The sequence below is a fragment of the Bos mutus genome, chromosome 25, assembly GCF_027580195.1.
Source record: "Bos mutus isolate GX-2022 chromosome 25, NWIPB_WYAK_1.1, whole genome shotgun sequence".
Classification (NCBI taxonomy): Eukaryota; Metazoa; Chordata; class Mammalia; order Artiodactyla; family Bovidae; genus Bos; species Bos mutus.
The window spans coordinates 5563771-5630131 of NC_091641.1; the positions used below are offsets into that span (position 1 = coordinate 5563771).

Below are 66361 nucleotides of genomic sequence, written 5' to 3' on the forward strand. Positions count from 1 at the left end.
TTGTCCAGAAAGTTCAGACAGGCAGGCAGGCAGGCTCCATTCCACAAGGGCTGGGCGCTGTCCCTGGGGCACTGCCCGTGAGCACAGACGCCAGGTGTGCGAGCTGCCAGGGTGGAGGCACAAGCAGGGTGATGGCCACCGCCTGCCCCGGCGGGGGCAGCCCTGGAGGACTTCATGGAAGAAGGGACCATGCTGGGAGGCTGGATTTTGAAGGAAGAAGAGGCTGTCCAGTGAGACAGAGGCTGAAGTCCCAGGGAGAGGCCAGGGTGGTGACTGCCAGCCTGGACCGTGCCTGCCCCTCCTGCGACACAGAGGGAGGCTGGGGCCTGAGCAGGCCCCGCAGGAGGAGCCGGGACAGCCCCGTGGGGCAGGCGCGCTGCCCTTCATTCCTGGAAACCTTCGCTGGGCCATTCACATCAGTGAAAATGAAGCACCCAGAGAGGACGGCTTGTCCGGCTGTCCCCACCCAGCCCAGGCCTGCTTGTAACCATGGGGAGCACTGGGTGTGCCTCTCCCAGACTGTTTCCACCGTTAGATAGATGCGGTCACTTCCGACAGCCTGACACCCGGACGGCTTCTTTCCCTTCGCCACCGATCGGGCTGTTCCATCACAGGAGGTCCACTTGGTCCTTCCGCAGCAGCTTCTGACGAGTGCGTCTTCTGGGCGCCCTGTGCCTGGGTCCAGGCAGCCAGACCCCAGGCCTCCAAGAGGCTCAACTTGGTGCTGGAATTCCTGCACATTTGGGGTCAGATCCTAGGCGTGCTGGCTGGGTCAGAGGTCGGGCACAGCTTACAGAATCAGGCTGTCGCTAGACATCTCCCCAGGATGGTCATGCGCTCACGTGGTGTGGGGCCGGCTGGCGGCCCCAGGGGAAGGCCAGCATTGGCAGAGCCTCTGCCGGAACCTGGCCTTGGCGTGACGGCTCCCTGGGCTGTCTTCCTGGAGCCCCGCTGTCTGCAGCAGTCCCAGGTTTGAGAAGGGGGCCTCTCCGGCGCAGCCAGGGGCAGCCTTGACAGGGAGCGCTGGGTGGGCCCCCGGGAGTCTGATGCAGAGGGGTTTCCTTTTTTTGTTTCAATTTTTAAAATTTATTCTTAATAGAAGGATAATTATACTACTGTATCGGTATCTGCCGTACACTGACACGGGTCAGCAATAGGTGTACGCATGTCCCCTCCTCTTGAGCTCCCCCCCCAACATCCGACCCCATCAGAGGGGGAGTATTTTGACCTGTCCGCCCAAAGTCACCCCTGGCTGTCTACCTACCCCAGCGCCCCTCCAGCCCGCCCTCCCTGCCTGTCTTCCTTCTCGGGAGGTGGGCACCTCTCTCCTCACTGAGCGTCCCTCCCTTGCTCCACCCTTCATTCTTCACCATCCGTTACTCCTCCGGGCAGACGAGCTCCAAGGAGGCAAAACAGAGAGTCCAGCCCTCCCTGCAGCCTCTGCTGAGCCTTTGGCCCTCCAGCCCCCGCTCCCTGTACCTGCTGGCTCCCTGGCACCTTCCGGGGCTTGCCTGGCACCGTCCAGGGGGGCTCAAGGTCAGCCTCTCTGGTGTTGAGGGTCCCTGGAGAGCGGTCCTTCCTGCAGATGCCCCTGGGAGCCTTTGGACTCTTGGCTTAGAACCTCAACACCCCAAATGCAACTGATGTTGTCACAGCAGAGAGAAAAGTGATCACAGCCCACCTTACCCCAGGTGGGCAGCAGACCCGCCGGGGGAGCGGAGGTGGGGCTGGTGGGGTCAGGGAAGGCACCTCTCTGGCTGGGTCTGGGCTGTGAGAACCACACAGCATCTTTGCTCAGGGGGTTCCCTGGTGGTGCGGTGGATAAGAATCCGCGTGCCAATGCAGGAGACATGGGCTCGGTCCCTGGCCCAGGAAGACCCCACAGCCCGTGGAGCAACTAAGCATCTGCACCACAATTTCTGAAGCCCCTGCACTCAGGAGCCCATGCTCTGGGACAAAAGAAGCCACTAAAGTGAGCCGCTCACACCCCAAAACCGTAGGGAGCCCCCACTCACCGCAGCTGGAGGGAAGCCCACACTGCAAGGAAGATCCAGCACAGACACAAACAAACAAACAAACTTAATTTTAAAAAACAAACAAGAAACCACCTCTGCATAAACACTCTCACAGAGACGTGGCCGAGACCAGCAGGGCTTCTAGCTGACAAACGTCCCGGGACGCCGCCTCCGTGTGCGCTCAGTCCGGCAACGCGGGGGCTGCCGAGAGGACAGACTGTGCAGCCAGCGCCCGCCCCCCGGACCCCTTCCCCGGCAGGGGTCTCTCCAGGCCCGCAGCCCTTTCTCCGAACACCATCCTCAGGAGGAAGGCCGGTCCGGGGCTCTGACAGCCGCCGGCAGCTGGTCCGGTGCGTCTACACTGGCCACCGTCCGCAGGTTTTCACCTGAGCCCACCCTCTCTGCGCCTTTCAAAGCTCAGCGCTGCCCCCACTGCAGCATTACTGAATAAAATCCGTTTCTCAGCTCCGGGCCCTGTCCGGCTTCCTTCGGCAGCGATGCCGCCTTTCCGACGCGCTCGGTCGGTAAGTGGCGCCCGCGTCCTTCCCACGGTCGCCTCGTCCTTCGCGCGGGGACCCTCCGCTCTGCCTTCAAGGGGGCCGCCCGCTGCAAGTGGCCGGGTGGGGCCTGGCTGTCCACCCGATCCTCGTTCCTGGTTGGGAGGTGGGGACGGCGTGGAGACCCCCAGGAAGAGGAGGACGTGAGGGTCTGGCGTGGAGCCGCACTCGGCGCGTGGTTGGCGACCACGTCCTCAGCACCGAGCGGGCCCCGCTGCGCAGGCCGGCGCACCGAGGCCGCGGGAGTCCCGAGGCCGCACCCCGGGGCCCTGCCCGGTGCCGGCTTGGCTGCTGGGCTCCCTCCTAGACGCCCTCCCCCCCAGGGAACCCCGCAACCTGCCCTTCAGCCCACAGGTGGGAGAGCACTCTGAAGGCCCAGCACGTACGGGGAGCAGCCGAGGCCACCCTTCCGAGCTCGTGTTCTTGGGCTCGACACTCACTAAGGGCAGCCGCACCTGCGGGAGCGGGTGACAAAACCCGCCTCACCGAGGAGGCTGCACCGGCCTCCCGCCGCCAGAGGGCGCTGCAGGCACCGCGGACCAGCTCGCCTTCCCACCCTCACCCCACCCCCCCTCGCTGTTTTGCTTCCGGGTGTTCCGGAAGTCGGACTCAAAGGACGACTTCCGGTTCTGGGGCGGCCGCGACGGTACCCGGGCGCCGCTGCGATGGGCATCTATCGCTCTCACTAGAAGAAACTGGGTCGCCTCTGCCAGAGAGACGGAGCCTCCCGGGATCCAAGGCGGAAAGGCGGGGTCGCGCGGCCGCTTCAGGAGTTGCTGCCCGCGGTGGGGCGGAGTGTTCGCCCCGGGCCGCAGTCCCAGATTGGAATGAATGGGCGAGCGGCGGGCTGCTGACTAGCGCGGGTCTTCCCCCCAGTGCGGCGTCGGCAGCGCGGAGCGGCGAGGGCTCGGGGGCAGGATGAACCGGGCCAAGCCCACCACTGTCCGCAGGCCCAGCGCTGCGGCCAAGCCTTCGGGTGCGCGGCCTCTCCCCGCGGCACACGGCGCAGCGCCTTCGGGTCGCGGCTTTGTTTCCCCGAGCCGAACGCGGTTCCCAGGAATGGGGTCTCGGACAGCAGCCCTTGGTCCCGGGGGCCCTGGGAGTCCCGGGACGGGGGTCTGGGACCGCCGCCACCGCCTCCTCGACCCAGGCCGGCTCGTTGGTCTATGCATCCGAGGCCGCGGACCGCAGCCCAGGAGTGCCTGGCGGGAGGAGGGGGCGGCACAAGCAGGGGCTGACAGCAGGCTGGAGCCAAACTGGCCTCCAACCCGCGCTAGCTGAGTGGCCTTGGGCGCTTTACTTAACTTCTTTGTGCCTGGTAGTACTCAACCTGTGAAGTGAGGTTAATGATGCCTGTTTCAGAAACTTGTTGAGGGTGAAGGGACCGGAAGCTGATAGGCTGGAAACGGCCTGGTGTGTAGTCAGCGCCGTGTGACTGTCCGCTGTTGCTCACTGGCCAGTCCCAGCACTGCTGTGCACTTGCTGGGTGTCTTGTTTTTTCGCCTGCCCCGACCGTAGTCGAATCCCCATGGAAATGGTGGGAGGTTGGAGTTGTTCTCGGACTCCTTTTCCACCTAGCTGCTGTGTGAAGGTGCGTGTCCCTCTGCAGGTCACCCTCCGCCAGGAGACTTCATTGCTCTGGGCTCAAAGGGTCAGACTACTGAGTCGAAAACAGCCTCCACCCTGCTGAAGCCTGCCCCTTCCGGCCTGCCCTCGGAGCGGAAGCGCGATGCTGCGGCTGCGTTGGCGGGTGCCTCGGCGTTGCCGGGGCTCACCAAGCGCCCCAAACTCTCCTCCACGCCCCCGCTGAGTGCCCTGGGACGCCTGGCTGAGGCTGCGGTTGCAGAGAAGCGTGCCATCTCTCCCTCCATTAAAGAGCCATCCGTGGTCCCGATTGAAGGTAAAGACAGCTTCTATGAGAGCACAGCCCCTGCCTCGTCCGTGCACCAGGGTTCAGAAAGGCTACTTCCAAGCTTAGGAGTGTAGGTTCTTTGGAGAATGGAGGACAGGAGTCAGCTGTGAGTTTGTTTTTCAGAGCATCTCTCATAGGGCCGCCTTCACTGCACCTCTGCTTCAGACTGACAGTGATGGGAGGTGCTTGTCACTCAGGGCAAGGTGGCCCACATCGATCTGGGGCTGCTGCCGAGTGCGCGCCTCTGTGGCCCTCTCTGGGGAGCAGACAGCCGTGCAGGGGCCTCCTACATTGGAAAGCCTTGCACAGGTTCCTGCCGGCCCTGCTCCAGGGCTGGAGCGGGCGTGAGCCTGATGCCCTCCTGGAGGGCTGCCAGCTCCGGTCCTTGGGGAGCAGGCGCACTCTGTTGTTCCCTTGCTGGCCTGGCTATTTTCCGAGGCCGCCTCTGTGACAGTCTTCTCTGAGTGCAGGGAGTCCAGGGCAGTGCAGACAGACAGGTGCTGTCCTTGGGGGCTGTACGTGTCGTGAGGACCCTGTCCACCCAGGAGGCGGTAGCTTGTGCTGCCTCACTCTCTTCCCAGTTCCTAACGGTGCAGAGTTCACCTGCTTGCTTTTTATCTCTTAGCTGATGAGGTATCATGACAGCATTAGAGACAGGCATAAAGCTTACCCACAAGCCCGCTGTTTACACAGAAGCTGTTCTGCCCTGGACGTTCCCGTTTTTCTGGAGGTCGGGTCTGTTTAACATCACATCAGTCCTGGGTGTTAAAGTGTACAGGGGCTCACGTGGCAGCCAGGGAGGGGAAGGCCCATCGGGGAACCGGGGAGAGAGGAGGCCCGTCAGGGACTGTGGTGGGAAACAGAGCCTGACAGGCTGGCTGGGATTCGACTGGCAGCGGGACTACGAGAGAAGCCGTGGCGTGGTGGCCTTCGTGCTGGTGGAGGGGCCGGTGCTCGGGCCAGGGCCGGGGCTGCTCTGGGCAGCAGTGAGACCAGGGCAGAGGCCGGCCTGGGGCTCCACTGGGTGGCGACCTTCATGCTGGTGGAGGGGCCCGTGCTCAGGCCAGGGCCGGGGCTGTGCTGGGCAGCGGTGAGACCCGGGCGGAGACTGGCCCGGGGCTGCGCTGGGTGGCAGCCGCCTCGGATCTCTGGCTCGGGCTCCCTCCCTGGCGGCTGGGCCAGGTCAGCACTGAGCACTTGAGGGACTGAGTCCCGACTCAGGCCACAGCTCTCTCCTCACTGGCCATGCTTTGGTTTTATCATCACACGAGTCCCAGATAAGGTGGCTTTGAAGGTTACTTGGAGTATGGTTATGAAAGGCATGTTACAAATGAAACACATTTAGCAAAACAGAAGAGGCTGAGTTCAGCTACTTCATGGCGTGTGGCACTTGGAGTGTCTCCACGGCCAGGACTTTCTGAGCTCCACCCCTCTTCCTGCCTGTTTGTCTTTCTCCCTGGCACGTGGAGAGCACTTGGGGAGTGCCGGTCAACCTCTGTCCTCCATGCATTTGAGTCAGAAATCCATCGCGTTGCCATCACTTGGGTATCTAAAAACACAGTCCTAACAAAACCTCTTGGGTCAGAAAAGAAATCACAGTGGAAGTGACAGAACAGGTGGACCCAAACGATTGTAAGTGCGGCACAGATCAGACGTGGGTGGAGCCGCGCCTGGCCCGGGGGGCCCTCAGGTGGGGAATGGGGAGGGGGGCCTCTGGTCCCGTCAGAGGAGGAAGGTGGGGGCCGGGATGCCCAAGGAGGTAGCAGGAGGGAAAGAGCAGAGGGCAGCTGCGCGGGGGGAGAGTCGGAGCCCTGGCAGGCTCTCAGCGATGCAGGGAGCAGCCTCTGAGGGGCAGACGCGGGGAGGCCGCAGTGGAGGAGGAGGCCCGGGTCCACAGGTGGTGCCCGGCCAGCCCGCTCGGAAGCTCAGGGAGAGGACCAGCTTGTAGAAAAGGAGGTGTTCCTAGGCCATGCACCCGCAGCGAGAGGGCTCTAGGCTCGCTCGGAAGCTCAGGGAAGGACCAGTTTGTAGAAAAGGAGGTGTTCCTAGGCCATGCACCTGCAGCGAGAGGGCTCTAGGCTCGCTCGGAAGCTCAGGGAAGGACCAGTTTGTAGAAAAGGAGGTGTTCCTAGGCCATGCACCCGCAGCGAGAGGGCTCTAGGCTTGCTCGGAAGCTCAGGGAGAGGACCAGTTTGTAGAAAAGGAGGTGTTCCTAGGCCACGCACCCGCAGCGAGAGGCTCTAGGCTCGCTCGGAAGCTCAGGGAGAGGACCAGCTTGTAGAGAAGGAGGTGTTCCTAGGCCATGCACCCGCAGCGAGAGGGCTCTAGGCTCGCTCGGAAGCTCAGGGAAGGACCAGCTTGTAGAAAAGGAGGTGTTCCTAGGCCATGCACCCGCAGCGAGAGGGCTCTAGGCTCGCTCGGAAGCTCAGGGAGAGGACCAGTTTGTAGAAAAGGAGGTGTTCCTAGGCCACGCACCCGCAGCGAGAGGCTCTAGCAGTGCCTGGGGGGCTCCCGCACGGCCCCTCCTGGGCCTGGTCACTCCTGGAGGTCGGGCGACCCCTGCACTGCACGGCCCAGCTGCCCCGCCCACTCCCTGGGGACCTGCGGTCGTGGCTCCACCCCAGGCCCTCAGTCAGGTCCCTGGAAGTCGCCCTCGGCAGCCCCTGGCCTGGGGGCTGCGTGGGACGGTCTGGGTCGGGGCTGCCCACCTGACCGGGTGTTCCCCCGGCAGTCCCACCCACGGTGCTGCTGGACGAGATCGAGGCGGCCGAGCTGGAGGGCAATGATGACCGGCTGGAGGGCGTGCTGTGTGGGGCCGTGAAGCAGCTGAAGGTGACACGGGCCAAGCCGGACAGCGTCCTGTACCTCAGCCTCATGTACCTGGCCAAGATGAAGCCCAACATCTTCGCCACGGAGGGCGTCATTGAGGTGAGGGCTGCCGTCCCCTCCTCCATGCCAGGAAGTGGGGAAGGGGCGGGCAGGGCCAGACGGGCCTCCTCGCCACCGCGCCATCTCCCGCAGGCGCTGTGCAGCCTCCTGCGCCGGGATGCCTCCGTCAGCTTCAAGGCCAAGGGCAACAGCCTGGTGTCTGTGCTGGCCTGCAACCTCCTCATGGCCGCATATGAGGAGGATGAGAACTGGCCTGAGATCTTCGTCAAGGTGAGTGGCCTCTCCCAGGCGATCACTCTTGGTGAAGGGGGCAGAGGGCGGCGATTGGGGTGGGGGGACTGCTGGACCACCAGGGGGTAAAGGCGTCTGAGCCCCGAGGGCCGCGTGGCAACCCAGGGCATCTTCTGCCCCGAGCTGCTGGCTGTGAAGGGGCAGCCAGGGCCTGGGGAGGCTCCCAGCTTGCTCCTGCCCTCACACGGGGTCGCAGGAGAGGGCAGGCTGAGGCTTGGGCTCCGTCCTGGCAGGTGTACATCGAAGACTCCCTGGGGGAGCGGATCTGGGTGGACAGCCCGCACTGCAGGACCTTTGTGGACAACATCCAGACAGCCTTCAACACCAAGATGCCCCCCAAGAGTGTGCTCCTGCAGGGGGAGGCGGGGCGTGGCGGAGGGGACCTCAGTGCTGGTGAGAGCCCCTGCGGCAGCTGGGCTGGGGTTCCCAGTGGGAGGGGCCCGGGCACGCGGCACCGGGGGGAGCCGGTGTCCACTAGGCGCTCCTTCTGCAGGGAGCAGCCCGCACCCGTCCCTCACGGAGGAGGAGGACAGCCAGACGGAGCTCCTGATCGCAGAGGAGAAGCTCAGCCCCGAGCAGGAGGGCCAGCTCATGCCCAGGTAGGTGTGCCGCGCGCCCCCGGCCCGCGCGGTCCCAGGAGACCCCCGCCTGCCTGCCTTCCTGCCCGCTGCCGTCCCCCCTCTGGCCTAGGTACGAGGAGCTGGCGGAGAGCGTGGAGGAGTACGTCTTGGACATGCTGCGCGACCAGCTCAACCGGCGGCAGCCCATCGACAGCGTCTCGCGGAACCTCCTGCGGCTGCTCACCTCTGCCTGCGGCTACAAGGAGGCGCGGCTGATGGCGGTGCAGAGGTTGGAGATGTGGCTGCAGAACCCCAAGGTGAGGCGCGCGTCTGCGCGCGCGCTCGCGGGGCCCTCCTGCGCCGAGGCCGCGGGGCTGACGGTGTCCCCCCCTCCCGCCGCCCGCAGCTGACGCGGCCTGCCCAGGACCTGCTCATGTCCGTGTGCATGAACTGTAGCACGCACGGCGCCGAGGACATGGACGTCATCTCCCACCTGATCAAGATCCGTCTCAAGCCCAAGGTCCTGCTCAACCACTACATGCTCTGCATCAGGTGCGCGGGGGGGCGGGGCCGCCGGGGGCGGGGGCATGGGGCCAACGGGGGTGGGGCGCGGGGCCGCCGGGGGCGAGCTGCAGTGGGGACGTAGGGGGTCGCGGGGCTGCCGGGGGCACTGGGGGCGGGCGGTGGGCGTGGGGCCGCCGGGGGCGGGCGGCGGGGGCATGGGGGGTGCGGGCGGCAGCTGCTGGAGCTCCCTCTGCTTTCGGGGCCCAGGGAGCTGCTGAACGCGCACAAGGACAACCTGGGCACCACGATCAAGTTCGTGATCTTCAACGAGCTCTCCAACGCGCGGAACCCCAACAACATGCAGATCCTATACACCGTGCTGCAGCACAGCTCCGAGCTGGCGCCCAAGGTGGGGCCCCGCGACCCCGCCCCGGAGCCGCTGGAGGAGAGGGTGTGGATCGGCGGGTGCAGAGCGCTGTGAGGAGGCTCTGCTGTCCCGGGGTGTCTGGGTCGCGGGCTCTCTGGGCAGGCCTCCTGTTGGCCCATGAGGGTGAGAGCCGCGGGGGCCGCGGGAGCTGGGGCGGGCGGCCGGCAGCTCCCGCGATCTCTCTCTCCGCAGTTCCTGGCCATGGTGTTCCAGGACCTGCTGACCAACAAGGACGACTACCTGCGGGCCTCGCGGGCCCTGCTGCGTGAAATCATCAAGCAGACCAAGCACGAGATCAACTTCCAGGCCTTCTGCCTCGGGCTCATGCAGGAGCGCAAGGAGCCCCAGTACCTGGACATGGAGTTCAAGGTGCGCGGCGCCGCACCCCCAGGCCACCGTCCCCGCGGCCTCTGCGCTGGGTGTGGGGGTGGGGCAGCAGTGTCTGGTGTGCGCAGACCGACGGCGCCCCCGGGGCCCGGGTCTGCTCAGGGTGGATTTTAGGGAGTTTGGGGAGGCGGGAAGGGCCTCTGGAGAATAGGACTTGGGGCCGAGAGTGGTGGATCTCGGGAGCCACGTGAGCTGTCAGCAGACAGCCCCTGGGGGTCCTCTTCTCCGAGGGTAGCTCAGTCCAGCTCTGTGGGCTATACCTCGCCTTGTGGCCCGACCTGGCCTTGCTGTGGCTGGTTCTTGGTCCCTAGCATCCTGCCGTCCTGCTGGCCGTGGTGAGGGGTGGGTAGAGGGGAGACGGGGACGTGGACCGCTGCGCTGAGCTGGGCTGGGCGGGGCTGCTCTGTCCTGCAGGAGCGCTTCGTGGTACACGTCACAGACGTGCTGGCCGTGTCCATGATGCTGGGCATCACTGCCCAGGTGAAGGAGGCTGGCGTCGCCTGGGACAAAGGAGAGAAGAAGAGTGAGGAGCTGGGGGTGGGCTGCCTTCTGCGGGGGGTTCTCATGCTGGGGAGGCGGCCTTGGGTGGGAGAAGGGGGCTCTGCTCTGAGTGTGGGGCTGGGGCAGGAGGGTCGCAGCTGCAGCTCGGCTCCTGGAGTCCCAGGAAACTGCTGGTTCCTACTCTGTCCAGGCGGAGAGCAACCGCTCCCAGCCCGGGGTCACCCTCTGCTGGTTTGCTTGTGCAGGTCCTGGTGCCTTTGGGCTGGGAGTAGGGTAGGGGGGCAGGGCAGCGGTGTCTGGGTCAGCCTGCTCTGGGTCATTACTGACCCTGGAAAGGGTTGGCTGCAAGGCCCTTTAAACGATGGGCTGGAAGGACACTTGGGATTTCAGGGTTTCAGTTCCCCGAGGTGTCCTCAACCCTGGAGGACGGTCAGGTGCTGGCGAGCCTTGCCCAGCCGTCTCAGCCGCCCCCCCCCCACACCCCCCATCTGGGGCCCCGCCCCTCTGTGACGTCTCAGGGTGCTTGTGCCGCCCAGGCTTTCTCCGTGCGCCTGGCTGCCATGCAGGCGATGTAACCGGCTCCTCCTCCCCAGACCTCGAGGTGCTGCGCTCCTTCCAGAACCAGATCGCTGCAATCCAGCGGGATGCCGTGTGGTGGCTGCACACCGTCGTGCCCTCCATCAGCAAGCTCGCCCCCAAGGACTACGTGCACTGGTGCGGCCGGCTCTGCCTCGCCCCCGACCGGCCGCGCTCCCGGGGCTCACGGGTGACGAGTGACAGGGCTCCTCCCTGGATGACAGGCCACTAGCTGGCGCCAGGCTGTCAGAGGCCAGAGGGGCCAGGGGGCAACAGCCAAAACCTCGCGGTGTCCGAGCTTCCGGCAGGGCCTCGGGGAGGCGGGGCCCTGTCTGGTGGGGTGGGGCGCCCCCTGTTGGGAGGGGCCCATGGCCTGCCAGCCTCCCAGGCCTCACTGCAGAGCCAGGAGCCGGCCATCGCTCTGCGCACGGGCTTCCCCGCCCACGGGGGCTGATGGGGTGGGGCCAGGACCCCAGCCTGACGGCCCTCCCCCGCTGCAGCCTCCACAAGGTTCTCTTCACGGAGCAGCCCGAGACCTACTACAAGTGGGACAACTGGCCCCCCGAGAGCGACCGCAAGTGAGCAGGGCGGGGGCGGGCCTGGGGGCAGGTCCCTGCGCCCGCACCCCGCCGCCCTTTCCCCAGACGCACTGTGCAGGCCCCTGCGCCCTCGCGCATGCTCGGCTGGGTGGGCCCCGCCCCTCGCGTCCAGGCAGCGCGCACACGTGTCCTCTCTGCCCTCACCGGTCCCCGAGCCAGGTCACCTCCCTGAGCTTCTGACAGGCCGCTTCCCTCTTCTGCCTCTTTGGGCCCCACCGCGGGGTCAGCGTGCTCCTCCCCTGCCGGAGCCCCGCCCCTGTCTGAGGGCACGGCATGGGGCCGAGCTGGCCTGTGAGACCCCCGAGGCCGGCTCCCACTCCGTCCTCCGCAGGGCTGTGGGGCCCGGTCCACATGGGCATCAGGCACAAGTGACCGTGGGGAGGGTGGGCAGTGCCCCCTCTGTGCCCAGATGAGACGAGCTGGGGCTTCCCCTGCCCTGGGGGTGGGCTCCCACGAGCCCTCCTCTGCCCGCTCTGCCCGCAGCTTCTTCCTCCGCCTCTGCTCGGAGGTGCCCATCCTGGAGGACACGCTGATGCGCATTCTAGTCATCGGGCTCTCGCGGGAGCTCCCTCTTGGCCCCGCCGACGCCATGGAGCTGGCTGACCACCTGGTGAAGCGGGCTGCAGCTGTGCAGGCTGACGGTGAGGGCCTCCCGCTGCTGGCTCCCCTCCCCGCGACCTCTCAGGCCTCCGTGTGTTCTCTGCACGGTTGAACCCGGCAGGAGTGTCTGTCCCCCGCCTCTCTGAAGGGCTGCGGGGGGGCCTGAGGCGGAGCCGCCCCCTTCTAGAGCGCGTGTCTCGCTGCTGGTGGGCCTGGGCTGGCCTGCAGCGTTGGGGGGCTCGCCGTTCCCCTGCTCGCCCTGGCGCATCCGCTGCACCCACAGGTGTCAGCGTGTCCTTGACCGTCCCTGAGCCCGGCCGTGCTGCAGCCTCGGGCGCCGCGCGGTGCGGTCGTGCCCTGGCGCCCCGGGGCTCCTGCGGCAGCGTGTCCCGTGCCTGCATCGTCCCCCGTGCCTGCATCGTCCCCCGTGCCTGCATCGTCCCCGCCCCACCTGCCTTGTGTCCTTGCTCCTGGGCGTCCACGGCCCGAGTCCAGGCGGGGCGTGCACCGAGGGACCCGCATGTGGCTCCTGCGTTTCAGACGTGGACGTGCTGAAGGTGGAGCGAGTGCAGCTGATCGACGCCGTCCTGAACCTGTGCACCTACCACCACCCCGAGAACATCCAGCTCCCGCCAGGGTGAGGCCCCCGGCACCCAGGTCCCCCGACTGCCCCACTCTCTCCTCGGCCCGCAGCACTCTGCTGCTTGGTTCCCTCGTGTGTGAACCAGGCGCTGTGTCTGCTTCGGGACGACAGTGCGTGCACGCCGTTTCCTCAGCGCCCGACCGCGGCGCGGTTTCCATTTGCCGCGTGCGTCACTCGTTTGCGGATGTGATAGGGTGGTCTCGGCGCAGCCGCGGGGCTCCGCTGCCGTCGTCTGCGTGACCTGACAGCGTCGTCCCTCCAAGAAGCCTCTGCCCATCCGCTGGTGCTCCCCTCCCCTTCCCCTCAAACACACACGGCCGTCAGACACCACGAGTCCTGTAGCTTGGACGTTTCTGGACGTTTCACGTCTGAGCTGCAGTGGCTGGGTGGCCCCTCACAGGATGTGTGTGCTGTTGCTGCCCGGTGCCAAGGCTGAGCTGTGGCCATTTTGGTTCCAGGTATCAGCCTCCAAACCTCGCCATCTCCACCCTCTATTGGAAGGCGTGGCCCCTCCTGCTGGTGGTCGCTGCGTTCAACCCGGAGAACATTGGTGAGCGCCCACTGCCCCAGCCAGCCACGGCCACCTGAGCCTGTGTGGGCCTTGCTTCTCCTGGATGTTGCGCTCATCGGGCCGGGGGGCAGAGCCTGGCGAGGGGCGGGCTGATGAGTGGGGAGGGGCTGGGGGCGGGCCAGGGTCCCGCGGCCACCTGTTGCCTTGCCCCCTAGGCCTGGCTGCCTGGGAAGAGTACCCCACGCTGAAGATGCTCATGGAGATGGCAATGACCAAGTGAGTCGCTTGCCACCATGCGGGGCCAGGATGCGGGGGCTCGGTTACACTCAGAATGTGTGTCAGGGGTCCCGGCCTTCAGGCCCCCGGAGGGTGCCTGTGTCTCTGAAGTGGGAGTCGGCCTGGTGCCTGTGCCGGAACACCTGGCCCAGTGGCAGGGGTCTCGCACGGCCCTCCCGCACACATTCTGTTCTGGGTCTGGGGCCCTGACGCCTATTGGCCAATTTTGGAAGCACCAGCGTGCGGTCATGTGGAAGGACAGAGTGGCCGGCTGTGGGCTCTGAGGGACACCCGCTCCCTCACTGAGGTCTGACTGTGGCGTGTTGCCGATGGCCCCTGGACACGTTGCACAGTCTAACGGCTCCATTCGGGCTTGGGCCAGGGATGTCGCCACAGGCTCTGACCCCTACTCTTGAGCACTACCCGGGGGCGGCACTGTGACAGGTTCTCGTCCCCTGGTCCCAGCAATTATTCGTACCCGCCGTGCACCCTGACGGATGAGGAGAGCCGCACCGAGATGATCAACCGGGAGCTGCAGGTCTCGCAGCGGGAGAAGCAGGAGATCCTGGCATTCGAGGGGCACCTGGCCGCAGCCTCCACCCGGCAGACCATCACCGAGAGCAGCAGCCTGCTGCTGTCCCAGCTCACCAGCCTCGAGCCCCAGTGCGTGCGCAGCCCGGGGCGTGGGGCGTGGCGGGCAGGGGTTGGGGGGTACAGCTGGCCTGGCTGGCAGGGGGCAGCCGGGCGGGCGGCGGGGGGCGGCCAGGCCTGGGGGGTGGGGGTGGGGTCTAATGGGAGGCCGGGCCACACTGTGGGTGAAGCCAAGAGCCCCCGAGGCCAGGCTGAGAGGGGAGGAGCCACGGGCCTGCGGGAGGATGCGCAGCTGGCTGCAGGTGGGAGGCAGGCAGGCCCCCCCCATCCACTCTTAGCTGGGGGCGCTTCACTTGCCGCTTTGACACACACGTGTTGCCTGGCGCTCTCAGAGGGCCACCCCGGAGGCCTCCGCCTCACATCCTGGACCAGGTGAAAGGCCTCAACCAGTCCCTGCGCCTTGGGCACCTTCTATGTCGGAGCCGGAACCCCGACTTCCTTCTCAACATCATCCAGAGGCAGGTGAGCACCCCCAAGGCTGCGGGGGGCCTTCCCGAGGCTGCGGGGGGCCCTGGCATCAGATGAGACTGTGGGCTGGAGGGCACGCCTGGAGACCGGGCCCTTCAGCCACGGCTCCGGGGTGCAGAGAGCTGCCTCGGGAGTCCCCGCTGGTGGCGGGCAGTTGCTGGGGGGAGGGTGGCAGCGGGATTGACTAGAAAGAGCCGTGTGCTGCTGCCCGCCCAGGCCTCCTCGCAGTCCATGCCCTGGCTGGCCGACCTGGTACAGTCCAGCGAGGGCTCCCTGGACGTGCTGCCCGTGCAGTGCCTGTGCGAGTTCCTGCTGCATGACGCCGCTGATGAGCCCGCCTCGGGCGGGGAGGAGGAGGAGGGCGAGAGCAAGGAGCAGAAGGCCAGGAAGCGGCAGGTGAGTGCCCACTGGGGGCCCACACGCCTGCCCCGACCCCAGACACCTGGGGCCCACATGCCTGCCCTGACCCCGCCACCCTCACATGCCCAGCCTGACTTCTGATCCCCGGGGCCCCACATGCCCACCTTGATCCCATCTCCTGACCCCACCCCCCGACCCCAGGCCCCACACGCCTGCCCTGACCCCCGACCCCTGCCCCCACAGAGGCAGCAGAAGCAGAAGCAGCTGCTGGGCCGCCTGCAGGACCTGCTGCTGGGCCCCAAGGCAGACGAGCAGACCACGTGTGAGGTGCTGGACTACTTCCTGCGGCGGCTGGGCTCCTCGCAGGTGGCCGCCAGGGTGCTGGCCATGAAGGTGAGGGGACCAGGCCCTCTGCTCCCCTGGCACGGTTGTCTTTCCTGTTAAAACGACCGTTTTTCTCACCGGGGCTTCACCGGAAGAGACTATCAGGGAAAAGGGCACGGTAGGAACGTGCAGACATTGGGCCCTGTCCCGCCCGGGCCCTTCCCGCTCTGGGGTGACTGGAAGTGTCCCGGGGGCGGCCCTGTGTCTGTCCTGCCGCCTCCCAGAGGCGCTGGCGCCAGATTCCCGGGCAGCCGGCCCACTGTCCTGGCAGCTCTGAGTACGCGGTGTCTGCTGGGCTGGAGGGAGCCGGCAGCCCCAGAGCCCGATTGTCCGCTTGCAGGGCTTGTCCCTGGTGCTCTCAGAGGGCAGCCTGCGGGACGGGGAGGAGAAGGAGCCGCCCCTGGAGGAGGACTCGGGCGACGCGGACGCGCTGCAGGGCTACCAGTGGCTGCTGCGCGACCTGCCCCGGCTGCCGCTGTTCGAGAGCGTGAGGAGTACCACCGCGCTGGCGCTGCAGCAGGTGCGGGCGGGGGCGGAGGCGAAGGGCGGGGCACCGAGGGGGCGGGGGCGGGGAGGGGCGGGGCCGTCCCCGTCGGGAGGGGCTGGGTGGAGGGGCCGGGGGCCATCCCCTCCGCTCACACGGCCCCCCCTCCGCAGGCCATCCACATGGAGACCGACCCACAGACCATCAGCGCCTACCTGGTCTACCTGTCCCAGCACACGCCCGTGGAGGAGCAGGGCCAGCACAGCGACCTAGCCTTGGTGAGGGGGCGAGGCTGGGGGAGCTTGTGAGCAAGCAGGCGGCAGCGCCACACCTTGGCTCTGGGTCCCTAGTGCTGGGACCTTGGTAGGGACCTTCTGTCCAGAGCAGGAGTCGAGGGCAGGAGCCCCCGTGTCTCTGGGGCTCTAGGCCCGAGAGGTGTGGTTTGGCCAGCCTGGGAGGCGGAGGGGCGAGGTCCACGCATCCTGCTCCTGTGGGGCCCCGTGAGCCGGGCACGGGCCTGTGTTCTCCCGCGGCCTGCTCTTTCGTGGCCGTCTTTCTCCTGACCTTGCTCTTCTATGAGCTTGTCGGCTGACAGCGTGGGGGTCCTGAATGCTCCAGGTCCCTGTAGAGGGAGTGGAGGGATTGGCTGAGGACTGAGGTTGGTGGGCAGTGGGATTCTGCCCAAGCCTGGCTTCTTGCCGAGGGGCCGGTGGCCCCTGCCTTCTAAGTCTGGTCTAGGGGCTAGCCTCCCCCACGTCACTGCTGCCGGCTGCAAGTAGACGCGTCTGGCTGTGGGCAGGCGGCTTTTCCCTGTGGGTCCTGAGCCGTCTGTGTTCCTGTCACTCCCTCCTCTCCGAGGGGCCAGCCCTCTCCAGTTCACAGCCCGTGTGCCTGAGGGGGCTGCACACGGGGCCTCGTCTGTCGTCGGCGTGCTGGCCGGTGCTGGGGTGTCTGTGCCAAATGGGGTGCGGCGTCGGGTGGCCTTGGCCGGGGATGGGCCGTTGGCCGGGTGTGACGGGAGGAGAGCCCGAGCCGCTGACCCCGCCCCCTGCCGCCCGGTCCCCTAGGACGTGGCCCGGCTCATCGTGGAGCGCTCCACCATCATGTCCCACCTCTTCTCCAAGCGCTCCTGCAGCGCCGAATCGGACGTGGTGCTGGCAGCCCTGCTGTCCATCTTTTCCCGCTACGTGCAGCGCATGCGCAAGAGCAAGGAGGGCGAGGAGGTCTACAGCTGGGTAAGGAGGTGGCGCCCCGCCAGGCCCCGCCCAGCTCCGCGGCCCCGCGCCCCGCCTCGGCCTCTCACGCCGCCTTTTTCCTCCAGTCAGAGTCGCAGGACCAGGTCTTCCTGCGCTGGAGCAGCGGGGAGACGGCCACCATGCACATCCTGGTGGTCCACGCCATGGTCATCCTCCTGACTCTGGGCCCGCCCCGTGGTGAGCAGGCTGCGGGTGGTAGGGCCGGGTCTCCCGTGGAGGCAGACGCCCCTCCTGGGGAGCACGTGAACCTCTCCGTGGTGGGGCCCCTCAGGTCCAGCTGCTGTCCCGTCGTCCTGAGGTGCACATGGGTGCTGCCGGACACCTGGGCCTGCTCCTCCTGCCGGGTTTCTGAGGTGGAGATGTCCACAGGGCTGCCCACCGAGGGGCCGCAGGTCCCCGCCACAGGCCTGGGCGTGGCCCTTGACCCGCTGCCCAGGGGCTGTGTCCAGAGCTGGCTGATCCTCTGGCTGCCTGAGACCTCCTGGCCTGGCAGCCTCTCCATCCCTCCTGTGAGGCTGATGGTGTGGGTGACTCTGCATCTTGTGTCCAGGGAGGCGGCCTTATGCCGGTCTGGCCTGCTGGCTGCCCAGGGCTTTGTGGAGACGAGGGCAGGAAGGGGCTGGTTCGGCCAAGCCCACGGGGCCCAGCACACGTGCTGGTCCTGGCCTCACCCGGCTTCTGGGGGCCTGGCCGGCTCCCTGCACTTCGATCTCCTTGACCGAGAGAGGAGAACACGGTGGTTGTGAGGGTTGGGTAAGCCCGCCTCTTGCAGGCTCTGGCGCCCGTCGCACTTGCTCTTGGTAGACTACTCCCCGCCCTGTTCCTCAGCAGCCCTGGCTCCCCTCGTAAACTGGGGACACGCTGGCATCAGCCCTCAGCCTGAGGTCCCAGAGTGGCTATGGTGCTGACTGCACCCTCTCTCCTGAAGCTGGTGACAGCGAGTTCCAGGCGCTGCTGGATATCTGGTTCCCGGAGAAGAAGCCGCTACCCACAGCCTTCCTGGTGGACACGTCGGAGGAGGCACTGCTGCTGCCCGACTGGCTGAAGCTGCGTATGATCCGCTCAGAGGTCCCTCGGCTGGTGGACGCCGGTACTGCCCGGGGCGGGTGGACAGCCCAGGGAGGGGGGCGTTGGTACTGCCAGGGGTGGGGGACAGCCCGGGGGGGACGCTGGCACTGCCTGGGGGGATCCGGGCCTCGCCTCTCACTGTAGGCCGTTGCCAAGGAAAGAGGGCAGCTCGGGGGCCTCTGGCATGTTCTGGGACGTCTATTATCCGGCTCATGTCTAGACTTTTTAGGGAGCTGTCTCTATGTGCAAGCTGTTACGGCCTTACAAGGCCCCAGAGAGAATGGGGTGCTGGAGGAGGGAGGGAGGCAGTTGGTCTGGACTGTGGGGTGGGCTGGGGCAGCCTGCAGGGAGGAGGAAGGGTGCCCAGTAGCTGGGGAGGCCAGGCAGGTAGGGGGTGAGTTGGTTTGGGAAACAGGACACACGTGGGCAAGTCTGACGCGGGGCGGGGGCTGGGGGACCCAGTGGCTGCCCTTGGGGCTGTCCGGCCCTGCGCCCGGCCTCTGAGGGGAGCTGCCCACAGCCCTGCAGGACCTGGAGCCGCAGCAGCTGCTGCTGTTCGTGCAGTCCTTCGGCATCCCCGTGTCCAGCATGAGCAAGCTGCTGCAGTACCTGGACCAGGCCGTGGCCCACGACCCCCAGACCCTGGAGCAGAACATCATGGACAAGAGTGAGCACCAGGCCGTGCCGAGCGCCCCGGGCAGGGGCTCCAAGCGGACGGCCGCCTCAGACGCCGCTTGCGGTCCCGGGGAGGCAAGGGGCTCTGTGGGCGTGGTGGGGAGCAGCCCCCGCCCTGCGTGCGGTCACCCGCGGTGTTCCTGCAGACTACATGGCCCACCTGGTGGAGGTCCAGCACGAGCGCGGCGCGTCCGGAGGCCAGACCTTCCACTCCCTGCTCACAGCCTCCCTGCCCGCCCGGCGAGGTACCCGCGCACGGCCACTCAGGCAGCCTCTGCCCCGTGTCCCCCTCCCGCTAGTGGGTTCTCTACCTCGTGGGCCTCGGGAGCCCCGGTGAGGCTGGCGTCCCGGGCGAGAGCTCTCGGGAGGGCCCGTGAGCTGCTCCTGTGGGCGGCGGGCCCCGGGCGAGCCTGGCCTTGGGTGGCAGGGTCCCAGTGAAGCAGGTGGGAGGGCTTCTCACTGACACTGCTCCTCCCTCCCTGCAGACAGCGCAGAGGCGCCGAAACCCAAAAGCAGCCCAGAGCAGCCGCCGGGTCAGGGCGGGACCCGGGCCGTGGCACGGGTGCGGGCGCTGGGCCCAGAGGACGACCTGGCCGGCCTGCTCCTGCAGGTAGGGCCCCGCCCGGGCCCGTGGGCTGGGCTCCCCGGGCACAGGAGCGGGTGCTGCAGAGCACACGTGCCATTTTCTGGCTGCACGCTTGCACACACGTGTGTGCACAGGTCCACACGTGGTCTCCGGGGCCTGTTGCCCTTGGCCCCCCGTCCCCAGTCCACGGTCTCCTCTGCACGCCCACCTGGAGAGAGTGGTGGATCGGGGTGTCCGCTGCTGGCCTGACAGCCCCCTCTCTTCGCACAGATCTTCCCACTGAGCCCGGGCCCGCGGTGGAAGAGCTCCCACGCGCGCCCTGCCGCCCTGGCACTGCAGCAGGCCCTGGGCCGGGAGCTGGCGCGAGTCCGCCAGGGGAGCCCCGAGGTGCCGGGTGTCGCCGTGCGCCTCCTGCAGGCTCTCGCCACCCTGCTGAGCTCCCCACACGGCGGGGCCCTGGCCCTGGCCATGCACCGCAGCCACGTCCTTGCCTGCCCCTTGATGCGCCAGCTCTGCCAGTACCAGGTGGGCCTCGGGTGGGCCGCGCTTGCCTCTCCCGCCCCGTCCACGCCCGCACATGTGCTTGCCCCGTCGTGTGTCCTCAGGATCACTGGGGGAGCTAGGTGGGCCCTCACCGTGGAGGGGGGGCGCTGCGCGGCGGGTGGGTTCTGGGGCTCTGGCCCGTCTGAGCCGTGCCTTGCCCGCCCCCAGCGCTGCGCGCCCCAGGACACTGGCTTCTCTTCACTCTTCCTCAAAGTGCTCGTGCAGGCCCTGCAGTGGCTGGACGGCCCCTCCGTGGAGGCTGGGCCCCTGCAGGCCCAGCTCAGGCTGTTTGCTGCCCAGTGCTCGGCGCGGCGCCGGATCAGCAATGGTGAGGCGGGGCTCCCAGGCTCTGCCGTTGCTTCGGGGGGCCTGTTCCCGGGGGGCCCAGCGGCATCGGGGGCGTGGTCCAGTGGTTTCAGGGCCAGGGCCCAGGGGTGGCCCCTCGGGGAGGGGAGTGTGTGGGGGAACTGAGGGGGTCACTCCTGGGGCCCTGGCGGGAGTCCACCCAGTCACACTCTCCCCTGCAGTGCGGAGCGGGTTCCTGCACCTGGCGGAGGCCCTGACATTCCGCGGGGACCCAGAAGCGGTCAGCTCCACCGTGCGTGCCATCGTGGCCACCCTCAAATCTGGGGAGCAGTGTGACGTGGAGCCCGAGCTCATCAGCAAAGGTACTCGGGCCGCGGGCTCCACTGAGGACCCCCTTGCCGCTCCAGAGTCCCTCTGCCGGGTACCCCCAGCAGAACAGAACCCCGGGGGTGGGGCTGTCCGTCCTGGAGTCGGGCATGCCCTGGGCCCGTGTGACGGGCACCCCTTCTGATCTGCAGTCCTCCGGAGTTTGATCGAGGCGAGGTCACCTCACTTGGAGGAGCTGCTGGCCGCGCTCTTCTCCACCGCGTCCGCCGTCCCGCCCTCGGGGCCCGTGGCGGTGGTCAGCTCACTGCTGCTGCCAGAGAAGGAGGAGCCCCTGGCCCCTGGGAAGCAGGAGGCCGACAGCTGCAGGTGAGTCGGCGGAGCTGCGGTTGGGCCTGGGGGCAGTCCCGGGCGGCTGTGTCTGACCCCCAGCCCCCTTCCCTGCAGCCAAGAGGCCATGCTCCTGGGGCCCTGCTCGGGGCTGCTTGTCGACTGGCTGGAGATGCTGGACCCCGAGGTGGTTGGCAGCTGCCCCGACCTTCAGCAGAGGCTGCTCTTTTCCCGGGGCAAGGTGGGGCTCACCGGGCCGGCGCGCGCTCTTCCGTCGGTTCTGGCAGGCCCCAGGCTGGAGTCTCATCGGCCGGACAGGTCCCAAGTGTGCCGAGCCAGTCGCCATGACCGGCCAGATCTGGTCACAGAGGCGGGAGGGCAGGGGTGAGGTTGGTCCCTGTGGGCCCAGGTCCTCGCAGGGCGCTGGAGGGAGAGTGGAGCCCACCTCCCCTGACGAGGAGTGGGGGCCGGAGCCCGCATCAGGGCCCTTCTGGCTGTGGGAAGACGAAGAAACGCTGACCGGGAGGCCGGGGAGGGGTTGTGCGACCCCTGGCCCTGCTCCTGCCCCGCGCTGGCGGGTCTGCGCTTCTGAGGGTGCAGGTCACACTCCGCGCCCACAGTGCTGCTTGTGTGTCCCGTCTCTGAGAGGTGGGTTTAGTTCAGCCCATGTTTTATCTGCGGAGTGACCCGCCAGCCTGGGAGGCCCTGCCCTGAAGTGGCGGCTTCTCCCTGCCCTATGCCACCTCCTGAGGCTGCCCGCCATCCACTGACCCCATCTGCCAGAGCTGGGCAGCCCGGTGGAGACCAACCCAGGTTTCCTCTGTCCCAGGGCAAAGGCCACCCTGGCCCCCAGGTGCCATCTTTCCGTCCCTACCTGCTGGCCCTGCTCACACACCAGTCCAGCTGGTCCACCCTGCACCAGTGTATCCGCATCCTGCTGGGCAGGGGCCGGGAACAGAGGTGAGCCCCCGCCACCCCACAGGCTGGCTCCTTCCTTGGCACCACAGGCGTTGTGAGGCCCCAGAGTGCTGTGTGCAGCCGCCCAGTGCAGAGCTCCTCTGGGAGCCTGGCCCAGCACCACCCTGGCCCCTGCAGGAGCCGGCTCCCTGGCCCGGGTGGCCCTACTCTGGGTGGCCGGTGCCCTGTTCTCCAGTCACAGTAAGGGCTGTTGTCAGTGCCGCGTGGCTGCAAGTGCGGGGCGGGTGGGGGAAGGGCTGGACGACGTCGGGCGGGTGGCCCATGTCCTCTGAGCCCGGCCGGGGTCACAGCCGACAAGGGGCATCTTGCCGGTCCCATCCGCCTCCCTCCGCCTGGAGTCACGCCTCCTGCTGGGTCTGGCCTCCCCACCTCCTCCAGGTTTGACCCCTCGGCCTCCCTTGACTTCCTCTGGGCCTGCATCCACGTCCCTCGGATCTGGCAGGGCAGGGACCAGCGCACCCCACAGGCAGGTTTGGGGTGTCCCCTGCCCAGAGGGCGGGGTGGCCCGGGCACGGCCATGCCGCGCGGGACTGACCGACCGCATCCGACTGCAGAAGCGGCGGGAGGAGCTGGTGCTGCGGGTGCAGCCGGCGGAGCTTGTGGGGCTAGTGGAGCTGATCCTGGCCGAAGCAGAGGCACGCAGCCAGGATGGGGATGCGGGCGCCTGCGGGCTGCTCCAGGCACGGCTGCCCCTGCTGCTGAGCTGTTGCCGCGGTGGCGACGAAGGCATCAAGAAGGTGACGGCACACTTGACAAGCTGCGTCCAGCAGTGGGGCGACAGGTGAGGGGCCACCCGGCTCAGACTGTGCGGGGCGGGGTGGGGGGTACTGCCCCGGCCACGCAGCCGCCGCATCTGCTCTCCCACAGCGTGCTGGGGAAGTGCAGCCGCGACCTGCTGGTGCAGCTCTACCTGCAGCGGCCGGACCTGCGGGTGCCCCTGCCTGACGTCCTGCTGCACAGCCAGGGGGCCACCGGCAGCAGTGTCTGCAAGGTGAGGCCCGACGGGCTCCTCAGGGTGCCTGGGTCCTCTGCTTGGGGGTAGAACCCAGACCAGGAAGTAGGGAAGTGCTTTTTCTCAGAACTCGGTGAGGGTGGATGAGCGTCTGAAGTTGGAGCCTACCGTGCCTCCCTCTCCTGTCTGACCTCTTGAAGGGTCCTTCCTCCGGGAAGTCCTCCAGGTGTGGAGCAGAGCAGAGTGGGCGTCCCCCCGTGTCCCCCTCGTTCCCTGATGGGGACTGTTGAGAAACGCGGACTGCGCGATGTGTGTGATGATGTCTCCTGTGCCCGGCCCCTGCTCTGTCCCCGCACATCAGCCGGGCTCCCTGTGGGCGTGGTGACTTCGAGCCGCCATGCTCGGCGCGTGTGGACAGCGTGCCCCTTCCTGGCTGCCTGCCTCCCCCACGTGCCTAGTGTGGTCTTCCATGTTCAGAGTCTGCCTTCCCCTCCTTTCAGCGGTGCGGGGGGCTTGTGGTCTGCGGGTCTCCCTGCCCCCTCCCTGCCTTCCCTGGGCAGGGCCCTGAGTCGAATCTGCCTCCAGCCCTGCGTCCCAGGAGGAGGGAGCGACGTTTTTGTAGCTTGCTTTCCTTTGCGTGTGTTCTGTGTTTCACACACCTGAAGTTAAGCTTTACCTGTGAGGTCGGTCTTTCTCACCTGAGATAGTTCAGGGCTTCTGTTCTGTTTCCGGGGAGCGGCTGATGTCACACTGCGTGCTGAGGTTGGCCAGGACCTCCGGCTACAGCCAGCTTGATCCTCTGAAGCCCCAGAAAGCAGTGGGGGCAGGTTTCTCTGGACACCATGAGGGGCCTCAGGGACTGTGCCAGGGCCTTGGGGCTGAGCCCGGGTGGGCAGGTGGGCACGAAAGCCGCGAGGGCCCTGGCCCTGACCCCCTGCCCCTCTCAGCTGGACGGCCTCATCCACCGCTTCATCACCCTCCTGGCGGACACCAGCGACTCCCGGGCATCCGAGAGCCGAGTGGCCGACGCCAGCATGGCCTGTCGGAAGCTGGCGGTGGCCCACCCCCTCTTGCTGCTGAGGTACCGCCTGGCTGTGTGGCGTGGTGTCTCCCCACCCCCAGCCAGGGGCGGGCCCCACACCTGGTGTTCCTGTAGGAATGGGCTCTGTGGCGGTCATCCTGGGGCTAGTCAGGGCCGGAGGCTGCTTGCTGACGAGCCAAGCCTGGGGGGCGGGGCCGGATGAGTCGGTTGAGCAGCCAGGAGCCTCGCAGTGGGCATCTGTGGGCTCGGGGTGGTCTCTGTCCAGCAGATGAGGTCTCTGAGGGGAGGGGAGAGGCTGGGGGACGCCCAGGACCAGGCGGCTCTGGCTTGGCCGCAGGCACCTGCCCATGATCGCCGCCCTCCTGCACGGCCGCACGCACCTCAACTTCCAGGAGTTCCGGCAGCAGAACCACCTGACCTTCTTCATGCACGTGCTGGGGGTCCTGGAGCTGCTACAGCCGCAGGTGTTCCAGAGCGAGCACCAGGGGGCGCTGTGGGACTGCCTGCTCTCCTTCGTGCGCCTGCTGCGGGTGGGTGCCCCGTCCCTGTGCCCTGCCCTGCTCTGCCCCCACTTCCAAGCCCCCTCCCACCCCCGCCACCATGCCCCGCCCCCCCATTCTGAATTCTCTCCTCAGTCGGTTTGTCCCCCTGTTCCCACAACTGCAGCGGGCTCCGTCCTCCTGACCAGGACTGGGGGTCTGTCCACAGAAGCCGCTGGGTGAGGGCAGATGTGGCTCCAGGGAGCCCTGCAGGAGAGCGGAGCCCCGGGCTGCAGGGGGGCGGGGGCAGGGCCAGGCCCCCAGCTGCCACCCTCCCGGGGGAGCCCCTGCGGGGCGTGGGCCAGGGCCACTCCTGAGCCTCAGGGACCCAGCAGAGGGCGGCGCCTGGTGGTGTCCAGCCTGCGCTGTGAGGCTCTGGGAGGGGTGCGGCAGGACGGGGCACACAGCCTCCGTCTGGGGCAGCCCCGGCTCTGAGCGCCGCCTCGCGATGCCCTTTGCAGAACTACAGGAAGTCCTCCCGCCACCTCGTGCCCTTCGCCAGCAAGTTCGTGCGGTTCACCCACAAGTACATCAGCTGCAGCCCCGCAGCCGCCGTCGCCTTCCTGCAGAAGCATCTGAACGTGCTGCAGTGAGTGCACCCCTGTCCCAGCGTGGCAGGGCTCAGGGCGGGGAGTTCCCAGGGCCATGGTGCCCGGGTCACAGACGCTGGGCCTGCGCCAGGGCCGTCCTGAGCTGGCTCCCTCCTCCCCAGCCCCCTGAGTCCCCTACCCCCATGCTGCTCAGGCACAGCCCTGGCCTCCCCCTCCCCGCCCCGTGTGGCCCTCAGGCAGACCTTGTCGCCCTTTGCCCCCTGCATGTGGTCCTCACGCAGAGCCTTGTCTCCCCCCCCTTGTCCCCCTAGTGACCTGTCCCTTGACAGCAGCGACCTGGTGATGCTTAAGTCGCTCCTGGCGGGGCTCAGCCTTCCTAGCAGGGATGGCGGGGCTGACCGGGCACTGGATGAGGAGGGTGAGGGTGAGTGGGGCTGGGCTTCTGCTGGGCGGGGCCGGGCTGGACTCCCCTGGGCGTCCCCGGGGTGTCGTTGGCTCTGGCTCTGTGACGCTCGCGCAGCCCCAGGTGGTGCCGTGGCCCACGTGACCTCTAGCACCTGCTCTGTGGGACCAGCCGGGTCCTCTGTCCCCTTGCCTGGCTGCATCCACATTCCTGCCCCCGTTCGCGGCTCCCACCGCCCTGGCGGCAGCCCGGCGCCTGCAGCAGCGTGTCCAGCGAGTGGTGGGTTCGTGAGCGGGCTGAGGACCCGGGGGCCGCGCTGACGCTGGTCCTTCATGGCTGTCCTGCCCCCAGGGGCTGCCCTGACGCTGGCCCCTCACGGTCGTCCTGCCCCGGTTTTGCCCAGTCGTTGGTGCTGAGTGTGACTTTCAGCCATCCGCTGACACGCCTGGCACAGTGCCTTTATTGAGCACCTGCTGTGTGCACGGTGGCAGCAGGGAGTGCAAGGCTCTGGGGAGAAGCGCGTGTCTCCCAGGTGGCCCCCAGCAGGCTCGTGGTCTCATCACACTCTGAGCGCCCACTGCATGTTGGTGCTGTGCCCAGCCTGGGCAGGGCCACGTCTTCGGGTATCTGCCCTGACTCCAGACGCTGCTCAGCAGGGACACCCCTCCTCTCCACGCTGGGGTCCTGTGGCCACAGCGTTGAGTGTATCTGGCTGCATAGGCCCTCTGTGGACGGTGGCTGAGGGCGGGCCATCCTGTCCCCTTGCCCCTGACTGGCATTGGCTTCCTATCTCGCAGATGAGAGCTCGGCTGGCTCCCTGCCTCTGGTCAGTGTCTGCATCTTCGCTCCTCTGACTGCAGCCGAGATGGCCCCCTACATGAAGAGGCTGTCCCGCGGCCAGACGGTTGAGGGTGAGTTAGGGGTGCGTGCGCCCTCCAGGCCGGGGTGCCCCCATGGTGGGTGGTGGCCCCCATTCTGTCCCTGTGGTCCTGGGTCCCAAAGCGGCCCTGGCTGTCCCGGCTTCTCCTGGGGGGCATCCAGAAGACAGCAGGGCCCCTGGGAAGGCTGGGAGGGCCGGGTCTTTGCTCATAGTGGGGGTGGGGCCATGGAGAGGGGCTTGGAGGAGGAAGCTGCAGACCAGGGTCGGGGGTGGGGGCTGCTCTGCTGGCCAGTGTTCTTGGGGAACCCCCTGGAGTCCCCGTGGACACCAAGGAAGGGAGGCCTGGCGAGGAGCTGGCCGGTGGCCCCTGGTCCCTTTCGGGGGAGCTGAGCCCGGGTGGCCCCTGGGGGAGGGCAGGGCGGTATGTCTGCAGCATGACTCTGAGGTGGGGACAGACAGACATCCAGGGATGTGGTGCACACACATCCCAGCCCCGCAGACCTGACGGAGGGTCTTGGGGGAGCGTGCACCTCCGGGTCGAGCCCAAACCAGAGGCGCCGTCCCGGTGGAGTCGGGGAGGCGGCAGAACCTCAGGCTTGGCGTCCTGAGCGAGCGCTGAGGTGGTGTGGAGGGTCCCAGGAGGCTTGGGCGCCTTGTTCTGAGCAGCCGAGCTGCACCTGGGACCCTGGGGCCTCGGCCAGGCTGGGATCCCTGCCCGTCCGGTGTGGAGCGGGCAGCGGGCCAGCCCCGGACTCTGCCCCCCGCCTCTAGGTTGCTGGGGTGGGGGGGACACATCTCCGTCACACACGCCCTCTGCTTGACTTAGATCTGCTGGAGGTCCTGAGCGACGTGGATGAGATGTCTCGGCGGAGACCGGAGATCCTGGGCTTCTTCTCGGTGCGGAGCAGCCGCGGGCCCCAGGGGGCTGGGGCGGGAGGCATAGCCACCCCCACCTCCTTCCTGCGGGGGCAGCGTGCCTTGCCATCCAGCCCAGAACTGAGGCAGAGTGGGGCTGGGGGAGTGGGGTCCCCGGCCGCGCTTGCTGAAGCGGGGAGCCCTAGCGGGAGGTGGCCCCGCTGACAGGCATTCTCCTGCAGACCAGCCTGCAGCGGCTCATGAGCTCGGCCGAGGAGTCCTGCCGCAGCCTGGCCTTCAGCCTGGCCTTGCGCTCCATCCAGAACAACCCCGGGTGAGCTAGTGTCCCCGGGGCTAGGGCTGTGGGGGACTTTGGGGCCTTGGCTGTCCTGGCTCAGGGTAGGGGTGGGGGGGCGGGGCTCCCCTGAACTCGTGGCTTTTTCAGCATTGCAGCCGACTTCCTGCCCACATTCATGTACTGTCTGGGCAGCCGGGACTTCGAGGTGGTGCAGACAGCCCTGAGGAACCTGCCTGAGTACACCCTCCTCTGCCAAGGTCAGTTTGCTGCCCCCGGGGGCCTCAGTCCTCCGGCCGGGAGCAAGAACAGGCAGAGGCTCCGCTCCCGAGAATGGCTGGGGTGCAGGGGCAGAGCTGATGGGCCCTCCTCCATCCGCAGAGCATGCGGCCGTGTTGCTGCACCGGGCCTTCTTAGTGGGCATGTATGGCCAGATGGACACCAGCGCCCAGATCTCTGAGGCCCTGAGGATCCTGCACTTGGAGGCCATGATGTGAGCCGAGCTTCGGACCACCAAGGCGGAGCACGCAGCACTCGGAGCCCACTCCCAGGGCCTTGCCGGCAATGGGGGCCACCTTTCCCAGAGGCTGTCCTGCCTGCGGGTGCTGGGGGCGCAGCCGGGGGGGAGGGTGCTGACATCCTGTGGGTCGTGGCTCAGAGTTGGGTTCAAATGAAACGTGTTGAATTCTCTGATCCCGCTGCCTGTGTGGTTTTCAGAGACCTGAGGGGGCTCAGGGGGAATGAATGGGAGCCGGGAGCCTGGCCCAGCCGGGAGACAGGAGGCCCCCTGCCTGGGCACAGTCCTGGCCCTCCATCCAGCTCTCCTTTCTGGCAGCGCTGGGGGGAGAGACGATGGTGCCCGGGCGCCCACTGCCCACGGGCCCGGCTTCATCAGCGCCTGGGGGAGTGGGGCGTGCTGGGGGTGCAGACTAGCCCCCGCTCCATCCCCAGAAGGGACCATTGGGCCTGAGGCTGCAGGCTTCCCTCCCGGAAGCCTCTCTGTTCCAGCTGCAGGGGGACGGCCAGCCGCGTCTGTCCACTGAGGGTGGCTGGCGGCCCCGCGGAGCCGCAGTGCTGGGGGCTGGTCTGCCCAGGAACTTGGCCTGGGGCACCGAGGGCAGGGGAGGGCCCTGGGGCCCCCAGGCGGCACTGGTTTCTTCAGGCCTGTGTCCATCTTGCAGGGTGACGCCGTTCTCCCACATCGACGCTCACAGCAGCGGGTGTTCCCCACGCACAGGGCGCCTCCGTCTTCCCTCCCACTGCCCCCCAGGTTCATCACCGCCGCCCCACCCCCCAGCAGGGTCACCCGGTTCCTGCTCAGCCCGGGCCACCAGGGGCCACTGAGGCTCTGATGGGCCCAGGCCCTGGAGGCCGGCCTGGGTGAGGCAGACAGGCCCTTGGGGGCAGGGGCGGGCAGTGCTCTAGCCCCCAGGGATGGGGCTGTGCTCCCTGCCCAGGGCCCCGGGTCAGCCGTGGCCCTGTCCAGCTGCAGGACGGCCTCACAGGCCCTCTCCCACCCCTGCGCCCTCACCCAGCCTCCCTGCTCCCCTTGCCCCTGATGGGTCAGCCACACAGCTGCCCATGCGATGACCCCTCAGTGTCCAGGTCCCACCCACTTCCCGGTGAAGCCCCCCGACGCCCTCCTGTCCTGTCTGGGTGGCTCCTGCCCAGGGCATGTGGGATGGATACCCCACCTGGGGGCTGGAGCCCCCCTGCCGCCCCTGCAGAGACAGGCATGGACCTGAAGGGTCCCCTCCCAGCCTGGGTGCCCTGCGGGGAGCCCCATGGCACCTCCACAATGCCACAGCCCCCATCTGGGCCTGGGTGGTGGCTGTGGGGACATCTGCAGGTCTCACCCGGGCCAGGGTGGCCAGAAACAGGTGCCCTGGGGTTTTGGAGGACTGGGGCTGGGGTGTTTCACCCCAACACGGGCCGAGGACGGGCCCAGCTGGCAGGCAGGCTCTAGGGGAGCCTGGGGCCCCTTGCTGCCCAGTCCCAGCAACGTCAGGGCCGAGGCTGGCAGGGAGGCACAGCCGGGCCCTGGGAGAGGGGGCGCTGCCCGCCCCCACCCACAGGGGCAAAGGCAGGGCTGCGGGCAGGTGGCTGCGGCTCGGCGGCGTCCGTAGCCCCTGAGTTTGCCAGCCAGGGTTCAGCGTTGCCTGGCGGGTGGGGGCTGCGGGGGGTGCGGGGCCAGCTCGGGGAGCACATGGCCATGTGCAGGGGAGGGCAGAGCGGGGGTGCGGGTGGCCTCCTGGCTTGGCCCCCATCCCCATGAGCGTCCTTGGCCAGCTCCATTCTACACAGGGACGCCTGGCCCAGGGCCCAGTGGAGGGGGGCAGGGGCGGGGTGTGCGTGTGTGGGGTGAGCAGGTATTTGGGGACGCCGAATGAGCCCCTCTGTGGGGAGCAAGGCCACCTAATAGGCACCTGTGCACAACCGTGCAGGTGGAAGCCCGAGTCCCGCTCCCTGCATGGCGGAAACTCGGGGCCGCTCCCTGCAGAGCAGGGTGGGCTGGGCTGCCCAGGGGACATCCAAGGTCCAGGAGCCTGGCTGGACCCACAGGTCCCGGGAAACGGGCCAGCCTGGGGCTGGGGCTCCTGAGAGTCAGGAAGGTGGGGAGATGTGGAGGTGGGGTGGAGCCCCCCGGCTCCAGTCCTGGACGTGTGACCCCTGCACCCTTCCTGGGCCTCAGCCCCCCTTTGACAAGCAGAGGGAGGCAGTGAGCTGAGGAGCCCCGCTGGCCCCCAGGCCCCTTGCTGTCTGGGGAGGGCTGTCAGAGGGCACAGAGGACCTGGCTCTCTTCACCAGGTGCAGAGGGGTGGGGCCAGATTGCCATTGCCATGGTGACGAGTTCATCTGTGTCCTTACAGCCTCATTAACAAACGCCTCCTGGTTTCATTTTTGGTCCTGGCAAGAGGTGGACCCTGACCTGCAGACGGGCCAGGTGGCCGGGCAGAGGGCCAGAGAGACGTGGGCAGCGGGGGCCCAGGACCCAGGTGTCCTCATGGAGGTCCCCAGCAGTAGGGCCGCGCCTTCACCCAGGGAGGGCCGGCTCGTGGCCCTGCTTTGCAGATGAGGCACTGAGGCCGTTCATTGTTCAGGTCACACGAGGTCGAGCTGCCCCAGAGTCCTGGGCCAGGACACTCCCCAGCTTTTCCTCCCTCAGAGCAACTGAAAACGTGCAGCTCGGCCTGGCTGGGCTGAGGTGGGGTTATTTCAGGCATCTTGGCCAAGAGGGCTATGGCGGGGGGCTCCCCCAGGGTTGCCAGCCCTTCCCTCCCAGGGGAAGTGGCCTGTTAGGAAGGCTCTGCGGAGGACAGGCTGACCCCGGAGCCCTCTCCCCGGTCCAGGCCCAGGCCGAGCCCCCAGAGGTCAGACCCCACCAGGCTCATGCTCCGGGGAGCTGGGAAGGGCTGTTCCGAGAAGGTGGAGTGTCCAGTGGGTTTTGCAGGATGAAGAGGAGTTTTGCAGGACTCAGCTTGCCAAGCTACAGTTGGAGCCCTGGGCTCTTGTGCTGCACGCGTGGAGAGCCCGCAGCCCCGGTTTCCTGTTGGTGCCTCCCGGTGTAAAGCCTGGCCTGGGAGGTCTGTGGGGCTCAAGCGGCCCAGAGGGTACGCCTGACACACGGGGCTCCATGGGCATCGTCCAGCGAGTGGTCACGTGCCACACACGGGGAGCGGGGGCCTTGGGGCAGGACTTGAGGCAGCAGAGCCCTGGGCCCCACTGACCGCTCCAGCGGAGGAAGCAACTGCTGACTGCCGCCTGCTCTGCACACCCAGGGAGTCTCTGGGGGGCTCTCAAGGGCCCTTAAGCCCGTCATCCCTGGCCCAGATCACCGTCGGTGTCCCTGGCGCCCACAGGCCGGGAGAGCCCATGGGATGGAAGCGCCGTGGCAGCAGGAGCTGGGGGACGCTGGGCCCCAGCCGCCCCGTCAGCCTGCCGCCCCTGCCTGGGTGTCCTCGCCCTGAACCTCTGCTCCACCCCTGGGGTCCTCCAGGCCTGCTCCCTTCAAGGCCAGGGCAGCCGTGTCTGAACTCTCAGCCCCAAGCCGGGGGCAGGTGGCTTGGGGCACCCCAGGCCTCCACGGCCAGCTCAGCATCCCTGACTGCAGCCTCCACTTCCACGTGATGGGACGCGCCGACGCCCGGGTCTGGGGGCTGTGAGCACAGGAGTGCTCAGTGAAGGGGGCCCGTCCTCGAGGCCTGCTCTGTGAACAGAGAGGTGCTGCGACCTCGCCAAGGACACACAGGCGCTGCAGGCAGGGCCAGCTTCCACCCTGGCCCGCCGCCCGGTGCCCCTGCCAGCCCCTGTGTGCTGTTAACAGGGCTGGAGGGCTGGGCCCCATTACACGGGGTTCCTATAAATGGCATGAGGAGAATTAATAATGTATTTATAACACATCGTCGTGGTAGCCGAAAATGATCTATAAATGTGCGGTTAATGTTTTATAATGTTTTTGTAACCCGTTATAAATGATAAATGGCAGACTATAGATGCTGGATCAAATATTTATAATGCATTGTGTGCAACATTGGGCTGCTACAGTTCGGGAAAGCCATTAATAATAAAGTGGATGGAAATGTAAAAGTTACCGACATGCCCAGCAAAGCCATTTATAATGAAATGTAAAATTCGGCTGTTGGAAGCAAACCACGAGCCTCAGCCAAAGCACCGGCCGGGTTCCCCCGGAGCCTGGGAAGGAGCGGGTCGTGAATTATTCGTGAGGTGTTCGGACGAGAACGTATACTATCCATAGCATGCCGTATAAATATGCTATTAATATACCCAAGGCAGCGTGCATTATTCATGGGGCCTAATTAATTAATGGGTGGCCCCTTAAAATGGGGTGTCACAGCTTCCAGCTCCCTCCTGCCTGGGGTGCTGGCATCCACAGCCGCCTGTGTGAGCCAGCAGCTGAACTGACGGTGGCCTTGGGAACCGGGGGAGGATGGGACGCCCCTGGGATGCTCTGCTGTGAAGTCCGTGTGACCCCCTGGTACCCGTGCAAGTGGCTCTGGTTCCCCTCGGGGTGCTCTGCTCAGCTGTTGCCCACAAGCGTCTGGCGACCACAACTGCAGCTGCCCTCACTTCCACGGGTCAGCCCCAGTGCTGCTGGGGACAAGCCACTCGCCTTGCTGTGAAGCGCAGGAGGCTCAGAAAAGCAGGGTGACGGATGGGGCAAAGCTGTGCAGAGCGCGGCTGCCAGCCCGGGCCTGCCTGTGGGGTCCGAGCGTGTCTTCCACACAAGCCCGGGCTCCTAGCGCCGTTTCCTGAGACAACCCTGACGCGGGGGTCAGTTTGGGAACCCCTGTGCAGCATGGCCACTCCCTTGGGCGTCACGCTGCTTGGCAGGGGACGAAGGCTCTGAGAAGTCCTGCAGGAAGGGCCTGGTGGGTGGGTACCTTTCCCTTCTTTCTCCACCCGCCCCTACTCCCGCTCTGGTCTCCTCCCTCTGCCTCAAGGCTCCAGGCACTGCCAGCTCTGCTGTGTCTGGACAGGCGCCCCTGGTTTTGTTCCAGCTCAGGCCATCAGCCTTGACCGGATCTGTTACTTGCAGTTCAATCTACCGGTTAAAAGGTCTGCAGACCCCACCCCGCCACTCCACGGTCCCCCACCGCTTACCTGCCTAGGGGCCCAGCAAGCTTTTGGGATGCAAATCAGTGCTGCCTGTGGTCCGAATGCCCCTGGTCCCCAGCACCCTGCCTGCCAGCCTTCCTCCCAGGGAGGGCCCCCAGCCTCACTAAGAGGTCTGGAAAGCAGGAGCGGGGAGATTGAGACCATCTGGCCTGGAAGTCCTGCCCAGGACCAGGGTGGCCCCCCGGGTAGGAGGCCGGCCGGGCTGACCCAGGCTCCCTGGGCCCTCCCACACGCAGGGGCTGGGACTCCAAGGTTTCAGCTCTGTCTGCCTACCCAGTGGTCCCCTCTCCCCTCAGAGCCTCATTTTCCTGAGCTGCAGAACAGGTCGGGTCCACCCACTTTTGGTGAGAAAAATGGGTGTGGAAATGCTAGAAAAGGCTGGAGTGGGGCCGGCCTGGCCCTGCCGCCTCCCCGAGCCCCCCCAGCCGCCACCCCAGCCGCCCCCACAGCTGGGTCCTTCCATCCCTCCGGTGCTCCTCCATCCCTCGGGCGCTCCCCTGGCTTCATCCCTGCTGCCGAGCTCCATGCACGCCAGCCCCTGTGCCTGGGACACTCCCCCCTTCCTCTTAGGAAGGACAAGCCAATTGTCCTTGTCCTTTCAGGGGGACAAGCCGATTCCCACTTACCCTCAGGTCTCAGGTCTCAGGTCTCCCCAGGGAAGCCATCTCCTGCCTCTGGCTCAGCACAGGGGCCCCTCGCTCGCCATCTAAAGGGACTGGATCCCCTCGGGGCACTGTCATGGGGGCCGTTTGCCTTTGTCTGTGCTACGTGTATCAGTCAGGTAGGAATGCTAGCTGCTGTAACAAACACGTCCCAAAGTTCCAGCAACGGGATCCAGCCCGCCAGTGTTTCTCGCGACCCAGAGGCCAACCTGGCCAGTGATGACCTTCTGTCGGACCTGCACTGTCCAAGCTCCTCCATCTGCGGCCCCATCATCTGGTAAATTCTCTCCATCCAGCCCGCAGACCACGGAGAAGACGGGGACGGAGTGCACCCACCGCTTCCGTAGGCCACAGCAGTCTCCTGACCTGCAGGGGAGGCTGCAGAAGGCTCCAGGCAGCGGAAATGGCAGGAAGAGGAGCACGTCCGAGGGGCAGTGGTGGGAGGGGATGTGGAGAGGTGACTTTGGGGGAGGGCTGGAAGGCCCGTTTTGAAGACAGTGCTTTTCTGTTGGGTGGGGGCGGGGGGGTCGGAGGAGGGGTTTGAGAAGTTGGGGGGCAAGTTCTGGCTCCCACTGTTGTCAAAGATTTTGTGCTGAGAAGAGACTGAAGGTGTCACGCCAGAAGCAGAGGTATGGCTAGATTTCCTGGAGAAACCCAGGCTTGCAGCAGCTGGTGGCTGTGGAGGTGGTGGCAACGGTCAGCTTCCGGCTGGACTGGATGTGGGCAGGGAGGAGACAGGAGGCGAGGGTCATGCCCGGGCTTGCGGCCCCAACAGCAGGACCACGTCGGTGGCTGCGGGCGGGGCTGGTTGAGGGCTGGGAGGCCCAGGAGTGGCTGAGTGCAGGGGGCCCCAGGGCAGAGGCTCTAGGCCAGAGGGGCAGGGCAGGTGTGGGAGGGTGGGGCCAGGCAGCAGCAGGAGATGTGATAAGAGGCCGGACTTCACTCAGAGTGCTGCAGGGGCCAAGCAGGGAAGGGCTTGTTCTGCTGGCTCTCTGGAAGGATCCCTAGGCTGCGGGGGAGGGGCCCAAGGTCAGGGGCCAGGTGTCCGTGGCCTGGATGGGAGGGGCCGTGGCGGGGAGGTGTGGGCAGACTGGAGGTATCCGAGGTAGAAGGTCGCACTCTCTGTGAGGTGCTGAAGGGGACACCCCACACGTGCTGCCTGCCACACCACTGTCCCCAGAGGCAGCCATGCGGGCAAGAGTCAGCGCTCCGGCCACCTCCCTCTTCCTTCGGAGCCCCCAGCCTCGTCCAGCCCTGTGACCACCCCTTTGTGGCCTTGGCCTTTCCCTGCCTCACTGGCTTTTCCAGTTCTCAATTCTGCCCTGGGGTCAGGAAAACCCACTTGGCTCCAGGACTAAGCACCAGCCAAGCCGAGCTGGCAGGGCATCGCCCTTTGTCCCTTCCGGAAAACCCCAGGGGGTCAGGGCAGCGGCCACGGTCTCAAGTCACAGGGGCTCCCTGTCTAGTACCTGCTTCCCCTTGGGATGGGAAGCTCACCACCACTGGGCCCAGTCGCAGAAAGGAGTTGCCTCTGCGTGGGAAGACCGTCTCCACTCCTTCTAGTGGGCACAGAAGCCACCCTGTCCCCTTGCTGGGCCTCTATAGGAAAAACACCTTCCTTCCTGCCCGCAGCAGCCTTGTCTGGACAAGCCCTGGGCCTGGCCGGGTGGGCAGGGTCACCGCACATGTCTCGTGTGTTTCTGGCTGCCTGTCCTCCTGCATACGGACAGGGTTCCCAGAGAACACGGACGGCTGGGAGCAGCCCCGTAACTGAGGTCCCCATGGGACCTTTTTTTTCCTTAATAACCTGGGGCGTAGCGGAAAACTGGGACACAGACCAGAACACCGAGACCCCCCAGGGGACTCAGGCAGGGAGGCTCCTAGAGGACGTCGCCCCACCGGCAGGGCCGCCAACGACACCAAGCCCCTTTCCCGGCCTCCGCTGCCTCTTCTTTGTATCTGGGAGGTTCACGGGCCCGCCGGCAAGACAGGCCGGATCGGAAAGTCCTTCCAAAGGCCAGAAATGCGAGGGCCGTTCCTGCTGAGCGCCGGGAGGGCGTGGGGGCCGCCGGCCGGCCCGCCTGGCGGCACCCGGGTCAGGCCTCAGTCTCCGCGTCCCAGAAGGGTGCGGGACAGGATTGAAAAGAAAGAGCGTCGAAGCGCCTCCGCAGGACCCCGGGAGGGAGGGGCGGGCGGCGGGCGGGGCCTGGGCGGGGCCTATGGGCGGGGCTTGCTCGGGCCGAAGCCTTGCAGGGCCAGGCCGGGGCGGGGTCCGGCCGGGCCCGGGGGCGGGGCATTTCCGGGGGCGGATCCTGACTGGAGGAGTGGGGCCTGGAGGGCGGGACCTCGTGGTAGGGGGCGTAGCTTAGCCGGGGGCAGGGCCAGGCGGGCGGGCTCCGGCCGCGCTCCCGCCGGCTCCTAGCGCTCCCGCCGGCTCCTAGTGCTCCCGGGGCTCCTCGGCCGCGGCTCCTCGTCCTCCCAGCGCTCGGGGACGGGGTTCTCGTCCGCCCCCCGGGCTCGGGCCGGGCCGCGGCCACCGGGAAGCGCTGTCCGAGCTCCGGCGCCGGCCGGGCGGACACCGCCGCCCGCATGGCGGCCATCAAGGCGCTGCAGCAGTGGTGCCGGCAGCAGTGCGAGGGCTACCGGGACGTGAGCATCACCGACATGACCACGTCGTTCCGCGACGGCCTGGCCTTCTGCGCCATCCTGCACCGCCACCGGCCGGACCTCATGTGAGTGCGCCGCCGCCCGCGCGCCGCCGGGGAGACCGAGGCCGGCCTGCTCGGGCCGGGCGCGGGGCAGTGGACTGCGGCCAGGACCCCCGGCCCGGCGGGACGCTCCGCAGGCTGCCCCCGCGGCCTCAGTTTGCCCGACCACCAAGTGGAGCTGGGCCGGAGCCAGGACCTCCGGCCGCCCCCGCCGGCTTAGTCAGTCTGTGACTCAGGCCAGCGACCTGGGCTCTGGCCACAGCCAGCCTTCCTGGCTGGTCTCCCTGGGAAAGGGCCGGCACAGCTGCCCTTCCGGGCCCTCTGAGACCCCCCACTGTCCTGAGACCTAGCCACCAGATCAGGGGCCCTTACTGATCGGACTGACTGTGGGGTACTGCCCCTCCCGGAGCCTGTTTAGGCACCTTTAGGAATGCAACCCAGGGTCACTGTAGGGGAGGGGCTAACAGAGCCAAAAGCTTGAGACCACCCGGGTCCAGGTCCCACTGGCTAGGCCTCAGTACCCTGGGGTGATAGGGCCAGAGACAGGAGCATTGGGAGGTGGGGCAGTCTGGGGACTAGGTCGTCTCCCCCCAGGAGCGTCTCGGAGCCGAGGCTGGGAGGTGGACCCTGCCCTGCTGCCAGGCCTTGTCCCCATTCTGGGCCCTTCCATCTGTTACGCACTCAGCAAACACTCTTTGACTGGGACCCAGCTGGCTGGGACAAAGCTCTGTGCCGTGAGGCCCTGGGCCCCTGCATCGTGAGAATTCACAATGAGTAAAGCTGCCCGGGCGGGTGCCTGGGCTGGCCAGACAGAGGCTCGGGAAGAGTGTCCTCAGAAGATGCCTTCTGGGAAAGCAGGGTGTTTCAAAGTTCTCCCGAGAAGTTGTGGGTGGAGCCAGAGGTGGGTGGAACAGGTTTTCCAGGGAGCCCGCAGGTGGGAGAGGCCCGAGGCTGTACCTCCTACAGTAAGTGCTGCCCTCGGGTCTGCTCTACAGACCGGGAGACCGAGAGACCGAGGCCCAGGGAGGAGGCATCCTTTCTTGGGACACAGAGCACAATCAGGCAGAACCAGAGCCTGCACATGCCCCGCCCCCCCCCCCACCGCCCGCACCCAGATGTCCCCTGTACCCCAGGGACTGTCCCCAGGCCCTCTAGAGGGAAGCTGGTCTTAAGAAAGAGGCCCGCAAGGATTTCCTCCTGCAGCCGGGGGTTGTGAAATGCACGTGTGAGGCCGGTGGGCTGTGCTCTCTGCCCCCAGCCCCGGCTTGGGGATGCAGCGAGTGTTCCACACTGAACACCTGAAGCTGGGCTTTGAGGGGTGGGCTGGGGTCTTGGAGACTGGGGCACGGACTAGCAGTGGAGGCTGGGGCAGGCAGGGTCCTGGGGAAGGCTAGCTGGTGACTGAGCCCAGGAAACCTGGACAGGGTCAGCAGGAGGAGTCTGCCACTGGCGAGAAAACCAGCGGGTGTGGCCTTCTGCCAGCCCCACAGCCTCAGGACACCACATGGGTGTAACTGGAAATTTGGGGCCTTTCCGAGCCCCAGGAGTGCCCAACTGTTCTCAGCTGAGCTGGGGTTGGAGGCCTGTGTGTGTGTGCAAGCCTGTCCCAGCATGCACTGCCCACAGGTGAACACAGGCGTGCACATGTGGGTGTGTCTGCGTCCTGGCGCAAGTTGGTGTCATGCAGCAGTTCCGATAACCGTTATTGAGTGCCTGCTGTATACTCAGCACTCCGCACTGTGCCAGGTGGCCTTCCCCCGCCGCAGGCAGGGAGTGATGTAGAGACGGACAGCAGACAGACACACGGACAGGAGCTCCAGGCAGCTCCAGAGGTGGTGAGGGCGGGGCAGGGGCCGCTGGGGCAGGAGGAGGCCTTGCCCGGCGCAGGGGATGGTGTAGCCCCTCCTTACTGGCTTGGTGTCCATCACCTGCCCCCTGGACTTTCAGCTCCAGGCGGGAGGATGTCTGCTTTGTGCACTGCTGCGTCCCCAGTGCCTGGGACTATATCTGGCACGTGCCAGGCGCTCAGTAGCTAACAGCATGCAGCCGGAGGTCGGCAGACGTGGCTGGTGCTTGGGGCCCAGCAGGCGCGGCTGTCGTTGCCAGGTGAGGGCTCTGCAGGCGCCTGGGAGCAGCAGACAGGGCAGAGGCGGCCCGGGCCACAGAGGCAGGGTGGAGGCGCATGGCTGCAGCCGGGGAAGGCAACCGGAGGCCAGAGGGACGGGAGCTTCCGCAGGGAGCTCAGCCCTGCCGGCACCTTGGCGTTGGACTTCCGGTCTCCAGCGTGGGAGGGAGTAAACGTCTGTTACCCTCAGCCGCCCCGTTTGCGGATGTTTGTCACGTTAGCCGTCGGCGACGCGTCAGGGTCCCGTACGTGGCGGGGCCTGGAAGGGACTCCACAGATACTAAATGGTGGGGTTCCGTGAGCGTGGGCCCACGTGCGTCGCGGGCCTCTGTCTGTGCCCTAAGCACCCCTCCGCTGCCTCTGGCTCCGGCCACGCCTCTGGGCAAGGGGATGGCCTCCCCAAGAAGCTCTGAGCTGCCCCACCGGCCCCCAGCGGTGCAGGAGGGGAGGAAGCATGTGGGAACTTGGCAGGGTGGCTGTCCTCCCTGGTCAGACCTGGGTGAGACTCACCCCCTCCCTCCCCATCCTGTGAAGACCCCCGGCAGCAGGAAAGTGGACATCCTGTCTCCGCGTCTCCTAGCTTTGCCACCAGGAAGGCCTTCCTTTTACCTCTTCTCAGGCCTTCCTGCTGCCTGTCTCCTCCTGGCGCCCAGCGGAGGAGCACACCAGTGCGGGGCTCCGGCTGCCTGCTGCTGGGTCCTCACGGCGGCTCTGCCCAGCGGGACCTGGGGTTCCCGTGTGCCCTGCACTGGTCGCCCGCAGGCACCCTGGCAGGTGTGCAGTGTCTGCTGCAGGTAGGGAGACAGGTTCACCCAGCGGTCTGTCCCTGCCCCCAGCCCCCCTGCCGAGCCCACTCTGAAGCTGTAGGTTCACAGATGGGCCTGGAGGTGCCGCCCACAGGCTCTGTTCCCCAGTGACGCCACACCTGCCCAGCAGCCAGGTGAGCTCAGGAACAGCTCAAAGTAAACACTCCCGTTCCGCCTCCGGGCAGTAAACCTGTGGGGCTGGACCTGGAGGAACCAAGACTCCAGGAGGCCGGGAGGAAGGCGGGCGGGCACGATGCCAGCGTGGGAGCCCTTCTCAGAGGCAGGGCTTCCTTCTCCAGGGCCTTTCGGGCGGGTGCGCTGCTGGAGCCCCCCGCCTTGTGGGGGCCCTGGAGGGGTCAGGAGTCAGGGAGTAGGGCTCTGTGCAAACTTGCGGGGTGCCCCCCGCACCCCACAGTCCCGTGGGGAGTGACCTGACCTTTCCCTGCAGCTTGTATCAGGCTGGGCCAGAAGCAGGGGCGGTGGTGGGGGGCTCCCTGACCGCTCTGGGAGACTCACCAGTCATGGTGGGGTCAGGAGGCCTAGTCCCAGAGGCCCCCACCCAAGACCTAATTCCTGGGCCAGGGCAGAGGGGCCAGGCCCCGGGCATGCGATGGCCTCCCCACCCTCCGGCGCTGGCTTTGTGGTCAGCAGGAAGCCACCTGGGGACCAAGCCTTGGCTCTGGCTTGAGAGCTGTAGCCCGGCCCTGTTGTGGCCTTCCGGCCAGCTCTCCAGGGTGCCTGTGGGAAGAGGTTCGGGTCCGAACCCCCGCCTGACTCCCCTTTCAGCTGCTGCACGAGCCCCAGGCTGACCCCTCTTGGCTGGGCCTACTCCAGCCTGGGGGAGGCCTGCAGCCAGACGGCAAGCAGGGGGGCGTCCTGGGGCCAGCCCCACGCGTGGGGACCCCTCCCTGCCTCGCCCTGGCCGCCTCCTCGCCCCAGTCCCCCAGCCTCTTCCGAGGTGTCTGCCTTGGTGTCTCTGGCCCCAAACCAGCTCCCCCCGCCCCAACACTCTCTTCGGCTCCGTGGCCTCTCCTGTCTCCTCCCTGGGTGCTTTCTTGCCTATGTGTCCCTCCGTCTGTGTCTCGGCCTGTCTGTCCATCTGCCCCCCTCTCTGCTCCCCTTCCCTGTGGGATTAACCCCAGATGTGCTGGAGGCACCTGGAAAAAAGGCTCTGCTTCTGGCATTCCCCACCCCCACTCCAGCCCTAGAGCCCACCCCCACGCAGCTGCTTTTAGTTCCAGGAAGTAAACAGCGTGAGGTCAGCCCTCCAGGAATTTGGAAGGGGGTATGCATGCCCAAGAGCCCCCGGGGCGTTGGAGGTCAGCAGCCCTGCTCAGCTGTGGCCGCGGGGGGCAGGGGCTGTGCGTGCCCGGGCACTGTACCAGGCTGGGCGCTGGCCAGGGCAGGGCACCCAGACCCAGTGAGTTCATTCATTCAGCCAGCGTTGCGACAGTGAACAGATGCCCAGGGGGCCCCTCGCTCAGCGAGCACTGCACAGAGGAGCTCATCAGAGCGTTTATGGAGCACGGGCTGTGTGCTGGCCCCAGGCAGGTGCCTTGGAGTCGTAACAGAACATCCATGATTTTATCGTTACTATGGTTATTTTTATTTTTGGCCACACCGAGTGGCTTGTGGTATCTTATTTCCCCAACCAGGGGATCAAACCCGTGCCCCGCCCAGAGGGGAAGCAGAGTCCTAAGCAGTGTGCCGCTGGGACAGTCTGGGAACAGGCCTGATTTACCTGGGGCTGGGGGTGCTCTGGGTCCCCGCCCACAGGTGTGCAGGTTTGACCCCTCAAGGCCTTAAAGTGAAACACGAGCTGGCGCCAGGCCTGCCTGAGTCAGACGAGGGGTCAGCCCGCGGGGCCTGTTGGGCAAGGTCTGCAAACCGGCGGCTGAGGCACAGAAGGAAGCCGTCCCACCGGCCCGTCCAGGAGCCCCAGGCGGGTATCCGCAGGGCTGGTTCCCTGTGGGCCTCCGCCCTGGACATGCGGATGCGGTCTGCTCCGCGAGCCTCCACTCTGGGCCTCTCTTCGTCCACGTTTCCCATTTAGAAGGACGCCAGGCGTTTTGGGTTAGGGCCCCTGCTGACTTAGCTTGATTCTCTCTGTGAACTCCCTGCTTCCCAGCAGGGTCACGTCCTGAGGTCGTGGGGGTTAGGGCTCCAAACGGCCCCTTGGGGAGGATAATTCAGCCCGTCCCACCGGGGATTCACCTGCTGGGAGAAGGCTGGCGACCTGGGGCAGGCGCTCCTTGATGCTCTCTGAAAGGGTTTGCAAGGCCACTCTGACTCTGGCTGTTTCTGCCACCCCGCTGAGCCAGGGCGATGCCGGCCGAACCCCCTGCTGAGGGAGCTGTGAGCTCAGGCTCTGGGAGAAGGGGCGCTCTGGATGCAGGCAACAGCTTGAGCCAAGGCCCGGCGGCAGGAGACAGGGAGTTTGGAGAGAGCCGGGTCTGGGTGGGGCATGGTCGCTGTGGGACTGGTCAGGGTGGTCTGGCCCAGCCAAGGAGCCTGGGAGGCAGGTTGGCTTTGGTGCTGAGTGTGGTGGCCTGGAACTTGAGTGGAAGGGCGATTCTGCACCCTCTGGCTGGCACACCTTGAGCCTGCTCAGTGGGGCTGACCCCAAGCCGTGGGTGCCCCGACCTGCCCTGGGTTCTGAGATGTTCACTCTGAGTCTGCAGGTGGACAGGGTCCTGTGGGCAGCTGGCTGCCCCCCACCTCGCAGGACGGAGCCGCTGCAGCCCCCGGGTGGACCGAGGCCAACACAGGGGGCAGAGGGCTCCTTGTTTTGCTTGTTTGGAGACAAAACAGACCTTGTTATCCTGCCCGGCAGCACCGAGCGTCTTGCTGAGGACATGGCCGTTTTGGTCAGTGACCCAGGGCAGGTCTGGAGAAGAGATTGGGCTTTCAAAGGGATGCTGAGGTCAGAAGGGCCAGCCTGGCCGGGAGTCGCTGGACGATGGATGGAACCCAGCCAGTCCTCCAGCCACGGACTGCGGGGGAGGGGAGGCCGGGCCGCCACGCCCACTTCCCTGCCCCGCCATCATTTGTCCCCGCAGACAGCCTGCTGGCGACCCTGCCCCAGGCACAAAGCACCTCTGTTCTCCTGGGTGGTCTCACATCTGGGACCAGTTACCTGGGAGGTGGGGGTCCAGGCGGAGACCGGTGGGTCCCGAGGAGCCGGGCAGGGCAATGAACAGCAGCCAGAAGCCTGTGGGCCCCCCGACGTGTGGCCCAGGGCCAGCCTCAGTTTCCTCATCTGTGTACTAGGCCTCCTGGGTATGTCAGGGGTCAGGGGGTCAGTGCACGGTCAGGGCTGGGAGCCAAGGCCTCCCGGGCCAGGTGGCTGCAGGGTCTCCTTTCTGTTTGTGACCTCCCCAGCTTCAAGGTGGGCGTGAGCAGCTACGGTCGCCCTCTTAGGTGGGGCCCCAAGAGAAGAGGGCCCTGCCCGGGTCGGGCAGCACTGGGGTGCAGCCCTCAGCTCTCTCCTGTACCCCGAGGCTTCTGCAGAAGATCACCCCAAAGTGGCGAGGCTGCCGCCCAGCACATGGACAGCCAGACAGACCCATATGTGACCAGGCCTCCCGGAGGCGTTGAGCCACCCAGCTGACTGTCCAGGCCTGGGCTGGCTGCCTGCTGGGGCCCGGCTGTGTCTTCGGCTTGGACCGTCCTCCCAGGGGTGCTGTGCGGTGCTGCACGGAGTCCTAGGCCTGGCCTGGAGCTGGCACTAGGCTTCTCCCCCTTCTGGAGTGACCTCTGTGCTCTGGCCACTCCAGGCCGGGCCTGGGGCCCCTGCACACTCGCGGCAAAGTGCGGGGTGGGGGTGGGCGTGGGGGCTCTGACATTCTCAGCCTGGAGGGTCTGCCCCCTTAGGAGGACGGCTGGGTACCTGGCGGGCACGTGTGAACCTCAAAGGCCAGGACTCTGGGGCCTCAACCCTGCTCTGGTCCTGTCGTCCTGCTGTGTGGCCTTGGGCATGTACTGAGCCTCTCTGCCTCATCCCTGTCTGTGAGCGGGGCGTTGATGGCGTCTGCAAGTGCCGGGCAGTGTTTGTACGGAGCTGGGGACAGCAGCGCTCACAGGCAGCGCTGAGTTCATACAGGGAGCGAGAGGAGCCTGGTGCTGGCGCGGGGCCCGGCCTGCCCTGACCACTGGGCCGTGCGCACCTCCGTCCGTGGAGCCACTCGCTCTGGGACGCTGGCCTCTTGGGACCCCCCAGCTCCCTGCCAGGGGGCGCCCTCCCTGAGCGGGAGCCCGGCAGGGCTAACCGCTCTGCCGCCCAGGGCCTGCTTCCAGCCACACCTAACGGGCAGGATCGTGTGCAGCCTCCACAGGGTGAGAGGTGACGGTTGTAGCTGGGGGCCCGTGTGGGCCGCGGGGCCCAGGTCAGAGGAGGTGCTGGGTGGCCTCCCAGGCCAGAGCCCTGCCCTCCTTGCGGTCGCTGTGCGACCTGCTTCCTTCCCCGCCCCCACCCCGGCCTCAGTTTCCCCCTTCCCCCAGGCCCTTCTGGCTCCTCCTTTCTTGGACCCTGAGCTGCTTTGAACACCAGCGTTCTTATTTTCCAGAAACTTCGATGCTCTCAGGAAGGAAAACGTTTATGAGAACAACAAGTTGGTGAGTGCCCGCTTGTGCCTCCCCAGCCCGTGTCCCAGGGACCCTCATGGGGCGACGTCCCCAGGGGTCGCTTCAGAGTCGCCGCTGCCTGCAGGTGGTCAGGGGAAGGGCCAGCCCGCGCGGGGCAGCCCCAGCTCCCAGAGCAGCCCCTGATCTTGCAGCCAGGCCCTCCCAGTCCCTCTTCCTGGACCCTCCTTCCCACCCGGGGCAGAGCAGGGGGAGTGGGCGGGACGGGGCCCCTGGGGGTCCTGGGATGGACCTGCTCTCAGGCTAATGGCCTCAACTGCTGCCTGGCCCTCCTACCATGGACCCCTCCCGGCTAGCCTCAGCGTCTCTGCTGCTCAGCGAGCTCCTGGCCACCTGCCGATGCCAGGGCGCTGGCCCGTGCTCACTGCGCTCCCTTGTGGGCCCGGCCCGGGTGCAGCCGCTGCTCGGCGTGGGCAATGGGAAACTTAATCGAGATGAAATGAAATGGCATTTTCAGTTCCTCAGCGGCACTGACCACGTTTCAGACCCTCACCAGCCACGCGTGGACGGCTTGGGATGGGATATGCCCACTGTGACAGGGTGGTTAGACCACCTGACCACGGGGAATGTGTGTGCGGGTGCGAGGCGTGGTGAGGGGACCGGGGTGCCTCCCTGGGTGAGGCCGGGAGGGGGGCTGCGGAGGTGAGGCTCCGGGGCTGGAGGGCGCCCTGCTTGTGGGAGACAGCGGGTGGGACCCGGCAGGGACGGAGGGGGAGGCTGGAACAGTGAGAGGAGAAGGCTGGAACAGAGCTGGGGGGGAGGTCGGAAAAGAAAGAGGAGACTAGAACAGAGGGAGGAGCCTGGAGCAGCCGGCAGCCCGGGGTGTGGGGAGAACTTGGCTTCTTCTCTGAAGGCTGTTGTGCTGGGAGCTGCCCCTGGTGCCACAGGGTCTGTGCAGGGTGGGGGGCAGCCAGAGGAGCCAGATCCCGCCTGTGTTTGAAGGACTTAGAGGCGGCGGGAGGCCTCAGTATCTGGCGTGGAGGGGCCATCACCGCTGGGGCTGCGGGGCTGCGGGCCCAGGAGCCTCCTGGATGCACAGAGATTGGGGGAGTCACGGTAGTTTAGGGGAGGAATGGAGTGCGAAGGCGGGAGCCCACTGGGCGGGCAGGAAGAGCCCCGACGGCGCAGAGCCAGGTAGGGGAGGCAGCCCGAGGCGGGGCGGGGAGACGCAGAGGCCAGGGCCAGTGGGGAGCCCCTCCTGCCAGTGCCCTTCCAGCCGCGGCCCCCGGCTTTGGCTCCTAGGACACAGGTCCCCGTTGGCCTGGGGAGGGCTTCTCCCATGGAGAAAGCTGCCCCGTGACCTGTGAGGCCCGTGTCAGCCAGGGGTGCACAGATCCGGGGGTGGGGGACCGTTGAGGGGTCTCCACGGTGACGGGCTGGAGTCCCTGAGGACCAGGGCCCAGACGGGCCCCTGGCTCCTTCAATCCCGTTGTTGGGGTGTGATCCCCATTATACAGACGGGTAAACTGAGGCCAGGGAGCCACGCAGGCCGAGCAGACCACGAACCAGAACCTGACCCTTCTGGACTCCAGGCGGTTCTGCTGCCTCGGGCCCATCCCACTCCTCCGGGGGTAGCTGGTGGTCTGGCCAAGGAGGGGTGGGGTCTCCCGGCCCCTCGCTGACCGCCGCCCTCCCTCAGGCCTTTAGCGTGGCGGAGGAGCAGCTGGGCATCCCGGCCCTGCTGGACGCCGAGGACATGGTGGCCCTGAAGGTGCCCGACCGGCTGAGCATCCTGACCTACGTGTCCCAGTACTACAACTACTTCCAGAGGGGTGCCTCCGGTGAGCGCTGCCCTGCCCAGGCCCCCCGCGGGCAGACACACCCAGCTCTCCCGTGCCCCTCCGGGCCTGGGTCTGCCTGTCTGCATCCCTGGGGTCTGCGCCCACAGCTCGGGCGGCGTGGCCAGCCCCACTGGGCTCTCAGGCCTGACGCAGAGACCCCCCGTTGGGTGCTGAGGGTCAGCTGGCCCTGGCAGGGTGCAGCTGCTACAGGCCGGACAGGGGAGGGGCTGGCCGGGGGGGACGTTGCTCCAGCTGCTTTGTGCAGCAGTCTCCCCACCTCCCACCACGCCTCGCCTCACCCAGGCTCAGAAATCCCCGGATCGCTCTGGGCTCAGGGCCAGCCTGCCCTAGAGCCCCACTCGGTGGGGGAAGAGAAAGTCCCTATTCCCTGCCCGCAGAGCAGGGCTCTTGGGGAGGGGAGGGGATGGGGGAGGGCAGGGGATGGGGGGAGGGGAGGGGATTAGGGAGGGCAGGAGATGGGGGGAGGGGAGGGGATGGGGGAGGGGATGGGGAGGGCAGGGGATGGGGGGGGAGGGGAGGGGGGAGAGCAGGGAAGGCCAGGCCCTGCTGCGAGTGGAAGCAGTCAGGGCCGCCCCCCACCCAGGCCCCCGCCCATACCCCCCCACCCCAGCTCCCGCACTGGCACTGGCACCTCCAGGGAACCCACACTGGGTGGGGAAGAGGGTGGCTGGACTCTCAGAGCCAGCATGAGGGGCCTGGGCCCTGACCCCGTGTCTCATGCCAGCTGAGCGCACGGCCGGTGTCAAAAGGCCGTCGTCTAATGCCAGTGAGGAGCCGTCTGGAAAGAAGGCCCCGACCCAGCCCATCCAGCCCGCACCCGGCCCGGCCCGGGGACAGCCGCTGTCTCCAGTCAGCACAAACCGTACCGTCCAGCGGAAAGATGGGGGCACGGAGGGCCCCCCGCGGAAGGCTGTAAGCGCCCAGCCCCTCACTCTGGTTCATGGGTTCTCTGTCAGCTTCCCCGAGCAGGGCTCTGGGGCCTGAGTGTGCCCAGGATGTGGAGTCCCCTCAGGGCCCAGACGTGGCCCCAGCTGCCCCCTAGACTGGCCCCACGAGCTCCTTCAATGCTGTGATGGTGGGGGTGTGATGCCCACTGTACAGACGGGTAAATGGAGGCCAGGGAGGCCCTACAGGCCCAGCGGGCTGCAAGCCGCTGCTTCACCTCAGCCCTCCCCCGCCCGGTGGGCCTGGAGAACGGGCGGTGTGTCCTTTGCTCCCAGGCCAGCCCTGCAAGGTGAGGTGGAGACGGGATGGGGTAGGGTAGTCACTCCAGGCTTCCCCGCCCGGGGCGCTGGGAACTGGGTTGGATTTCTGCACCTTGGGGTGGGAACTGGAGGTGTTGAAACCTGTCCTGGTCCTCAGGGTCCCCCAACATCAGCCCCCAGCCCCCCTCCCCTTGGACCAGGCTGGAGACCCTGAACTGAGTCCAGGCATGAGCCTCCTCTGGGGCCTCGGTCTGTAAACTGGGATCTTCCAGCCCCTGGGTGGCTGGGCGGGCTGGGGGTGGGCGGGCTGGGGCAGGCAGCTCAGTGGCGCCCACCCCCCAGGGCCAGGCCGCGGGGGGCTCCCTCAACAGCAGCTGCGGCGTCTGCGGGCAGCACGTGCATCTCATGCAGCGCCACCTGGCAGACGGGAGGCTGTACCACCGCGGCTGCTTCAGGTGGGCGTGGGCGTGTGCACACGCGTGTGCACGTGTGCGTCTGTGTGCGTGCTGATGGGTGTGGGCACTTCCCGGGGCGTCCGCATCCCTAAGGAGGGCCTTGGGCGAGACTACCTCAAAATGATTGGGAGATGGGGTGTTTGAGTGACTCACCAGCCACACGAGGGGACATGGGACGCACACGTGTGTGCCCTGGGAGGAAGGAATGAACACGCGTGTGGCTGATGGAGCCTTCCCCGCCCCCAACCCCCGCAGGTGTAAGCAGTGCTCCAGCACTCTGCACTCGGGGGCCTACAGGGCCACAGGAGAGCCCGGCGTCTTCATCTGCTCCAGCCATCACCCCGAAACCACCTCTGCCAGCCCCACGTTGCCCAGCCTGGCCTCCAGGCGGCATGGAGCCATGTCCATGGACTCGGAGACCCCTGGAGGCCTGAGGAAGACGCGGGAGGCAAGCGGACAGAGAGACGTGGGGCCAAAGGCCAGGCTGCCTGGCTGGGACGCCGTAGCGGGCAGTACGTCTGCCAGAGGTTCTGCTTCAGCTGCAACCGACCCGCCAGCCCCCGCTTCATCCCGAGTCCCCACGGGGAGCCCAGCTGTGCCCAGGCTCATGGTGGGCCCTGCAGGGGGTGAAGCCGGAACTCATGTAACCAGCAGCTCCCTGACGGTATGGCCGTCGCCAGCAGGCAGACCCCGGCCCACCGGGACCCCGAGTGCCCCGGATCCTTGCCCGGCCACACCGCAAGGCTGGGCCACACCCCGAGTCTCAGCCCCCCAGACCAAGCTCAGTTCCAGGCCGGCGTCTCCAGTGCCAGCAAGCACCCCGGCCTGGACCCCATCATCCTCTAAGACCCAGCAGGCTCGGGAGCGGTTCTTCCAGACCCCCGGAGCTGCCCCCGGCCCTGGCCCGGCTGCTGCAGATATACCTTCCAGGGACGGCCGCAAGGAGCAGGCACTGAGCTTCCTCCGCAAAACCCTCCCGGAGCTCGGGGCGCCCGGCAGGTGGGTGCAGGAGGGGCCTGGGGCCCAGCGGGGTTGGGGCAGCCGGGGAGGCCGGGGAGGTGCTCGGGGCTTCGGCCCTGCCTGGCGTGTGGCACCAGGGCTGCCCATCCCCAGCCTGTTTCCTGACCGGGGGGTGTGGGGACTGAGGAGGGCCTGGAGGCTGTAGGCGGGGGCCACAGCTGGCCCTGTAGAGCCGGCTGCATGTGTGCGGGGGGCCAGGCCATGCTCAGTCCACGTGAGGACACCATGCACAGATGAGGGGCCGGGGCCACGGGTGGTCTGAGCGTTGGCGGGGCTGAGCACGGCCCAGTGTCTTCAGCATGCGGGACCCTTCAGGGCCGCAGGGTGGTGGGTAGAGGTGGGTCTCCACGCTCGCGTCCTGGGGCTGCTGGACAAGCGGGGCCCAGGCAGCTGCAACCGCAGGCATTGTTCCTTCACAGAGCTGGAGGCCGCGGGTCCGAGCGCCAGAGGTGGGCAGGGCGCACCCCAGCACAGGCTCGCGGGGGCGCCCGTGGCCCCTGGCTCGTCTCTGCTGTCTTCACGGGCTCCTGTCTGTCCATCTGTCCTCTCCTTCTCTCCTTTCCCTCTTGTCTTTGACGTCAGGGCCTCCCTCATCCAGGATGAGCAAGTCGTAGCTTGATCTCACCTGGAGAGAACCTGTTTCCAAATAAGGTCACGCCCTGAGCCCCTGGGGGGGGCGGGGGGTGGTGCACCGTGGTGCCCGGTACACGCTGGAGGGTCCATGCCAGGCTGGCGACAAGGCTGCAGCCACTGCCCGGAGTTGCCCTTCCCATCGGGGCCGCTCCTGGCTTGGAGCTGCTGACGCTGACGGGTGCCAGGGCCTCCCAGGGTGGGCACGGGCAAGCAGACCCCCTGCCGCTGCAGTGCTGAGGGGTGTCCAGAGCTCTCGGGGGCCGAGGCTGTGTGAGCGCTCCCGGGGTGCCCCCTGTGGGGAGCCCAGTCTGGGGGGATGGGGAGAGAGAACTGGTTTGCCTGAGGGGCCCGGGGCCCCACTTCCTGCACAAGTGCACTCCCGGGGACGCGGTGGCTGTGGGCGGGCCTCGTGCATGTCACTCAGGACGGAGCGCAGACTCTGCCATGCAGCCCGGCTGCTCCGGGCGGGTCGGGGGGTCAGGGAGGGAAGTCAGGGTGCTGCCCACGCCCTGCACGTGGTGCCTCGGGGGGTGTTCAGTGCCAGCCGACCCCAGAGCTCACAGGAGGGCGCGCCAGGGCCAGATGCAATGCCCACACCTGCAGCAGCCTTCAGGAGGGTGGGCCTTGGGAAGCGTCTCAGGGAGACGAGGGGCTGCTTACTGCCTGGGGGTCGAGGGAGCTCCCACCCCTGCTGACACCCGTGCCCCCCCAACAGGGCCCCCACCACCGCCACCCCCGCTCCCAGCTCCCATCCCAGATCCGAGGGGCCCGGAGCCAGTCCGCCAGCCAGGGCGTCACTGCCCACATCCCCACAGACCCTCAGCTCCCCCGCGAGGATGGGGCCTCCCGCCACCCCGGGTGTGGGCAGTACCTCATGGGCATCCCAGGAGGCCAAGAAGGGCTCGGCTGCCTCCTCAGGGGCTGTCGGGGCCGGTGCTGGCTCCAGGCTGAAGCTGGAGGCCCCGCTGGCCAAGGGTAAGAGCCCCCAGTGTGGGCGGGGTGCGGGCCGGGCTGTGGGGGTGGTGGGGTCCCCGGCGTCCCCGCGCCCAGCCTGCCGCCGTGTCGTGGCCACTCTGTTCCCAGCCCGTGGTCCTGTTCACAGCCTGGCTCCTGGGGGCCCTTCTGGGGGGCTGTCACCCGCTGGCCCAGCCCCACAGCCCCGCCGCCCTATGGCGACGGCGCCCTGGCAGGGTCCCCTTCCCATGGGTCCCTCCTCACTGCCCAGAACTGGCCTCGGGGTCTGTTCTCCAAAGGCCCTGATGCCCTTGACTGCCCTGGCCTCGTGCTCCAGGCCAGCGTTACGGACACTTTGCTGCAGGACTGTGCACTTGGCTTTTTCTTGGCGCCGGGGCTGCCCCTGAGGGCACCCGTGGGGTCACTGGGCGGCTCAGAGAACGCAGGATCCAAAGCATTCTTCCTCCTCTTTCGTGGCTGAGCCCCCAGCCCGAAGGCCATTCTGCCCGGAGCCGAGGAGGCCTGCAGACGGTCACCCCACACCCGCACGGAGTCCCTGGAGCGCACACCCTGTTTGGCAGCAGGAGAAGCGGGCAGGGACCCCCCAGGCACACAACACAGCGGGGAGCCCTTCCCAGGAGCCAGGCTGGCCGTGGGGGCGCCCGAAGGTGGGGTGGTGGGAGGAGCGGGAGGGGCAGCCTTTCCCAGCAGACTATTCCCATCCAGGCCCAGGTGCCAGCCCCCAGGGCAGCCCGGAGGACCAGCCGGCGGGGTGGAGGGCCCGCCTGAAGCCCGTGGAGAAGAGCCCTGTGGACAGGTGCATGTGGCAGGCCCCCGGGGCGCTGAGCCTCCCCCGCCTGTGGCCAGGGCGGGCACCGGGCAGGCACAGAGCAGGCGCTTCTCACAGGCCAGCCACACGGCGGCCAGTTGGCACCCATGGCAGGGCTGTGTGCCGTCGGCCCGTGCGGGTCAGCTGTGGAAGCGGGAGCCTGGGGGGACAGGCCATGTGCCCTCAGGCTGCTGGCCTCGGGGGGTCAGGCGGCTCCAGGGAGGGTCCATCAGGACCCTCGGATCCTCACTGAGCCAGCCTGGAGGCCCCAGGGAAGGAGAGCACCCGAGGTGCGTCCCCCCAGGGCTGACCTGGGACCCCCACTCACTGTAGGCTTGGCAGAGAGAGGGGCAGGGAGGGAGAGAGGGCCGCTGCAGGTCCGCGGTGCGGGGTGGCCTCCCTGTGTGAGCTGCGGGGACCCATCCTCATACACGCTCCAGGCGGGGGCCGTGTGTGCATCGGCCGTGTGCACCTGAGCACACGCTCACACCTGTGCACACACATCTGCTCTCCAGGTGAGGCCATCGGGGCCGAGAGCTGCACGCGTGCTTCAGACTGGTCTGCACAGGGTGTGGGGAGGCCTGTGTCCCTCCCCTGACCTCCTGCCTCTCTGCCCAGGGCCCCGGAGGCAAAGGAACCTCAGGTCCTGAGAGAGCCGCGGACAGGTGATGCAGCCGGGAAGGCGTCCGGGAGCTCCAAGGCGGGCATCCACATCACGCTGACCTCTGTGCGGGTGGACAGGACGCCGGGCGCGGCCGGCCCCGGGGCCAGCCTCCCAGGTACTGCCAGCAGAGGCCCCCACCCTCCTCTGCAGGCAGCCCCGGTCTAGCAGGCCCTTCCCTCGGGGGCAGAGCAGCCGCTGGTCCTGGCGGGCGGGCATGCCTGTGTGAGGCGTGACTGTGCCTGTCTGCTCCCAGCCCCGCTCTGCCTCCCCAAGCAGGTCCCCTGTGCCCTCAAGGGCCAGGCTTCTGTCCCCTTCCCCTCCCATGGACGGGGCCAGCCGGGCAGACTTGGATTGTGGCCTGACACCCATGTGGGCACCCTCCAAGGGGCCCCAGCTCAGGAAGGCAGGAGGGGGAGGGCCTGGGCCTACCGGCCTGACACATGGCTCATCCTCACCACGGGTAGCCGCGTCTGCGTCTGCATCCCCTCTCAGGAAGCTGGCTGTCCCAGCCAGCCTGGATGTTTCTGGCGACTGGCTGCAGCTTGAACCGTCGAGGAAGGAAAGCCCTGCCCGGAGCCAGAAGGAGGAGGAGAAAGGTCCTCCGCAAGGCAAACCAGGTGAGTCCAGGGCATACCGCGTTCCTGCTTGGGATCCTTTGGAGGACATGCCCCGTGGGGCTTTGGAGGATGCATAGGAGCTCGTGAAGCCTAGAATGGAGGAAGACAAGCCTCCAGTGCCAGCAGAGGCGAGTGCACCTGGACGTGCCGGGCTCTGTGTATCTGAGGTGGGGCTGGAGGTCTGGAGGGGCTGGAGGGGCTGGGCTGGGCCCCAGGACGGGATCAAGGCCCCGCCTCCCTCCTGGAACCTGAGTCACCCTGGCAGCGATGGGGCATCTGCTCCCGGCATCTTGTGGGAAGGGTGGCTGGGGTGCTAGCTGCCAACCTAGAGGAGGGCAGGGCCCGGGTGAGCACAGGGTCTCCTGGGATTTGTCTGCCAGCTTGCACTCTTCAGGCACCAGCAGGGGCTGCTGGGCATGGCAGGCATACCAGGATGCCAGGGCGTCCCGGGGGGCAGGGCTGGGTGGGCCCCACTGCAGACCACGTCTGGGTCATGCTGGGCCTGGTGCCTGAAGAGGCTCATCCTGCCCCTTCCCCAGGGAGGCCTCCAGGCCCGGCTGGTGTAGCTGCTCCGCCTGCCAAGTCGGCAGCCTCCCCAGTCAGGGTGAGTGGGCTGGGGTGGGGGTGGGTGAGAAGCTCAGCCCTGGGACCCGGGCGACTCACGGCCGCCCCCCACTTCTCACCACCCGCTCATCCCCAGCTGCACCCCGACGACATGCCGCCCGAGATCCAGCGGCAAGTGCAGGACATTGAGAGGCAGCTGGATGCCCTGGAGCTCCAGGGCGTGGAGCTGGAGAAGCGTCTGCGAGCGGCTGAGGGGGGTGAGCGCCCCCCACACCCTGGGTTGGGGCCCCCTCCCTCCCCCGGTCGGGCCTCCCCTCCCTCCCCCGGTCGGGCCTCCCCTCCCCACCCAGCATCCTGACCTGGCCTCAGCCAGCGTGGCCCTGGGCGCCTCGGCCGGCCTGCGCCCAGCCCGCTCCTCTCTGTAGATGACTCAGAGGATGCCCTCATGGTGGACTGGTTCCGGCTCGTCCATGAGAAGCAGCTGCTGTTGAGGCTGGAGTCAGAGCTGATGTACAAGTGAGTGTCTGGCCGTGGCCCCCTGGAGGGGCCTTCTCCGTGCACACACAGGTATGCTCACGGGTGTGCTCGCAGGCGTGCTCCCGGGTTTGCCCGTGGGTGTGCTCGCGGGTGTGCTCGTGGCGTACTCACGGGCGTGCTCGCAGGCGTGCTCATGTGTATGCCCGTGGGTGTGCTCACGGGCGTGCTTGTGACGGAGTGTGCTCACGGGTATGCCCGTGGGTGTGCTCGCGGGTGTGCTCGCGGGTGGCCAGGCTCACAGCCACGCACCCTTGACAGGGCCAGGGATCAGCGCCTGGAGGAGCAGCAGCTGGACCTCGAGGGGGAGCTGCGCCGGCTGATGGCCAAGCCGGGTGCGTCCAGCCGGTGGCGCGGGGCGGGGCTGCGGGGTGCGGGCTTCTCTGGGCCCCAGGCTGGCTGCCTGGCTGAGCTCCTCAGCCTCTCTGTGCCTGGGTTTCATTCCTGGAAAATGGCGATCCCAGCGCCCTCTCCTTCGGTGGTGGTGAGGGTTGTGTGGGGCGTGCCGGGAGCAGCTGACAAGAGTCTGTTGGCATCGTGGTTCCCGCAGCTGAGTGCAGGGCTGGGGCTCGGGTCCTGGCAGGCCTGCCCGCCCCTTGCCATAGTGCTGCGAGCCCGCCGTGTCTGGGACGGGTGGGCGGTGTTGTGTGCGTGGCTGTGACAGCTGGGAGGGGCCCGCAGCGCCCCCCTCCAGTTCAGGCGCTGTTCACTTGCTCCCTCAGCCAGTGCTGCCCCTCATGGGCCAGGGACCCCCCTGCTCCGCCAGGGGAGGAGCCTGACCTTTGGGGAGTGGGGACACCACGTCCCTGAGCAGGGTGGGGACAACAGGGTTCCGCTGACGCCAGCTGTCCGTGCAGAGGGTCTGAAGTCCCCCCAGGACCGGCGGCGGGAGCAGGATCTGCTGGACCAGTACGTGCACACGGTCAACAGCCGAAGCGACATCATTGACTTCCTGGATGAGGACCGGCTTAGGTGAGGGGTCCAGGGGGGTCCGGGTGAGGGGGGCTCAGGACCTCTCCTCTGGTCAGCCGGAGGAGACCCACCCTGTGCATTTTGCAGGTGGGTCCTGAGGCTGAGGGCGGGCCCTGCCAGGCAGCCCGGCTCCCAGGGTCTCCCCTAGTGAGACCCCTGGTGCACGCCGGCCCTTCCGACCCCGAGTCACTGTCCCAGGTCCTGCTGGGCCGAGAAGTGGGGACCCGCGTGGGGCGGGAGAGGGTGGTTCAGTGGTGTGGCCCGCCGGCAGGTGGTGAGAGGGCTGGTGAGGTCGGGCGGTGTGAGGGTGCCTGCACCCCCGCCGCTGCGTGCCCTCACGGCCGCTCCGTTTCAGGGAGCAGGAGGAGGACGAGGTGCTGCAGAGCATGATCCAGAAGCTGGGTGACTGGGGGCTCCGGCTCAGGGGGGGCGGGGCCCGTGGGGGCGGGGCGGGCCATCGGGGCGGGGCCTGTGGTGCGTGGGCGGGGCCTGTGGGAGGGAGGGGGCCTGCCGGCCCGCGGGGCCGCAGAGGCGCTTGGTCAGCAAGGCTCACCATGAGGCAGTGAGTCTCCCGGGCTTGAGGGGTCCCATGGTCGGGGCGAGGGGAGGCCTCGTCCCCCAGATGGCGCCCAGCCCGGCGGGTGCTCTCCAGGCAGGCGCTCGGCGCGTTCCCCTGGGGAGGGCGGCGGGTGGGCTCTGCTGGGGCCTGGGAGGCCCCGCGGGTGGGAGGCTGTGGGGAGCCGGCCTCCAGGTGGGCGAGCGAGGCCCCTGTGTCCGCCCCTAGACCTGCAGAGGAGCGGCGAGGAGCAGAGGAAGAAGCCCAGATTCCGCTTGTCCAGCATCTGGTCCCCCAAGAGCCGGAGCAGGACCCCCGAGTAGCCGCCTGGTGGCGCTGCAGGACCCTCACCTGCGGGTGGGGTGGGACCCACGCTGCCCGCTCTGCGGGGTCCCGGGCGCCTCAATAAAGAAACTGACGCGTAGCCTGGCCTCCGTGTCCCGTCCGGCCCTGAGCTCCTGGCAGCCCAGAGGTCTTAGCCACCGTCCTCTGCTGCTGCGTGGACAGGCCTGTGGCCTAGGGCACTCACAGCCTCTCTGGACCCGGCCTGGGCCCTCTGGGATGGGCCTGCTGGCTGCTTCCTGGCCTGGTGGCGCGGACAGGCTAGACGTGAGCCTTCAGGAGCCAGGGCAGGGCCGGGTCTCTGCAAACTGCACCGGGTGCGGGCCCCCCACTCGTGGGGATCCCCGTCTAGATCTGTGACTTTGACCTTTGAGGTGAAGGCCAGCTGGGCCCCTGTGGGCCGTGTTCCTGGCGTCCAGCAAGGGAGAGCCAGGCACCGCCCTGCCCGACCCCGGGTAAGGGGGCCACGGTCCCGCAGGGCAGGCCTGAGGGAGCAGAGGTTCCTCGCAGCCCAGACCTGCGTCCTCGGCAGCGCCAGCCCGGCCCCTGGACCGCAGTCAGCCTCCCTCCCAGGGCTCAGCCTCCCAGCCCAGCACGGCGAGTCACAGCCGTGTCTTCCTGTGGGGTCTGCAGCCACCGCGGAGCCCACCATGGTGGTCCCGCCCTGGGGACCCTTGGCAACAGCAAAGCACGGACACTCCCCCACCTGGCAACAGGTGGCGTCAGGACCCCGTAGGTGCCCGTGGGGATGGGAGCCCCTGGCTGAATGTGCTGGGCCCACCGGCTCTCAGCTCTCTGTCCTCACGGGCTGTGGGGGTCTCCGCTGGGGTCTGGGGAACCGTGATCAGGATGTGACCTGACAGGGCAGGGCATTGCCTGGCGCAGAGGTGGACTCCCGGTCCCGGCTGTGCTGCTGAGCCGCGTGGCCTTGGGCCAGGGCCCTGCCCTCCCTAAGCCTCTGGTAGCAATGGGCTGCGTGTTCCTGGTGAGGTTGATGGGGCCACGGGGCTGAGCCTGGCCCAGCAGTGGGTAGAGGGGCTCAGAGACTTCCTGCCAACCCCTGGATAGCGGCCAGATCCTGGTGGAGGGCGGGGTGATGGGGGGCTGTGGACAGCCCTGGGCCGTCAGTGGGGCCTGGGCCCTGCAGGGACTCGGCCAGGTAGGGCAGCCTGACGTCCTTCCGCAGGCGCTGGGCACCGTGGTGGCTCTGAGCAGAGGCCCGGGGCCCTTGCGTGTTAGGAAGAGGACCTGGAAGGGCCCCGGGGCTGTCAGCCTGACCCTCCCTGAGTGCCAGCCCCTACACCATCCTCCCACGCGGGCCCCTGCGGCAGTGCGGCCTCTTCACCACCAGGGGGAGGCAGAGGGCCACTCAGCAGAGCCGATAGCTGCATTTTACTGACAAGGAGACGGGGGGCTCAAAGAGGTGCGGCCAGCCCCCTGGAGTCACACAGCAAGCTAGGTGTGGCCTGGGGCTGGAACCTGCAGCCCAGCTCCAGCACCCCTGTGGCAGTGCCCTCCACGTGACCCGGGAGCCCGGGTGGGCAGGTGCACAGGGCATCTTGAGACGGAGTGGGAAGGATTCCTCCCGGCGCGTGTGAGGTTGTCCAGCCCGTTAGGGGACAGCCCTGGTGGGGACACGCACCTCATAGGCACCCCTGGGGAGAGGGGGCTGCCCTCCATCATGGCTCCTCTTTGGGGCCCTGGAGGCCCCCCTGGGGGTGCTGGGGGGCTCAAGGTAGCAGATCCCCTGCTGGCGGTCACACCCCAGGGTGTGAGCTGCTGGCAGGCTGTGCTTGCTGTCTACCCGGGGGCCAGTGCCCGGTCATGGCAGGTCAAGCCTGGCGGTGTCCTTGGGGGCCGAGGAGTTACCAGGTCACACAACATGCATTCCATCGGGGCAGAGCAGGAGGGGCCGCAGGGACCACCCTCGAGGCATATAGGTGGGGCCCGGCTTCACTGCAGCCCCCCAACTTGGAGGAGAATTCAGCTGGTGCTCCAGCCCCAGGGGGCCCCAACAATTGCAAGAGGCCCACAGACCAACAGGAGTGGGCACGGCAGTGTGCAGTGGGCACAGCGCTGAGCGGGAGGCTTAGCTGGACCCATGCCCAGCTGGGAGGTTCCTGGGGCTTTGAGATCCACCTGTGCATACAGGAGGCGCTCAATATGGCCTTTCTCTTCCCAGACATGGCCCAGAGGAACCGTGCTCCCATCGTTGGACACGGTGGTGGGCTGTGTGTTTGGAGAGGGCTGTTCCCCAGGGGCCCTCATGGGGCCCACACGCTGGCCTGGGGCCTCACTGATGGACTTTCAGGGCAGGGCGATGCTCGAACCGAGGCCTGGCTGCGCGGAGGGTCCGGGGTGTGAGGGGAGCTCAGGGTGGGGCGTGGGCCAGCGTGGCTACAGGAGGAAGGGGGAGGTGGCCCAGCAGGGGCTCCTGTGTGCCGGACTCCAAGCCCAGCGGGAGCCTCCCACCTGGCCGCCCCCCTTTGCTGCCGCCGGAGCCTCCACTGCCCTGGCCTCCCCGGGGCAGACGTGCGGCAGGCCCTGACCACCCCTCGCCTGGAGCCCCGTCCTCCACAAGCCTGGGTCCAAGACGGGGCTCTCCTGGAAGAGGCTCCCTGAGCCCCCGGCCGCCCACCGCCCTGGCCCACGTGGGGCCCTTGGAGGCCACCCTGCTTTAGGCGTGTGTCTCCTAAGGTGGGCGTTCCATGTCCTTGAGTCAGGGAGCTGGGCCGTGTCCCAAACCCAGGACCACGCCCGGCACGCGAATGAGCCGAGCACACGGGTGAGTGAATGAGTGAGGCCCGCCTCGGGATGTGACCCTGGCCCACTCGCCGCCCTTCCTGGGCTTGAGCTTTCTCACCGAGTGAGGGGCTTGCGATGCTGCTGGGGGTCCCCCGGTCCCCGGACAGGGCTGGCCTGAGCCCCGGGCTGGCGCAGAACTGCCTTGTGGGGGGCGCTGCCCAGGCCTGGAGAGCTGCGTGGGCTCAGGTGGGCAGAGTGCCCAGGGTGTGGGGGACAAGCACGCACACGAGGCCCCAGTAGCTGTAAACGGTGGAGACCTCAGCGGGGCCCCGCAGCCTCCTTCACCCCCCGCAACCCCCACTGGCTGGTCCCGACCCGCTTCCCTCAGCCATGTCCGTGGGGCTGAGGCTGGCCTGGTCCCTCCCACAGATGCCCCGGGCTCCCTGCGCCCATCCCCCAGCCATCTCCACTCCCACCCTAGAAGGGGAAAGGGCCCCCCTGGTCAGAGGCAGGAGGAGGAGGGGTCAACAGAGGCGTCCTTGGCTGGGCAGGGCTGGCGGCAGGGGGTGTCCGACCCTGGGGCTAGGGTGCAGGCGTGGCCTCGGGATGTAGGCCCGTCTCGGGGCCGAGGAGTCAGGTGAGCAGCACCGCCTTTGCCAGGAAGGTGGTGGATCCTGGAGGATGGCCAGCTCGCACAGTGGGCGTGGCGGGGCCTGGACTCTGGTGTCCTTAGCCTCCATCTGGGAGGTGCGGGGAGCAGAGCCTGGACCCCCTCCAGGCCCCCTCCTGTCTGGGGACTCACTGGGGAGGGGCCCTGTCTGGTTTGGCCCAGGCAGGAGCCACAGTCGGCCCACAGACAAGTCTCTGTGGGCACTGCTGTGGGCACGTTTTCACCTCTCAGCGTCTTGGGCGTCCTGGGAAGAAAGGGCTGCCCAGGCCTCTAGAGGACACACGCAGGGTGTGACCCGGCTCCCAACAGCCCGCCCGAGGTCCCCCTGTACCACTGACCCCAGGGCTGGCCGCGGCCCTTCCTGGTGGAGTCAGTGCGAAGGCGCCAGAGGTCAGGCCCGGTCTGCTCAGGGGAGGGGCCTCCCCGGAGCCCGTGGGTGTTGGGGGCCAGAGTGAGGTACTCCGCCCGTGACAAAGGTCATGAGGAAGGAGGCTCGACATACGCAAAGGCGGGATCGAGCCTCAGGAGTCCCCCTGGAAATCCTCGAGCGTCTACCCCCATAACCAGAGCCTGCCTACTTTACTACTTTGTGCTCTTACCTACACCTCTGACTTTACGGGGGGCTGTCCCCCACCACCTCTTTCGGAGAAGGAGTTAACCTAGAGCTCCAGTCAATAAAAACTCTTGGGTGTGACAAGAGTGTTTTAACCTACAAACTCCTCTGAAGGTTCTCTAGCCTGCCTGACAGGCTCGTCCAGCCACATGTGATTGCTCACAGCCTCCCAACCGTGAGAGGCACGAGATGCTTTAAACCCTCTAAAAACAGGTTCTTTAGAGAAGTTAGAAAACTATAAGTATAGTGGGCTGATTAGAAATTGTATTGGTGAAGGGTTTTTCATTTGTTGAGCCAATGTTTGTTGCTAAGTCTCCACATCCCCTGCCCTTACACACGTTAATGAATATATAGAAGAAATAAGTATTAACCTTTGATATTAATCACGTTAGACCTTAGGCTAAGTAAATTCTTTCCTTAACTAAAACCCACTACACCCTCACCCTGTAGGAATGTAACTTTATTTGGGTGGCGTCTGTTTTGAGAATAATCAGCCCTGGAGAAATAAGTGTCCTGATTGACTGACCGCTGTCACAAGGAGAGGGTCGTAAATTGTCAGCAGGCCCCCCTGGCCAGAAGATGATGTAACACCCCTAAGACCTCTGTATACATTTGTATGAAGCACCTGACTTTGATAAAAGTCAGGACTGCTGACCCCGCATGACTTTTGCATAACATCTCAGTGTATAAAAACAGACTCTGGAAAATAAAGAATTGGGATCAGTTTCTCCAAATACTGGTCTCCCCATGTCGCTCTCTCTCTCACTCTGGTTGAGTCTCCATCTGGAGCGTGGAACCCACCATGCTTACTAATTATGCCTGGGCTTCTAAGATCCGACCGGGGAGGCCTCAGTGTCTCCTCTCCTTCGGGAGAACGGAAGGACGCCTGCGGCCTACGTAAGTGGTGCAAACTTCTTGTCTTGAAGTTTTATTGGTCTCCTGCGTAAACCAAGCTACTCAGCCTCTTTTCTCCACTGAATTTTCCTACTGAGCTATCCTCATCCTATTACTCTTTATATCTTTGATAAAATATTTAAATAAATAGGTCGCCGACGCCGTCCCCGCTTCGAATACCCTGGATCAGCCGGGGCAGGACCCCGGCACGTGGGCCCCGCTCTTCTGTCCCCACGGGGCCTGTCCTGCCCTGGGAGGGGTCTCCTTGCCCGTGGTAGACACAGGGGTGGGCCTAGGAGCGTGCACACTAGGGCATGGGGGCTCGTGAAGACCCCAAGGGGGCTTCAGAGCTTGGCTGTCAGGTCAGGGCACTCTGGAGCCCGGGGACCCAGAGCGCGCTGTGCGGGCAGTGCACGTGAGCTCTGGGTGGACACCCCCTCGGCCCACAGGCTCCCAGCCCCTCAGGAGGGGTGCGGCGGGAACGTGGGGTCCCGGCCCTCCCCCCCGTGTGTGCTGTGGACGCTGCCTTTCCATGTGCGGCTGTGTGCAAACGGGGCCTCCCGCCCCCTGAGGCTGCTGGGGCTCCCACTCACCCCCAAGAACAGAGCGCTGACTCTGGGGCCTGCCCATGCCGCCTCCCACCCCTTCCAGCAGAGGCCGGCGCCCACGGGCCTGGGGGCCTGGGAACCCTCTGCAGGGCCACCCGGGTGCCTCTCCCAGCCGTCCTGTCTTGGAGTCCCAGATTCTGTGCTGACGGGCTCTCCCAGGACCCTGATGAGGGCGGATGGCATGGCCGCCAGCACATTATGCTGCTAGTAAAGAACTTCCCCCCGACACGCCTCACCTGCAGCCGCTGACACTTCCCAAAGTCCGTGAGGATAGAATCCGATCGGAATGCAATCTCCAGGACATGTTATCTCATCACAAATTGAAATAATATTGTATTAAATTAAAAAGCTAAAACTGTTCTGTTCGCTCTTATACGGCTGTGTGAAACTTGATCAGTGGTTTTAAGAACGTGACACTTCCGTATGGGCCATTTCTCCTCTCATTTACTGAGGTGGGAAGACCTGCTGGAGAGAGGGGAGGGGGGCATCTGGCTCTGGGGCTGGCCCCCCGGGATGGACCCGCCCCTCTCTGTGAGTAGGGGGCTGGGGTCAGGGTCCGAGGCTCCACGGGGGGACAGGGGCGTCTTAGCGGGAAAATGTTGTCTCTAGGACAGCAGGGGAGAGGCAGGAACTGGTGGTACCGTGAGGGACAAGCTGAGCGGCCCGGGGAGTGCAGCGGGGGAAGGAAGCCCCTCAGAGCTGGGGGTCGGAGGGTGGGCAGATAGGTGAACAGCAGGGGTGAGCCTGAGTGCACCTGGGCTTCCTTGGGACAGAAGAAGCTGGGCTGCAGCCTTGAGTTCCGGCAGAGCCCCCCACTCGCCAGTCCAGGGGAGAGGAGAGCTCAGACAGCCTGGGGGAGGGGGTGTCACGCACCTGCTGTTTGGCCAGTCCCGAAGAAGGCTCACCCCCAGGGTGAGAGGCGGGCGGGCTTTCCCACACTGCGCCCGCAGGAAGGACAGGACCGCCCGTTCAGAGCATTTTATGTTGATCACATGTTGAAATGGAGACATTTCACACATAGCGGATTCAATAAGATGTTACGAGACTGATTTCGTCTCTTGCTCACTTTTTTAGCACAGCTGCTAGGGAATTCACCACCGCACGCCCGGCCCTCGCAGCCGTGGCCTGACTCTCCAGCGGTCAGGGCTGCTGCCCATGCCAGTGGCTCGCTATGACCCCGCCTTCCCGCTGGGGACATCCGCCTGCGCTGGCTGAGTGTCCCTCTATTCCTGCCCACCTCCGGGGGTGCGGACACCGCCCTCGCCCACCACCCCCGCCCCACCCTCCTTTCAGACCCCGCCTCTCCTCTTATCACAGGGCCAGTGGCGCTCTGACCAGGCTGCTGCGAGCCGGGCTGAGTGGCCACTGTCCAGTCCCCACAGGGGGCCTGTTCCCACCGGCTGCCGCCCAGAGGCCCCACAGCATCCCCTGCGCCGCTCACTCCCAGGGCCCTGCATGTCCTGAGAGCAGACCCTACTGGCTTCCCCATTTTGTCTGGGGTACCCCTCCAGGGTAGACGGCTCTCGGTATCCTTGGCTCAGGGTAGATAGCCCCCTCCCCAACCCTAGGAAATGAGTCATACTTAGTACAAGCCAATCATGGCCATTCTCATCCCCAGTAAAGGAGGCTCTGGGAGGCTCAAACGGTAAAGAACCCGCCTGCAATTCGGAGACCAGGGTTCGATCCCTGGGTCGGGAAGATCCCCTGGAGGAGGGCGTGGCCACCCACCCCAGTACTCTGGCCTGCAGAATCCCCATGGACACAGGAGCCCAGCAGTCCACGGGGTCACAAAAGAGTCAGACAGGACTGAGAGTCTTAGCACACATGCAGAACCTCCGTATCTTTGGGTTTCTTACCATGTATGAATTTCCCAGGGCTGCGAAAACAAAGCACCACCAACTTGCTGGCTTGAAAAACAGAAATTTGGGGATTCCCTGGCAGTCCAGCGGTTAGGACTCTGTGCTTTCACTGCCGAAGGCCCGGACGCAATCCCTGCTCAGGGAACTAAGATCCCACAAGCCACGTGGTGCAGCCAGAAAGTACCCGGTTCCAGAACCAAGCTGTCTGTGGGTCGGCTCCCTCTGAGGCTGTGAGGAAGGCCTGTTCCGGGCCTCTCACTAGCTTCTGGAGTTGCCAGCAATCCCCGGCGTCCTGGCGCGTGGCTGCATTGCTCGTCTTCCTGCAGCCGCTGCCTGGTGTGCAGGTCTGGGTCCAGATGCCTCCTTTCACAAGGATCAGGGCCCCCACTGATGACCCCATTTCCAATAAAGTCTCACAGTGAGGTTCCTGGTGGACATGAAGTTTTAGGGGGCATCATTCAACCTACTCCGTATGGGAAAATCATCCCCTTTTCGTTTTACTCAGATTTTCTGGTATTTGTAGACGACTGGGAATTTATTTCCTGGAGTGGAGGTGTGGCCCCCAGCAGAACCTCAGACACGGACCTTGTCTACGGGAGGGCCGGTGGGTGGCGGGCAGCGAGGCCTGGCGCTCTGGTTGGGAAGTTGGTGATCGTAATGATGAACTCATGGAAAACTAGATGCAGCTGTTAACCTGTGCTGCCTTAGCTTCCAGACCACAGATCCATCAAAGCTGGGGACATACTAGGAAAATACTCAGAATGTAAGTGTTAACGGACTGCTTCTTGTGGCCTCTGATAAGTCTTATGAGAGAGGTGAGTTTGGGGTGAAGGTAGCCAACCCAAAAGCTAGAGGAAGGACGTTGAGGATTTGCTAACAGAGCTTTCATCCAAGCTGATGAGGCATTCCACGAAGGGGCTTTGTTGTGGGAGGAAAGCCAGTTCTCACGGCCCAAGCTAAAGCTCTTGCCAAAAGCAGAAAGGAAGAAGAAGGCTCATTGGGAGAAAAGCTCACGTTTCTAGGCCTCCCTGCAAACCTCCCATTAAGACAGTCATATGATTACGTGAGATGCCACTGCCCTCCCATCTTTGCTGGAAGCCACCTGGGGTGTGGGGGAGCCATGGTGGGACTTGGGACTCACGTGCCACAGCAGCCAGTTTGGGACCATGAGGGAAGATTTGGTCACCCCACAGTGACTGGAAGGGCAGAAACAGGGAAGGCTCCTGGGTGTTTGCTAACATCCTGTGGCTGTTGCCTTGCCCTGAATTAGCTGATCTAGAATCTTTTGTGTGGAGACTTCTTGTTCTAAGGGATAATAAACCAGGATTGTTTGAGCCTCTGCCTTGCATGTTCTGATAGCCAAGTCGAGCCCCCTAAGCTACGTGTGCAGTCCTTTCCCTTGCCCGTGTGTGCCCCAACCAGGCTGTGAGCACCACGGACATGATGACCTGGCCGTGACCACGCAGTCACATACTCCCTCAGGGCCTGCTCAGGGAACGAAGGGGCTGCCCACCATCTGTGGCAGCATGGCCCGGGGCTCGGAGCCCATCCTCCTGAGCCCCCTGCCCACCCTGCGGCCCACGGCGGGTCTGCGGTACGACCTGGAGCAGGGCCCTGGCTCCCCTGAGAGTGGAGACCCCAGTGACGGCGTTACACCCCGCGCTGTGCTGCGTGCGGGCGGCCTTGTGCGCTTTGTCGGCTCGTCAGGGACTGCGGCCCGCTGGGGGGTCTCAGCAGCCCTCCTTCCTCTGGTCTCAGGTCTGCCTGCCACAGCGGGTGGGCAGCCCTCCATTCTTGGGAGGGGTGGAGCAGAGTCAGAGAAGTTCTCCAAGCCCAGCTCCACCTGCTGATGGAGGTCAAAGAGCTGGGCGCACAGTCCCGCCCCCCACCTGCTCCCACGGTCTCCAGTCTTTCTCCGCCACGTGGGATAATCTATGCTGACTTCCAGCAGGCCCAGGAAGTCCCCCTTCTATCTGCCCGTTGCAGAAGGCTGGGGTGCTGCCTGGGCACCTCAGCCCGTGGGCTTGGATGCGGGGCTGGGAGGGCTGCCCTCCTCCCCCGGCTTGCTCAGGCTGACCTTGGAGTGACCCCAGGCCCAGTACTCCGTGTGGGGGTGGCTGTCACCTCAACAGGAGGAGGGGGGAGGGGGAGGGAGGAGGGGCGGGACCAGCCTGCAGCGCTTGGCGGGGCTCCAGGCAGCAGCCAGGTAGCCGGCTGCGTGCCTCCCTCCCCTGGAAGTGGGGGGCCCCCCAGGGGACCCCCGTATCACGTGACCCATCAGCTGACAAAACAGGATGACTCAGCCGGCAGCTGTCGGCCCCTGAAATAATGACAAAAACAATTAGCAATCCAAGCAGTAGCCTTTCCTTAATTATCTCCTCCGAGTTTAATTAACTAGCTAAATTATCAGCAGTAATGTAGGCATTAATTATGTCAAATTACAGTGTAAAACTCACAAAGTGTGGAAAATGTCAATTCAGCTCGGCTCACCTGCCAAGCGGGGTGGCGGTGTGTGCGTGGTACCTGCGCTTCAACCGGCGGGCTGAGGCCACGGGGCCCCGGGCCGGGCGGGCGGGCGGGGGGCGGCGGCCACAGGGCTGGACGAGCGAAGGTGTGGGGACCAGGGAGCCTGGGCCCCGGGGACACGGATGGCGCGGTGGGGACGCTCCTGCGAGGACCAGGGAGGGAAGGGAGCCGCTCCCGGACCAGATGGCCAGGATGCTGAATTATTAAATTATGAATATTAATACAAATCAGACACAAAAGAGGTAATAATTTTGCTGCCCTACAGAAATAATTAACATAATTTTGATAAATTACATGATAAGAGAATCTCAAAATTGAGGTAGATTTATCTTAATTAATATCTTGGACCGGCTCTGAAAGGTAAATTGTTCCTTGGGGGCTGGGGCAGGGTGAGTCCACGGTGGGCCGCAGCCCCCGGCCAGGCGTCGTTTGGTGGCGAGGCCGGGGGGACACGGCAGGAAGAACGGGCACCGTCTGGCCCAGGAGCATCTTGGGAGCCGGCCAGCCCGCTCCGGGCCTCAGTTTCCCTTTCTGGAAGCCCAGTTGGTGGACCCAGCTGGCCTCGTGGGGCCTTTAGCTCTGCCTGGCACTTTGACTGGTTCTCCCATCAGAACGCTCGGCTGTGCCCCGTCACACCTGCCCAGCAGTTAAGCCATGCACCTGCCTGCCTACCCGTACACACGTGGCCGGGAAAGCAGGGGATCCAAGAGCTAGTCCCAGCAGCTTGTTCTGAGTCTCCTCTGAGCCTCAATTTCCCTTTGGTGTGATGGGAGTTGGCCTGCCTGGACTTGGAAGACTGTTGGCCACCCCTCCTACCAGCCCTCATTTCCCTGCCCATCCTGTGATGGGCGGTGGCAGAGGGACATTCACTAAGCCGGAGGGAGACTTCTGAAGACAGCGGACAAGCCTGGTGCAGGTGGCACCGGGACGTCCAGGGCCCACCAGCTGGCCAGCCCTCAGACCGCAGCAGCCTGGTCCTGTGTGACCTGGGACCATGGGCGTCCCACCGGGGGGCTTGTCACCTAGGAGGCCCTAGTCTCCTCGAGTCCCCCAGCTCCGCTGCAGACGCACTGGCCTCTCTGCTGTCCTCAAACAGAGCAGAGGAGCGCCTGCTTCAGGGCCTTTGCACCTGCTCTCGCTGGCCGGTGATGCTTTTCCCTGAGTCGTGGCTTGACTCCCTCTCGTGCTCAAGGAGGTCTTGGTTTTGCAGGGGGCCTCCTGGGACATCCCCCTTCACCCCCGTGATTTCCCCCGTGATTTCCCAGCCCCCTGCCCTCCTGCACTCTTCAGAGACCTCCAGTCAGTACATATGTGCCTGCTTATGCACTGCCAGTCGCCCCCCACGCCCCCCCAGAACACAAGCTTGGAATCATTGCTATTGTAAACTCAGGGCTTGGCACATAGTGGTGCCCAGTAAAATTCTATGGTGTCCTTCACCCAAGGGTTGAGAGGTAACAGGGCCCAGAATACAAAGGCCCCAAGATTTCTTCCACCCAGGCTGGTCTTGCGGCCCGAAACACTTCACAGGTGGGAAACCAGGGC

General features: G+C 66.3%; 2 protein-coding genes across 4 annotated transcripts; both read left to right on the forward strand.

Annotated features, from left to right (window-relative positions):
• Positions 1 to 3178: 3178 nt before the first annotated feature.
• INTS1 (integrator complex subunit 1) lies at positions 3179 to 27871 on the forward strand. Of its 2 annotated transcripts, XM_070362114.1 has the most exons (47): positions 3179 to 3548; positions 4182 to 4472; positions 7216 to 7412; positions 7506 to 7643; positions 7898 to 8057; positions 8158 to 8263; positions 8355 to 8541; positions 8631 to 8776; positions 8996 to 9137; positions 9348 to 9524; positions 9957 to 10065; positions 10637 to 10757; positions 11120 to 11197; positions 11702 to 11859; positions 12359 to 12455; positions 12920 to 13011; positions 13188 to 13248; positions 13714 to 13911; positions 14232 to 14361; positions 14584 to 14763; positions 14971 to 15120; positions 15452 to 15631; positions 15769 to 15873; positions 16663 to 16830; positions 16917 to 17028; positions 17780 to 17941; positions 18440 to 18586; positions 18741 to 18839; positions 19080 to 19204; positions 19451 to 19705; positions 19892 to 20051; positions 20251 to 20391; positions 20548 to 20722; positions 20801 to 20924; positions 21513 to 21643; positions 22040 to 22127; positions 22216 to 22442; positions 22529 to 22652; positions 23561 to 23694; positions 23993 to 24185; positions 24656 to 24783; positions 25057 to 25169; positions 25946 to 26059; positions 26855 to 26925; positions 27126 to 27217; positions 27329 to 27438; positions 27560 to 27871. In XM_070362114.1, the coding sequence occupies exons 1-47, from the start codon at positions 3491 to 3493 to the stop codon at positions 27673 to 27675; spliced, it is 6570 nt and encodes a 2189-aa protein (XP_070218215.1). In that variant the 5' UTR covers positions 3179 to 3490; the 3' UTR covers positions 27676 to 27871. The 2 variants fall into 2 exon arrangements, with proteins under 2 accessions (XP_070218215.1, XP_070218216.1); XM_070362115.1 differs by lacking the exons at positions 3179 to 3548; positions 4182 to 4472 and adding an exon at positions 5998 to 6116.
• Positions 27872 to 35847: 7976 nt separating this feature from the next.
• On the forward strand, positions 35848 to 54986 carry MICALL2 (MICAL like 2). Of its 2 annotated transcripts, XM_070362487.1 has the most exons (18): positions 35848 to 36209; positions 43682 to 43730; positions 45397 to 45538; positions 46284 to 46471; positions 47107 to 47219; positions 47475 to 48218; positions 48659 to 48688; positions 49588 to 49847; positions 50553 to 50643; positions 51274 to 51434; positions 51784 to 51936; positions 52476 to 52540; positions 52637 to 52757; positions 52926 to 53016; positions 53296 to 53369; positions 53892 to 54006; positions 54362 to 54408; positions 54791 to 54986. In XM_070362487.1, exons 1-18 carry the CDS (start codon positions 36067 to 36069, stop codon positions 54883 to 54885), a joined length of 2682 nt encoding a protein of 893 aa, XP_070218588.1. In that variant the 5' UTR covers positions 35848 to 36066; the 3' UTR covers positions 54886 to 54986. The 2 variants fall into 2 exon arrangements, with proteins under 2 accessions (XP_070218588.1, XP_070218589.1); XM_070362488.1 differs by lacking the exon at positions 48659 to 48688.
• The last annotated feature ends 11375 nt before the right edge of the window (positions 54987 to 66361 follow it).

Excerpts from the sequence above, each read along its gene's own strand:
- INTS1 (XM_070362114.1), top strand. The coding sequence starts at position 3,491 with ATGAACCGGGCCAAGCCCACCACTGTCCGCAGGCCCAGCGCTGCGGCC. Across the intron at positions 17,942-18,439 it reads CCCTCGGCTGGTGGACGCCG|CCCTGCAGGACCTGGAGCCG; the intron begins GTACTGCCCGGG and ends AGCTGCCCACAG. Across the intron at positions 27,439-27,559 it reads GTACACCCTCCTCTGCCAAG|AGCATGCGGCCGTGTTGCTG; the intron begins GTCAGTTTGCTG and ends CTCCATCCGCAG.
- MICALL2 (XM_070362487.1), top strand. The coding sequence starts at position 36,067 with ATGGCGGCCATCAAGGCGCTGCAGCAGTGGTGCCGGCAGCAGTGCGAG. Across the intron at positions 43,731-45,396 it reads TTTATGAGAACAACAAGTTG|GCCTTTAGCGTGGCGGAGGA; the intron begins GTGAGTGCCCGC and ends GCCCTCCCTCAG. Across the intron at positions 54,007-54,361 it reads CTGGATGAGGACCGGCTTAG|GGAGCAGGAGGAGGACGAGG; the intron begins GTGAGGGGTCCA and ends GCTCCGTTTCAG.